We start from the raw sequence: 70644 nt of genomic DNA, 5'->3' as shown, positions 1-70644 counted from the left end.
AAGTTCCAAACTTGTGCCGGCACCAATATTTGGTTGGTATCTCCATCAGGTGGTTGTAGGCTCCATTGTCAACATTTTGGATTTCAGCCATCCTCCTCTCCCACTCTTGTAAATAAGTAGCCTTTGCAGCATTCCACATCATCAGTTTTAGTTGCAGCCCTGAGAATCTCTTCCTGAAATTGCTGTAAAGATGTCTAACACAGAATCTATGATCCACTCCGGGAATGAGCTCATCGAAGGTTGGAACTAAACCCTAAACCCACCAGGCACAGTTAATGCAGTAATTAAATCATTACAATTCAAACATGAACTCATACACTACAAACACTAGTTCCTACAATTCAAACACCAACATAACTAGGGCAGTAAGACGATCATTAACACTAGGTTCAATAAAGTAGCTCCTTAGAAATAAGTTTAGAAATAAGTACCTTCTGTTGGTCGGACATGAAGGTGCAGCTCCTTATCTTGTCATAGCCAAAGTCATCACACAGATTGGTAAAAAACCAGGTCCATGTGTCCTTTGTCTCTGCTTCAACCACTGCATAGGCTATTGGCAATATCTGGTCATTCGGGTCCCAGCCAATAGCCGTGAGAAGTTGACCTCCATATGGTGTCTTGATGAAGCACCTGTCAAGGCAAATTATTGGACGGCAAACCATAAAGCTCTTCTTGCATGCATCAAGGCACACATAGAGTCTTTGAAACTTTGGCCTTAAATCCACACCAACTTGTGGTCTCTCAGAAGCAAACTCAGGTGGTCTCTCCACTTGCAACTTCACTGTAGAACCAGGGTTAGACCTCAGCAATTCATGACAGTAGTCATAGAGTCTCCGATATTGCTCTATGTACGTTCCTTGTAACTCATCAAGTGCAAACTGTTTAACCCGGATAGCTTTAGACTTAGTCATCTCTACATTCCACTTGCTGTATGCTTTCTTCATTAGTGTGGAGAGCTATATCTTTGGATTCTCAACAACTTTTTTTAGAAATACCTTATTCAACTATTTTGCATGCATAATCCCAATTTTTTAACTCCCCAGAACAGCTATGCTTGTTGTGGCAGCTGGTTAATTGCCATGTTTGCTCATTCTTCATCTTCCCACAGTATGCAAACCAGTTGCGACCCTCCACGCAAGTAACCTTCACTCTCCAAAGGTCAACCTTATCAAACCTCAAACCCCTGCCAGTATGTACAGCATAGGCAGTAGCACAATCCTTAAACTCCTCTCTTGATACATAAAGAGTTCCAACCTCCCACTTGTACTCACTCATGTCCTTTAGCTGCTTGTGCAACGGATACTTCTTGGCAACATTATTATCATCCTCATCATCATCAATAATAGGCATATCTGGAAAATCTTCAGATTCATATCCTTCTTCCTCATCCCCTAAACCTGCAACAATCTTCTTCTTACCTCTGTCATTGTCACTCCTACTTTCTTTTGTTGCATCTGTTTGGGTTTCAGTTGTGCCAGCCTCAAATCTATCCCCTACCCTGATGTTGACATCTACTAACCCCTCAGCCCCTTCCTTATCATCATCACTGTCACCAAACACAACCTCTGTAGCATTATCTTCTGAGCAATAACCATTTCTGGAATCAGAACTCCATGAATCACTACTATCATGTTCACCACCTTTGGGAGTATAGTCCTTGTCCTCACTGCCATCACTTCCCTCTTCTTCCTCATCTGATTCATCTTTTTCATCTTTCTCACCCACATTTTCTTCCTCCACATTTGGGCCAGAATTTATCTCCACTTGTCCAACTGAATGGGCCTCAAATGTTACAATTGGGCCTGGCCCATTAGATCCACCATCCTACTCTTGCATGGTAGTTTCAGTACTCCCTAACATGTGTACATCCTCAACCTTTTCATGGATATCACTAATTTTATGAACTACATACAGCTCCACCATATCCTCCCTAACCCCAATCTTAGCCATATCCATTGCATCTTTGTCGGTTCGCAGCATCCTTAAGCCTTCTTATGTACTCTGATCCAGTGATTTGTACCACATTGCTGCAATATCTTTTTTCAAATACCCTTGTCTGCTCACTATGTCATAAACCTCAATCAGGCTCCACTCATCTTCATTGCAGTAGTCTATCACAATTGTCTTTCCACCCAAATACTTCAAATGCCCTCTTTGAAGTCCAAAGCTACCTTAGTGGTAAACTTTCACATTAAAATAACTCATCCTATACAGCAGACCCTATTACATCAGGTCAACATAGTGAAACAAGTAAATTCGTAACCACAGATTGAGTCACCAAAAACAAGTAAATTCATGCCCTAACTAACATTCACAACGAACATTTTTCTGGGAATACAAAAAATTAAATAAACCCTAAAATGTAAACAATCTCCTATATGCCCTTCGTTCTTCATCGAACTACTCAATAAAATCCCAAGAAACAAAATTTCTTCCTCGTGCATACCTTGTCAAACGAAACCACTCTGTCGCCAGACCAAAGGTGTGATCTTTCATGCAACACAAGCAACAATAACCTGCCAACTACCTTGCAGCCCCTCCCTGCGATCACCCTCGAAGAAGTGTCAAACGTGTGTGGTGAGGAGAACTAGACTGGACACCCTTGCGTAGAGGTGCTCTGTTTCTTCAACGTTTCGTATTTGCTTCAGTGAATGGTATAATGGGCGCGAAGAGGTAGACGTGTCTGTGTTAACCTTTGGGCTTACTCACTCAGCGTCCACGTATGCAACGCCGTTAACGAAATGTTTATCATTTTGACGATAGGACAACATTGATTCAATTTAGAAACGTTTGGGATACAAATAGGACGTTAAAAACGTTAGGGACAGGTTTGAGACTTATCCCAAACGTTGGGGACATAAATAATACTTTACTCTTATTATAAAATAAAGTTAAAGAATCAATTTCCCTTTATTTGGAATAAATTATAGAGAAAAAAATTATTGTATTACTATTATTATTCAACAACATAAAATTTATCTTTATTATTAAAAAAATAAAATTATTCTTTTATAAAATACGTGTATATATATAAGAATGAGAATGTTATACTAAAATTTAACCGATAAATAAAAAATTAATTTTTAAATTTTAAGATATTGTTTTGTTCTTATATATTTTTTAATTAAGAATGAAATTAAAATTAACTTATATAAATATTTACTAATGGAAATATGTTTCAATAAATTAAAATTGTGTGATAAAAATCATAAAATGAAAAAATGTACTTTAAAATTTATGGAGTAATAATAAAAAAACCTGACTTCAACTCAAAATGCTTTCTTTTGTGCAAAAACAAAAAAATTATAACACATTATAATTAATCATAAGCATTACACATTTACACCCATACATTATAGACTCACACACACTACATGGGTACACTACTAACATGGGTTATTTATTCCTCACTGAGGATTTGAACCCGGGTGAAGTCCCAACGAGGCAGATAATGCTGCCATTGGTTCAAGTTCTCGACTGCTTATATCTCACTTTTAAAACTGCATTTCACCTGTCAACTATTTTGTGACAGTACAATCTACATATGTAGAAAAAATTTTCCTTCTATACCATAGAATTCACCTAAACTTAAATTTAATTTTGATATAATTTTTGTATAAAACAATTTTATATATGTAGATTCAATCATATAATACCACATCAATAAAATTAATTATTTTTTATATTAATTTTATTAATAATCATCTAAAAATATATATGATTGAACAGTATAACATTTTATACAGTCAGTATATCAAAATCAAACTTATAATCATATAAAATATAAATTTAATTTAAATATACTGACAATATAAAACAATTTTATATGTACATCTAATTACGTAGTATTACATTAGAAAAAATAACCTTTCATATCAATAGCGTAAATAGTAATTCAAAAAAACATATGTGATTGGACGACTATATAATATTGTCAATGCATCAAAATTAAATTTATAATAAAAACATGAATATTATTGTCCTTCACAAAATTGCTGTTGCCTAAAGTCAATTAACACAACAAAGTACACTTTATGTACCCAAAACTTGACGAAATGGCCAATTGCAGCATCAAACAAAGTGCATAGAAACGTCATTCACATTATTGACATTTCACATGGAATAATAAACGCACTATGAAAACCTAAACTCCCACCGTGTGATACATCTAGATGGATAGGTAACAAGTAACAACTAATGTAACCAAAATTGCTGAAGTGTATATGTATCTTTCTTGTATTTATCAGAGCCTCTTGATTTGCTGAGATTGGGAATGGTGCTTCTCTTCAATATGCCTGGTGAGAAGTGAGATTCCATAATGTGAAGCACTTGAGGCAGCATAGTATGATGTTACAGTGAGTTGAGTGAACTTCGGAAGCACATAACCTAAAGATTTCATAGATATCCACATTAGTTTAGGGTATTAAAAGCTAAATAGTAGCAAGTTGTCATTATTTCAGCATAAGATGTCAAAATTCGAAGGCAAACCACAAGCTAACTAGCCGAGTAACATACTATGATGCCCTAAACCCAATCATAATTAATGACAAATATTACAAGTTAATTGGAAATTTCATCAAACCTAGTAAAAAATGGCAAGTAGACAAAAACGCTATTAGCTGTAGAAACCGATCCATGTAGCAGTTCGTAGCCTAAGACTGTTTGAAAGTTTAAGCGTTGAAGGGGAAGGGATGGAACAGTCTGAATCGGTAAAGGGATATCACTTTACAGTTCAAGCCCTTTCCCTCGCTTTTTTCTCCTCCAAAATCAAACTTACAACCAACCCCTAAAATAATGATGAAACAATACCAAGATCTAATGCAATCAATAAAACCCAAGGAACCAACGTATGACAGATTCAAATTCATATATGAAATTCATTCCTATACACAAAGCTGCGCCAGCAATTACTGAACCAAAATTAACACACTCACAGAGCTAAATAAAATAACTAGAAGCAAAAGAACAAGTTGAAACAGTACATATAGATGTATTAATTTAAAAGGAATAGAAACTTTAGGCATGCGCAAAGTTACCTCCAAATGCGGCACTTGCAACTGAATACATTAGCAATGGAGGGAGCTGAAAATAGTGAAGAAAAGAAATAAGTTTGCTATGGAATATGAACAAGCTCTATGGTACATCTGCTAAGATAATTACATATATATGAACGAATACAGACAATATATTCTATGATCTGCCCTTTCTAGGCATCAATAAAGTATAAAGCTTGGCAACTGCAATTTGTATAAAAGATAAAACCAATGAAGGTATACATACCCCAACAACAAAAGGCAGCCACTTGGATCCCTTGAGACGGTTTTGTAGGTATGGTAGCCCTGCAAACAAAGATCAATAAGCAATATTTTCAACCATATTATTTTAATTTTAATTAACCCTGGTAAGAGTGTAAAGTGTTGGACACTATCAAAGAATAAATCAGATCACTTTAAGATATTGTTAAAAGCTTTTATAACAAGTAACAACTAGAAGGCCCTGAATTATTATCAAAACAACATGGCACTTATTGTTCATTCAAAGTACAAATAAAATACTGTAATGACATCAGATCCAGTAGCAATAACATAGAAAGTAAAGGAAACTTAGATGCTGTTCGACAACTTGAAAAACCAATTTAATATTGTATAAATGGAACAATTTATGATAATCTGCATAAAAACAAACTAGTTTATCATTAAACAGTATCTGATTCTGGACTAACTTGAATAGTTTTTTAATCATTTGAGAAAGATTAACCTAGTAAATAGCAGAGGAAAAAAAGTGATTACTGATTAGATGAAACCAGCTTATTTTTTGTGAAAGTTTTAGTTTAAATTGGTTTAGATAAAAACTGGTTTATAAGATGTTAACACATCTTGGAAATATTATGCCATAATTGGTGGTTAAACCAACTCTCATACGAGTTTCAGGCAGTTCATTCAACTGAAACTAGAGCTGCTTTTGATTATGCAACCACGAAATATGAATACAATTCCATGAGCTTCGGCAATTTTATATATGGATTCCATAATAAGCACCGATTCCCCCCACTCCAACTCCACAAAGTGTCAAGTTTTCCTTCCATGGCAATAAAAGATCTACTATATTAATTCACCTTTCAAGAAAGGATAATTTGTTACAATGTATAGCGAGCTAAAAGATATACTATAATGTCATGTGGACCTAAAAATATGCAAGTCCAACCCCGTTGCTCTGACATTAATTCATACTACAGCTCTAACTAGAGTATTTTCCTAATATCAATAACATTACCAATAACATATTTGATTTTTGAGATATTATCGAACATCCTCTAAAATTACCTGTGTTCAATCCATGAACTACACTAAGCATACCACCAAGCCCTGAGCCAGCCTATACAACCGAGAAAAAAAAAACACATCAGCATCACTTCCCTCAGAACAATAACACCCAAAAAAAAAATCCAATATTTAACATACAATATCAGATTTAACTTCAGAATTTCAAAACTAAAATTTATACTGAGTTAGTTATATACTCACGACTGCAGTGGCATCGTGCAAGACGGGGGTGATGGTCCATTCGCCTTTCTCCTGAAAAAAAAAAAAAAGAGAGTGTAATTGATTGAGGCAAATGATCGAACACATAATGAGCAAGAAGAATAGGAAGAGAAAGAGGAAGAAGAGAGAATACTAACGACACTGGGGTCGAGAAGAGAGAGACAGCGAGGGCAACGTGGGGTACCGAGGCCAGGATTTAGGGTAGGATCGTGATGGAGATTCCCTGTTCTAAGCTTCTCTTCATAAACCTCTCTTGTCCCCATCCTTCTTCTTCCTTCTTCCTCTTTCTGGGGTTTGGATTCTTCTGAAGTGTTTTCTTCGGTCAGACTTTTTGAAGGATTTATATTTTATAGAATTTTGGGAGGGAGAGAGAAAGAGACTGAAAGGTTTCGGCCTTTTTGGAGAACACTTGGGCCTATGTGTGTTTAATGGGATTTTTTGAAAAAACTAAAGGACTATACTTTTCTAATTTATCCTTAAACATTCGTTACTAAATAAAGAAAATTATTTTATTCATTATCAATTAAAAAAAATTAACTTTTCATTTATTATTTTTTATATGAATTATTAAAATTTAAAATTTATCATTTATATTTTAGGATTTTGAGTTCAAAATTTTAGAATTTAAAATTTAATATTTAAAATTTAGAGTTAAGAATTTAAGATTTAACATTTAAATTTTAAAGTTAAAAAAATGCATTATTTATATTTTTTTTAGAACACATTAGCATTCACCTATATTTTAATTCATTTATTTTGAGTATTTAATTTGTATACATTGTAAAAAAAAAAAAAAGAGAGATCACGAAAGAAAATAAAGAAGTTAACACTATACTTTAATACCTGAAATGTGCATTCTAATTTCCAACAGTTTAATTTTTTTTTCTTTTTTTCTTTTTAATTAAACTCACAGCTTAGTTGTTAAATATTATGTATAACTCATTTGAACTTGAGCTTCTTGTATTCCTATCTTTTGTAAAATAAAAGTACTTTAGGTCTTTGTTAAATAATATTTAGTCCTTGGAAGATTAATCATAACACATTTAGTATTTTAAAGATTCGAATTACACTAAATTAATTGATCATTATTAAAGTGCTATGATTTGATCTTTTAAATACTAAAATGTTTATAAAAACCAAATCTTTTAAAGACTAAAATATTATTATTAATAGGAATAAAATATATTATTTTCTACTTATAAAAATAAGAAGGAAAATAACATTCATTCTTAAATAAATAGCAAATTAGCAATAACAATAACAAAAGTAGTGAAAAAATTCATAGAAAATTTAAAAATAGAGACAAAAATATCAGAATTTTTAACGTAAATTTTTTTTCAATATAAAAAATAAAAACCATGAGTTACTAATATTAAAAAAATAGCTTTACTATGATCAAAATAAAGTACAACAGAATCACAAATCACTATATAAAATGTACATACAAGTCAAACAACACAAGCATCACAACTTATAAAATAAGAAGATGAAAATACCAGAAAACAGAATTACTGTTATATGGCCAATATCTTCAACTACAAATTTCGTATTGAATATCCGAATGGCAAAAACGAATGACCAGGTGTCTAAAACACAATATCTAAATTTGAGCTTGATCCAATGGTTAACATATCTGTAATGATCCATTTACAAAGATAGCTTTATATATGTGCGACAATTCTTTCTCTTCTCTTTATTGGTTGATATTCTCTTTCAAATGATACCTCTCTTTTAGAACCCTAACTTAACCTCAGTCACTTTATTCTCAGTAAAGAGCAACCATGAGATTGGATACTAACATTTAGACTTTTTTTCCACATAGGAAAAAAGCTCAAAAACCCAACAAATTTCTCCCTCACTGTCAATCTGGCGATTAAGCAACAAGTTTTAAACTTCCACTATGATAATGTCTTAGTCATCATATCAGAACCATTTTTATCAGTGTAAACCTTTTCAAGTTTCAACAACTCAATATCCAAAACATCATGTATTCAATGATACCTCACATCAATATGTTTGAATTGAGAATGAAAAGTAAAGTTTTTACTAAAATGTATAGCACTTTGACTATTACAAAACAATATATATCTCTCTTGAGAAAATCCAAGTTTCTTAAAAAAAAAATTCATCCAAAGCATCTTCTTACGTGCTTTGGTAATAGCAATAAACTCGACCTTTATAATAGACAAAGTAATACATTTTTGCAATCTAGATTGCAAAGACATAGCTCCACTTGCAAAGTTAATTAAGAAACCTAAAATGAACCTTCTAAAATTAATATCTCCTGCTATGTATGAGTCAGTATAACCAATTAAAATACACTTCTCACTTTCATAATACAACTTCATATTAGAAGTATCATTGTACCACGAAGGTATTTTACTATCTATTTTACAGCATTAAAATACTTTCTTATTGGGTTTGAAACAAAACAGCTAACACAACAGCAAAATGAGTTATATTCGGTTTTGTACATACCAAAACATACATTAAACTATCCACGGCTGATGCATATGGTAGTTTTTCCATGTCTTTCTTCTCTTCTTCACTTGATGGACTTTGTTTACAACTCAATTTAAAGTGTGTAGTAAGAGGAGTATTAATAGCCTTTACTTTCTCCATTTGGAACCTATACAACACTATCTTTATGTATTTCTTCAGTGACAGCCAAAGTTTCTTCTCATTCCTATCACGCATGATTCTTATATCAAGAATCTCTTTTGTTGGCCCAAGATCCTTCATTGCAAATAATATTGCAAGTTACTTCTTTAACATGTCAATTTTAGAAGCATTTTGACCAACAATAAGCATATCATCAACATATATCAAAAGGATAATAAAATCATTACTAACAAACTATTGAATAAATACACAATGATTAGATATAGTCTTCTTATAGCCTTGTTTTGTCATAACAGACTCAAACTTCTTGTACTGTTATCTCAAAACTTGCTTTAAGCCATATAAACTCTTATTTAGTTTGTAAACATAATCCTCTTTATCTTTTACCATGAAACTTTCGTATTATTCCATGTAAATTTCATCCTTAAAATCACTATGAAGAAAAAAAGTTTTTACATTTATCTACTCTATCTCTAAATCAAGACTTGCAGCCAGACTCAAAATAGTTCTAATAAAAGACCTTCTCACAACTAGCGAAAAGATTTTATTATAATCAACTTCCTTTTTCTACCTATAGTCCTTAACTACTAAAATCTAGCTTTGTATCTTAGAGACTAAAAACTTTCGTCCATACTTCAACCTATAAACCTACCTATTCTACTAAGCTTTCTTCTTTTTTTGACAACTTTACAAATTCAAATCTTTGATTATCATGCAAGGATTGCATTTCATCTAGCATTGCATCAAATTATTTTTTATTGTCATCACATTCCATAGCCTCTTCATAATATTTAAGTTCTCCCCCATCAGTCAAGGTCACATAGCCATCGGTAAATATCACATACTCATTAAGAGGATACCTCGTTGAAGGCCGTTGTTCTCTAGTAGATTTTTTAAGATGAAAACCTGGTAGATCTTTAAGTAGTTTAAGTTGATTATCAATATTATCATCAACTAGAGCATCAATTACATCTCTCATTTAATGATTATATAAGAAGACAAATGCTCATTTTGTGGCATATGATTCCAATCTTGCTTCTCTACTAGTTCTGGTGAAGGAAGTGACTGAACTAGATCTACGTCAGTCAAATCATTGCTCTTTTGTAATTGACTATTCTCTACTTTATCAATGTTTTCAATGATATGGTTTTCAATAAACTCTACATCACGACTTATTACATGCTTATTAAAACCTGTAACCAAACTTATCCTAACCCAATAAAAATACATTGTCTTGTCTTCACATCTAACTTAGATCTCTCATCATTTGGAACATAAATAAATTCTTTACATCCAAGACTCTCAAGTAATTATATGAGACATTTTTGTCTGACCAAATTAAAGATAATTTAGAACATCATTGTCCGTAGGGGGTGGCAAGCGGGGAAGCCCGCCCCATCCCGCCGAAACCCGCCCTTTGGCGGGCTGGCTCGCCCCGCCCGCCTAGTGAGGCGGTCCCAAAATCCTAACCCGTCCCGCCTAACGGCGGGCTGGCGGGCCGACGGGCTAAACCCGCCAAATAACCTCTTTTTTTACTTTTAACTATTAAATAATATATATAAAGACATAAAAAATCTCTCCTATTTTTTACTTTTAACTATTATAATTTCTAAAAGTATAAACAAATTATAATTTTTATATTCACAAACATTAAAATCTTTGTAATTATAAATATCTAATAAATATAATTATAAACCAAGTTTTCATCCAAAATATAATTATAAATATTGTTCCCAAAGTAAGATAAACATAATTCAAAATATAATTATAAATATTATCTCTAAAACAAAATAAATATAATCCAAAATATTCAATTTTCATCTTCATTCTCTTGTAAGTTGAGTTGGGAAAAGTTGGGTTTTGGTAAAAAAATTGTAAAAATATCCCTTGCTAAAAAAATTCTAAACCCGGCGGGGAAGCCCGTCCCGCCCCGCCCCGCCAAAGCCCGCGGTTGAAGCGGTACGGGTTATGCGGGCTTTTACTATTTAGCGGTCCCAATTTTCCAGCCCACTCCACCTTTTTTGGCGGGTTACGCGGGTCGACCCGACGGGTTTAGGCCCGTTTGCCACCCCTAATTGTCTGAAACAATTGTAGGACTCAGATTAATCATATGAGTCACTGTAAGTAATACTTCACTCCAAAAGACTTGATGTAGCTTAGCTTTAGTAAGCATACACCTAACTCTTTTAATCAGTATTCTATTAATCTTTTTTGCCAAATCGTTCAATTGAGGTGTTTTATTAGGAGGCGTCCTTTTATGCCTAGTATCTTGTTGCTTGTAATACTTATTAAATAGTTTACAATCTCACCACTATTGTCTATGTGAATACATTTGAATTTTTTACTTCTCTCCCTTTCAACCAAAATTTGAAATTGTTTGAATTTTTTTAAAATTTATTTTTTTATCTTCAAAATTTTGTTAAGTGGTGAATAAAAATAATAAAGTAAATAGCTCCACTAAAAGACTGTACCTTTAAAAGATCAAAAATATTAGAGTGCACCAATTTCAAGAAGTATAATTTTTTTGAAGATTGATGTGTCTTGAAAGATGTTTTTTTTGTCACCCATGTAATGAGAATATTTTTCTAACTTTGTATTCTTTAAATTAGAAAAAACATTCTTTCAAGCCAAACAACTAAGTCTTTTTTTCACTAATATGATTAAATCTTCTGTGCCACAAGCTACAAAATCTCTTTACTTCCAATCGCATTTACATTATATTTTACAATCATGGCATGTGTCACATACAAACTTGAAATATATTTTTCTCGAGCCACCACCAAATTGTCTTTAGTGAGCTTCCATTGTACAAAGCGAAAAGTGTTTACAAAGCCTTCATTATCAAACCTTTTAACTAAAACCAAGTTTAAGGAAACATTTGGAGTGTGTCTAACATCTTTGAGTAGCAACTTCATTCCCATATTAGTCTCACAATAAATATTTTTTACACTAATCATCTTGGTCAAGCCATCATTACCCATCTTAAGTACTCTAAAATTACTTGAAGTGTAAGAAGTAAAGAACTTATTTTTCGGTGTAACATACTAATATGTATTGAGACGCCACTTTCAATTACCCAGCTAAACTGACCATAAAAAATAAGATTGACCTTGTACCCATAATTAACAATATCAACAATAAAAAGATCATCTGAAATAGAAGATACACGATCATTATCATCATCTTCCTTTTTTTTTCTTGCTTATTTTTGTTCATTTTTTTCAAAAAAAAAATATATTTGGACGTGATCCATTTTATGACGGTAATGACATTCAATATTTTTGTATCTTGACTTGGATTTACTTCTGCTTTACCTCTACCCTTTTGACCTTTGTTTTGATTTATTTTCCTGTTTTCAATAACTAACATTTCATACTGTGACAAAAAATTATGCGTCTTCCTTTACATTTCTTCATTTAAAATGCCACATTTATTTAGAAAGTTGTGTGGTCACTTTACCTAATAAAACCACATACTTGTTGATGTTCAAACTCTCATTTTTCATCTGTTTTAGACTTTGATTTCTGTGTAGCAAATATGGTTAAATATAGATTTTTGACAAACAATAAATTTTTCATCTTATCCTTCTATAAATGGTAATTAGTGTCATTCAAACTTATTATCCCAATAAAATTATTTGCCTCCATCTTTCAAACAAGTTATAACTAAATGTCCAAAACTGAGTTCTGATGCTAAATGATAGGAATAAAACACATAATTTTCTACTTGCAAGAATTGGAGGAACAACAACACTTACTCTCAAATAAATAACAACAGTAATAACACACCAATAGCAACAAAAAAAAAAACACAAAAAAGAAATACAGATAAGAACGTACCAAAATTTTTTAACGTGAAAATTTTCCTTAATATGAGAAGTAAAAAATCACGAGTTACCAAGACCAAGAAAATAACTTTATTATGATAAAAATAGGATAGAAAAGAGTAAATTTATTGCACAAAATGTGCATATAATAAGCCAAACAACCCAAACATCAAAACTTACAAAACAATAACCAAAAAGATGAAAATACCACAAAATAGAGTTGTTACTGTGTAGCTAATATCTCCAACTACAAACCTCTTATTGAAGATCCGAACGGTGAAAACGAAAAACCAAATGTCTAAAACACACTGTCCAAATTTGACCTCGATCCAACAGTTAACGAATTTGCAACAACCAATTTATAGCTTTGTGTGTTTGCAAAAATGTTTTCTCTCTTCTCTTCTCTCTCTAATCTTATAAGCTACCTCTCTCTTACAACTCTAACTCAACCTCTACCACTTCACTATATAAAGTGCAATCATAAGTTTGAATACTAACATTTGAAAAAAATTTTCCAATAGAAAGATAGCTCAAAAACACGATAATTGTTATATTTTTTATTAATAACTAAAATGTTACTTTTTCTTTTTTAATTAACTTTTTTTAGTTGTGCATATTTATTAAGATAATAAGATCATTAGTAAATTTTATTGAACATTTACAAATTTTTTAAAAAAAAATTATTATCCTTTATTAATTACAATACATTTTCTCTATATAATTATAATTTGATTGTATATGATATTTAAAAATGTAGTTGTGAATATATTTGATTGTATATAATCTTTATATATATGTGGTCAATTCATTAAAATTAAATTCAGGGAAAAAAATTCAGAAATAAAGAAGTTGGCTAATGAATGCACTTGTAACACTTATAAATACTAGAAGCATAAAATTCTGATTATTTTTTCTTTTTTAAATGCATTAAAGTTTTAACTTACAAAAAAGGAAAATTGTAATTGATGAAGAACATACAATATGCTCTGAATCACAAGTAATGGAAACTTATTGGGTGTTCATTTCTTGCTGCTTCCTAAATATGTAGAACAAACAATCCTATTGGCAGAGACATCTCACCTACCAATATCTAAATTTCCATATAATGTTGATAATACCTTCCCAAAAGAAGGTTATTAATCTATTTATAATTATACGCATGAATTTTAGTTTTATTGTTGTTGTCAACGATTTCTAAGTAGATGACAGATAGACGAAATGATCCTTTTCAGTTTTTTTAACACTTAAGAAAATGTAGTGTGATCTCGCACCACTAACTTTATAAGTAGAGCCAAAATTAAATATGAGAGAAAGAGCATTGAAGGGTGAAAGATCACAATTGACACCATCCAATTTTTTTTTATTGGAGAGGATCTACTCCCACAGGTAGATGACTAATTTTATATTTTGTTAATCTGAAATAATTTTATATTTATTATGTTTTCTTATATAAAAATTCCTTTTGAACTTAAAACATTACCAATTTCATCTTGAACTTTTTAAGTTTTTTATTAGAGGAATGGAAACATTAAGATCGAACTTAGTTTGACTCAAACAAATGTTAGTTCGTGTCAACTAAGCATTGTTGCCAAAATTAACAAGGGTTGAGTAAGCCATTAGTTTTGAGTATATATTAATTCAGAAATAACCGTAATATGTGTATAATAAAAATAATTATTAAATTAATTATTTGTATAAAATATTTGTTAAAATATAACATATATATTAAAATTATATAAAACAATATTAATATATATACACAAATATATAATATTAATTTTGTAAGATATAAACTTAAAAATTTAAGAAAAAAAATTAGGTAACTAACAGATTTTAAGCCAATATGACAATATGTATTGAACAATTCCATTTTCACTCTTTTTCCTTCATAAGAACGAAAAAAAAGAAGTAACGAGTTGGTTTTCTTATTTTTCCTTATATTTTGTCACTAATTTGACTATGCATTTTCCGAAACAGATATTGGTAGCGACGTGTGGAAGTGTATATAGTATAGTACACCAGAAACTAATAATTTAGCATTTTAAATCCTCAAGTCATTGTTTTAGGTAGGAAAAATTATCAATTATAGTCCATTAGTCTAAAATTGAGTGAATTATTTCAAAATGATGAAGCTACGTTGCTTACTGGCATAGAACTATAGAAGTGTCATATATTATCAAACATGCAAGACCTTTTTTTTCATTTTCTTTTTTTTTTCTTTTTTGTTTATGGTCTGAAATTCAAGTTTCAGAAAATACAATAAGAAAAATGAAGGTTATATTTCTCATAATAAGAAATTGATAAATGCTAAAAAGAAAAAATGAAGGTTATATGTACCATTTTTGCATGCAGTTCTCTTAAATTGATAATAAGTCCGAATATCAGTAATAAACCAAATAAGTAAATAAATGTGTGTGAAAATCAGAGAATCAGTATAAACAACAGTGGTTACTATAATAGCTGAAAAAATAGTTGTTTGTCTCATAACATGAAATTGATAAATGCTAAAAAAAACTAAATAACTGTTAACTCTAAATGAATACTTTTATATATAATTGCATAATATCAAGGCAAATCTGAAAGTCTCAACAAACACAAACTTCTCAGAATGTTTGACCCTAGACACCTTAAAAGTGCCAAGTTACTTTTATCCTCTCTGTTCATATTCTCTGCCATAATTTTTGTTATCCATGCATATAGTATCATCTACCATGATTTCCTACACTCTGCTACATATAAAGAACCTTCAGAGAATTTGCAAGCTCATAGTCACAGATTCAAAGAGCAAATAAGATCAACACTTTCTAATCTGCCTTTACACTCCATTCAAGAAGAGAATGATAGAATTCAATCTGGAAATCAGAATGACTTGGTTGCTCCACTCGGTGTGACAGAATTAGAGAGAATAGCTTGGTTTCGGAAAAACCTGCACAAGTTTGATATTCTCAAGTCAAACAACTCGACCCGAAGATTTCACAGCAGAGTTCTAGAATTCTTCAGCCGTGAATGCGAGGCTCAGTTTTTCATGACTTGGATTTCGCCGGCAGGCTCGTTTGGTGTAAGAGAATTGATGTCCGTGGAAAGTGTTTTTAAGGTTCATCCCGGCGCATGCCTTGTAATTCTGTCGAGAACTTTGGAGACCACGCACGGCTACACAGTGCTGAAACCGTTGCTTGACAGTAGGTTCAAGGTTCAGGTCGTGACCCCAGACTTGCCTTTTCTGTTCAAAGGGACACCGGCCGAAGCTTGGTTTCGTGAGTTAATAAAAGGTAAGAAGGATCCAGGTGAGATTCCTTTGTCACAAAATCTATCTAATCTGATAAGACTTGTAGTGCTCTATAAATATGGTGGAATCTACATAGATACAGACTTTATTGTTCTAAAACCATTAACTGGGTTGCGGAATTCTATAGGAGCACAAAGCATGGATTTAAGATCTAAGCATTGGACTAGATTAAATAATGCTGTTCTGATTTTCGATATGAAACATCCACTTCTTCACGAATTCATTAGTGAATTTGCATTGACTTTTGATGGAAACAAATGGGGGCATAATGGTCCATACCTGGTTTCTAGAGTGATCAAGAGGCTGCTGAAAAGACCTGGTTTCATATTTAAGATCTTGCCACCTATGGCTTTCTATCCAGCTGATTGGAATAAGATAAGGGGGTTTCTCAGGAAGCCGAAAACTCAAACTGAATCGAAATGGGTAGAAGCCAAAGTGCTTCAGCTCCGTGCGGAGACTTATGGGATTCATCTATGGAACAAGCAAAGCAGAAGATTGACAATAGAAGATGGAAGTGTCATAGGAAAACTTGCATTAAATCATTGTATCATTTGCAACCATATATTTAGTTCTTAGATAACAGTTCTTGAAAAAAGAAAAAAATGGTGGAGAAGGAATTCTATTGTGAATACCAGTTTTTCATTATTTCCCTATCTATAGGAAACACTATGATACGATTGTAAAAGAAATGCAGTTATGGTTATACAAAGCAAAAGGTATTCTCTAGCAATACAAGTCTAAACCATAGTCTGAATCTAAACCTTTCACATCTTTACAAACCAAATCCTTCTCTATCAATCCGAGCTAATTGGCTGACCAATATAGTTTGATTAATTCCAGGGATTCTAGGATTAAGGTCTGTAATAACTCTCACAATCCGACAGATATGATATTAATTATACACGAGTCACTATAAAATACAGGTGCTAGACTAGTATGCTCCATTTCAAGTAATCTCCACCGGGATATGCTTCCCCCTTTCATACGCTACACCAAATTTCTATGTTCATGAGCTAGGAGGTTTTTCTAGAAAAAAGAAAAATAAAGAAGGATGTATCCAAAGACTTGGATCAAGAATTATGAGAAAAATAGTTCCCTTAAAGTTTCTTAGAATCACATTTATCATAAAAGGCTGCATTCATTACATCCATCAAACCATCAAGTAATGCTAGCTAAATAAAGTCAACAAGCAATTTCGGGTTCTCTATAATCCTTTTGATATTCAGAGCTATATACCAGTGAATTTGTTTACCACTCTCCTAAGTAGTTTCAAATTTTCAATATAACATGTAAAATTATTCCAAGTATGATGTAAGAAAATTCGCAAGATACAGTCCTTAAAAATTTAAGGAGAAAAGTGAAAGGGCAAAAATAGACTAATACAACCAGTAGAGAATTAAGATGGTGACTGCACTTTTGGATTCAGAGCTGACATACAAAAAACACAGTATTGAGCCTAAGTTCCAAGTGTTATGGAAGCACTCGTAGTCCTTTGTTTTTCCCAAGGGCTATCTCTACCAATATCTCAACTTTCACATAGGCAAAAAGAAACCAAGAAATATTTACATACTCTTGAAGCACATTTAATGCATGTTTCAAGAATATTTATTTATTTATAACTACATATCGTTGGTTTTCTACATAACTTTCATATATTTCAAATGAAAATGTTCTTCGAGCATGTATTAAATGGGGTTCCAAAAGCATGCAAGAATTTCTCGAAAGAATCCGTATCATGTTTACCACTGAGAATACACAAGGTCCAATGTAAGACAAATCCTAGGCAAACACAAGTCTTGATTTTATTTTATTCTATTGTAATGCTAATGAGTGAACCATCAATCTTAATTTCACAATAGAGTTTAATACAGATAAAAGAAGAACAGTAGCCTCAACTAATATAAAGATAGTTAAAACTCATCATATAATATAATCAAAATCCATATTGTATATTGTCATAGAGCAATGCAATTCAAATATCAACAACTAAACAATGAAACATTTTAGAACTACAATTCAATAACAAATTCAGCTAGTAAAGAGAGACTCATCAATTTCAATCTTCACCACTTCATTATCTTCGAAACGATCCTTCTTCGTAGGCGCCGGCGGAGCAAACAGCCTCGGTGGTCCTCTACCCTTTTTCTTGTCCCTTGGCCTTGCCTGAAAATAACCATAACATGAAATTTTGAGCATAATTGCAAAACACAGTTTCAAAAACAAGAACCCATTAATAAAAAAGATCAAAACTTCAGACAAAAGAGAAGTAGAGGAACAAAACAATAAACATGGGAAATTTCGAAAAACAGAATACAAGCAGAACATTACATTTCCGAATGAATGGTTGAAGCGCTTTCCCTTTGCAGTTTTCTTGTCACCTCTGCCACAGTAGACTGAAAAAGAAACGATAAAACGGTGAATGTGCAAATGGGGTGCTAGAATTCACGCATAACGCAAAACAATTACAGCAAATTTTGCAACATTTTGGGTTTTGATGCAGCATGTACCATAAGGAATTGGAGAAGGAGAAGAGGAAGTCGCTGCAGAGTGTGAAATTGAAAGAGAAGAAGTGGAGAGTGGTGAAGGGGAGAGGGTTTGGGAGTGAGAGAAAGAAAGGTGAGAAGAGGAAGAAGTGTGGAGTTGAGTGGAGAATGGTGGAGGTGAAGCTAGAAGCAGTGAAGCCATGGCTGAGGATAACACCATAAGGGGATAAGGTTTTGAGAGTGAAGAAAATGTGTTTACTGCGCAGTTTTATTTGGCTTATTGAGCCATCCTCTCTTCAGTCTCTTGTATTATGTTTAAGAAAGGAAATTTTTTTCTCTAAATTTTAGAAACATGTAAAACAATGAAATGAAATTTTTTTTATTTCTAAATTGATAGTAAAAAAATTATTAGATAATTTAATATATTTGATTAAATTATTATTTAATATTTTTAATTATTAATTTTACAATAAAATAAATATATGAGTTTTAATTAAAATTTTTCTTCCTTCTTTCTCAAACAACTGTTTATATATAAACCTTTTTGTAGTAAAAAAAATATTTACTAATAATTTTATTAATAAAAAGAAAAAATAAAAAAACAAATATAGTAATAAGATTATTTATAAAAAATATTTGTTGATTAATATTTTTTCTTTATATTTAATTTATATTTAAATTAATATTATCCAATTTTTAATTTTTTTCACTAAAAATATTAGCTCTATAGCATTTCCTTGATTTTATTTTTTCAGTTAAATAATCCAAAATTAATACATTTTTATTGTTTAAACCTATGTAATTTTTTCCGTGCGGTATTATTGTTTTCCACTCTTCCTTCAAACTTTAAAATGCTATCTAGCAAATCCCAAGCCTTAATTTATCTATGGCATACACTCATCGGCCATTATGGTAATATATACCAACTTTTCAAAAAGTGAAATATTATGGTAACTATTTTTTATTAATATTAACTAATTTTTAGTTAATATTTTATTTTTATAAAATTTAAGATTTAAAATTTAATGTTTAGAATTTAAAATATTTAATTAAATAATAATAAAAAATGATAAATTTTATGGTGCTACACATCCATGTAATTTTGTATCTAAGTATATCTAAGTTGGCCTAACACAAAAAAAAAACCTAATACTATCAAATGAAACGTGAAATACACGCGTTCAACACACACGAAACAACCGTTCTTGCCCAACGCTTCACGCTCGTTTATGCACGAAGTGTCTTCTTCTTCGCCTTCTTTTTTGCGTTCCTCCTTCTCCTCATTATCCTCCTTCTTTTTTCGCGCATTTTCTCCTTATCGTCATTCTTTTGTTGTTGTTGCTGCTGTATTTTTTTGTCTTTTTCTCCTTCTCTCTCTAGTGAAGAAGCAGTAGAAGGCGAAGAGGAAGAATTTTAAATTGTGCAGAACAAAAATAAAACCGATCATGTCATTATGGTGAAACAATTGTATAGTACTGAATGAACGAAACATAATACATTATATAAAAGCAAATTCCAACAGCTTCTGCATAATGAATCGAACCACATACTCATGGTGAAACAATTGTATAGTATTGAGTGAACGAAACATAATACATTATATAAAAGCAAATTCCAACAGCTTCTGCATAATGAATCGAACCACGTACTAATGGTGAAACAATTGTATAGTATTGAGTGAACGAAACATAATAAATTATATAAAATCAAATTCAAATAGGTTTCTGCATAATGAACCAAAAACATCATTATGGTGAAACAATTCTATAGTACCGAGTGAAAAAACATAATCCATTATATAAAATCAAATTCAAATAACTTTCTGCATGATGAACTAAAACACATACTCACAATGAAACAATTGTGTAGTACTCACTGAACGAAACATAATCCATTATACAAAATCAAATTCGAAACACCTCTGTCTACAATTTAGATATTATCAATTCAATTCAATTTCAGAACACCTCCATCTATTCAATTCAATTCAAATAAATTTAGCAATAAGCAATTTCATTCTGTTGAATTCGATTCAAAATTGAATAATCCAAACCTCACCAGTATGATTCATTTCGGAAGAATAATCCAAATCGCTCTCATTCAACTGATTTGAAGTTGATTCATTCATTGTTTCAATTTAAAAGTCCAGATCGAAAAAGAAAACAAAGAAGAAGAACGACGGAGCTTATTACATTAAATTCAATCCAGATCCATAACGAAGAACGCGAGTAGAGGAGAACGACAAAGCCTATAACGCAAGCAGAGAAGAAGAAGAAAGAAGGAAAACGCAAGTAGAGAAGAAGGTTTACGTTGAGCAAATTTCATAAAAAGATACGTGAATCACAAACGATTTGGAGATTGAAAAAGCACATATAACAAAAAAGACTTGGATAACATTCTATGAAGCACGGATTCTCTCATGGTGCCGGCGTATCCGTGTCGGACACGAATCCGACGCCGACACGTGGTGGATACTTCAAACGAACGTATTGGCGGCGTATCTTCTTGCGGTACAGAATTTTGGTAGAGCGGTCACGAATCCGAACGAGTCCAACCCGATTCAGATGTTCATGAGATGGATCTTTCTCGTGGACTGTAAATTTTCAATTGATTTTGTGATTTTATGGCCCGATAAACCAATTTTTTCTTTCTAATTTTAAAATATTCTAAAATTAAAACAAATCAAAATTTAACTTTAAAAATAAAATAATTAATAAATCAAAACCTAAATCTATTTACCGCTTGTCTTTGGTAGCTTACTTAATCACTAGTTTAGTCGTTCTTGGTTCTCTGCATTATATTGAAGAAGAAGAATAGAAGATATAGAGGTTGAAGACGAACTGAAGAACTACATTGTATGGTGCGTGGTGTTTGCAGACGATGGACTAGGAGAAGAAGAAATTGATACATTTTCTGTTAGCGAAATGGCAAGAATAGATTAAAATTTTTTATTTTTTTAATAATTGCATAATTTTAAGATTTTTTATGCAATTATATTTACTCTTATATTTATAATATAATATTTTCTTAATTTAATATATTATTTAAATTTTAATTCACAACGTATCTTAAATGTGTCGTATCCAATTTCTTATAAAAAAACGTGTCAATGTATCTGTGTCATATCGTGTCCGTATCTCATGTCGTATCGGTGCTTTCTAAATAACATTCATATATTTTTTACATGAATGTGGAGCATTATTATAAATGTTATTCACCATATCGTATTTTTAGGATTGTTTTTTGTATGTGTAAATTTGAACATATACAAATTACACATCTAATATTTCTATTAGGACAAATGTTAAGCGGACAAGTACGTATCCAAAATTTCAAATTAAACCACTCGGACTCCAACCTCAGCTCTTTTCCTCTTATTCAAATTGTTAATGGCCTCTATAATCTATGATGTATCAATGACCAAAATATATAGTGTGTGTTTGGAAAAAAAAAATAAAAAAATAATTCTAATTTTATTAAAAAAATTTAATTCTATTTTTAATTTAAATTCATAATTTAAAATAATATATAATTTTGATAGAATTAAATTTTTATTGATTTTAATTTTTATTAATTTATTCTTAATTAAAAAAATTAAATTCAGAAGGAGTAGAATCAGCAGCACTGAATTGATCTTTGAATTTTGATAATCAGGGGTCAGGAATTGTATCTTTAGAAATGGTAAGTTCAGCGAAGCACATAAAAAAAAGGATTCAAAAGCTTCATTAAATCAAGTGAGTTTCCACATTTATCGAAGACGAAGATGTAAGAAAACTTTTTCTTTTTCTTTTGTAAGACCTAATCTCTTAAGCTTACTGTTATTAATTTTTTGGAGTGGCCCTATGTTATGTTTTATTGCTTTTGTATCCCTGAATGTGGTAATTGTAATAGAATTTTTTTTATTGCAATAAAATTACTATCTTAGAGGGAAAAAAAAAATTACAAATGCCTCACGTGATGCGTAGCAAAAGTAATATAAAAAAATGCTAACAGTTGTTGGTCTATAACTTTGACAGCACATACATACATGTATAGAAGGATTTTTCTTTAGAATTCGCCTAAAAACAAAGTCAGGTGAAGGAGAAGGAAAATCGAAAATGCCAAAAGGTAAAGAAAGCCACCGCGGAGCTCGAGTTTTCCTTAAGAGATCAAAGCCATATACGGCCACCGACGGCGGTTATCATGATTATTTCCGCAAGGCTGTGGATGATTGCATCAACAGTAGTAGTTCTTCTGATGCTGTTGCTGCTACCCACTCTCACCACTCCATGATGAGTCTTAACACCAACAATAGCGGTGAGTTAGTTATTTATGAATCATGATTACTCAAATCTTCATTTGACCACATACACTATATTTCTTCCCTGCAAAAATTATCATCTCATGATAATTATCATCATCATACGTTCAAAAGTCTTCTTGATCTCTAAAGACACTGACTTATTCAATTTTTGGTAGAAATTTCGTGATTTATTAGTTATTTCTTTCTAATTAAACTACTAGCATTTTTTTACTTAGTTGAAATTCGATCAAGAGAATTTTACCTAAGGCAGTGATACTAAATCATTTAATTTACACACAAAGTTGAATCATGTGCGTTAAAGTTCTGAATGTTGATTGTGGATATGTCGATCTAAACATGATAAAAATAGATGAGAAAATTGATGGGATCGTTGACTTGAAGTCAATGGGTCTACAAGCAGCTGAGGAACTATCTAAGAGACCCAAAAAGGGTCAAATCTATGCATCGGTAAAAGCAGATTTTGAAAGCATAAACGCACGCTTGAAGAATCTGTCTTTGTCTCTTGGAGAACCCAGTTCCATCGATGAGGGAATTGAGATAGCTGATGCTGCTTCATTGTTAAAGCTTTTGGACAAGTCAAACCGTGAGATTGACATGGCTGGGGAAATGGCTCAAAAGGGTGTCCTTTTGATGGTTCATGCACAAATCATGCTTAAGAAAGGTCAGGAACTACTTGACCAGAGCAAACTCAAGTTACGATGTCTTTGACATGAAAGTTTATTTTTGAATAATTAGAAAATAAATAGTTAAATTTGTCTCTGAAATTTTTTTTTAATTTAAATTCGTCTTTTAAAGATTTTAAATAGATCGCATTAGTCTTTTTGTTATTTCTGTTGTTGTTGATAGCATTAGAATTTGCTGATATAACTTAAGTGACATCACAACACATATATAAATTTATGAAATTAGATCAAATCAATTTTAAATTGAGGAATTTTAATGTCTCAAAATCCTTCTCAATTTAAGATTAATTTGATCTAATTTATAAATTTATAATATTAACCGTCAATTAGTACTATCAAGTGTGTTGTGGACTTGTGGTTAGTGTGGTATCATTACATCCATAAATTTTGACGTCGTTCGTAACGAAAATGACAAAAGAACTAATATAATTAACTTAAAAATTTTGAAAGACGAATTCGATTTTAATAACAAAATTTTAGAGACTAATTTAAAATACAAATAATCTTTCCAAAACAAATTTTTACCATTTATTCATCCTTAGAAGTATAGAATTCATGTTAGTTTATCAAAGGTGAAGTATCTTGCTTTACACCTTTATGGTTGGTTCGGGTAACAAGTGCGATAAGTTTTTACCTTTTTATTAAACGTGAAATTCATTTAGGTAAAATTATCTCCTCTTTTATCCTTGACCAAACATGCATACGCTAACTTGAATTCGAAAAGAAAATGACTCAAATAATCAATAATCTCTTGTATTCGTTAGCTCTATTCTTGATCTTTGTGGTATTGAAGAAAAAAGAATTATGCTTAGGAGGCATTTATCATCAATATTGCTTTAGTAAAGCTAGCTAGTAGGGTTTGCCTTACCACGGATCTTATGCTCTTGTATTACTATTTCTATTAAGGTGTTTTTTTTTTTTACTATTATGTGAGGTATCATTAAAAAATTTATCTTAAAATATCTCTTAATTATTGGATAAGTAGGAGTTTTAAAGGTAATTTTTATGAGAAAGATAATTTTTCTCATATACCATACATGTGTGATTGCATTATCCTAGCAGCTGATTGTAATTGTGAAAAAACAATTGTAAATAAACAATTCAACAAACTCTAAAATTATTGGTGATTAAAAATTAGAAATCAACTTATGAATAGAATCTTCATGAAATATTGTTAATGAAATATGGTTAAAGAATTGAAGAAGTAAAATTTGAGTTGAAAATAATAATAATTTATTTACTAGAAGATGTTAAAATTTTAAAGAATTACTAAAAATGTTTAAGAGAGGTATTTGATTATTAAAAAAAATGATGACAAAGCATACAAAATTTATGATCATTACCAATGTAGTCTTAGTTGTTAAGAAAAAAAAAAATTATTTTATTAAAAAGTTTAGTCTATATAAAGCCATATATGCTTTGTGTATTATGTGTATTTCTTGAAATGAAAAAAAAAATGATTATGTGAAGTCGTTCTTTGTTCTATTATTTCATGAGTATTGGTGAGTTTGAGAGATTGAAAATACGGTAGTGTTACTTATGTGAGTGAGTGATCATGTGGTCAATAAAGTGTGGGTATTTTATTTACATTTTGTATCAGAGTTGATTAATCCAGCATCTGGTGTTTGAGAGCTTGTGAGGAGTGAAAAAGTTCTCACATAGTTGTTTATTCATAGAGTCGATATAGCAAACACTTTTAATATTGTGTGGCCTGGTCCTAACTTAAATAGAAAACTTGAGTATAGTTATTGGAAAACTTTGATGTCTACCTATTTAAAGGTCCAGAACCTGTAAAATTTCATTGAACTGGGATCGCAAGAAGGAGCAGATGCTGCCCAACAGAGGAGAGATCAATTGGCGCTATCTCAAATTCATTAAGGAGTAGATTATACAGTGTTTGGCAAAATAGCAAATGCCAAAAATGAAAAGAAGCATGGAACACGTTGAAGCTATCATATAAAGGCATAGATAACGTTCAAAAAGTAAAGCTATAGTCTCTCAGAAGAGAATATGAAAGGTACGAGATGTCTAACTCAAAAACTGTTGAGCAATATTTTATTCGTGTTACAGATTTTTTCAATAAGATGAAAGTCTATGAAGAAGATATGCCCGATAGCAAAGTGGTAGAGAAAATTCTTTGCATCATACCGATGAAGTATGACCATGTGGTGACTACGATACTAGAGTCCCACGATATGGATACTATGAAGATTGCAAAGTTGTAAGGAACTATGGAAAGTCACATCAGTAGAATACTGGAGAAGTTAGAAAAACCAATCGAGGAAGCCCTGAAAAGTCGAGTAAATTTAAACAATATTACAGAATCAAGCCGTACACAAGAAGGACAAGGTCGTGGTTTTAATTTTCGAAGTAGAGGCAGAGGAAGTTTCAGAGGAAGAGGTCGTAGCAATTACAACCAAGGAAGTTACAATAATTTTACACCACCTAATCTAGGAAGAGGTGGAACAAATTTCAGGCCTGTCAACCGAGGAAGACAAGAAAGAACCAATTTTAACTGCTTTCATTATGAAAAATATGGGCACAAAGCAGCATATTGCAAATTCAAAATGATGAATAATAATCAAGCACACGATGCAGAAAATCAGTATCAAAATACTGATGATAATTCGGGTACTCAAACTTTATTTTTTACAAGTAATTCATGTGTTGAAGATGAAAATATATGGTACTTGGATAATGTTTGTAGTAATCATATGTCTGGTAGAAAAGAGTTATTTTCTTCACTAGATGATTTAGTTAAACTATTATTAAAATTTGGTAATAGTACAAAGATCTCTATTGAAGAAAAAAGGGCACATACCAATTAGATTGAAGGATGGTTCTCTGAGTTATATTTCTGATGTTTTCTATGCTTCTGAACTTGATTACAATTTACTAAGTATGAGGCAATTATCTAATAAGGGATATAAGATGATAACTTGTCGTGGATATTGCACTGTATTTGACAATAGTAGAAGGTTCATAGATAAAGCAAAGATGACTCCAAACAGAATGTTTCCGTTAAAAATTTAACATGTTAATCCCTCTTACTTGAGTTCTGTGATACTTGATGATAACTGGTTGTGGCATATGCGATTTAGGCATTTTTATTTTTCTGGCCTAAACTACCTGTCAAGAAAAAGACCTGTTTTTGGTCTACCACAGGTTCATATTCCAAATTGTGTTTGTGAGATTTGTCAACTTTAAAAAAAGCACAGAGATCTATTCTCTACAGAAAAATCATGGAGAGCCAGAAGACTACTTGAAATTGTGCATTCAGATATCTGTTCTATAGAAATTTCAAGCAACAGTGGTAGCAAGTACTTTATTACTTTTATTGATGATTTTAGTAGATATACATGGGTATACTTTTTGAAGCAAAAATCAGAAGCATGTGATGTCTTTAAGACATTCAAGGCATTTGTCGAAAAACAAAGTGGCTGTAAAATCAAAATTTTCAGAATAGACAGAGGAACATAATATCTTGCGTGTTCAGATTACTTTAAGTAACACAGAATTCAACACCAACTAACAACTAGATATACTCCTCAACAAAATGGAGTTGTTGAAAGAAAGAATAGAATCATCATGGATATGGTCAGATGCATGCTCAAGTCAAAACAAATGCCTAAAGAATTTGGGCAGAAGCAGTTGCAATGGCAGTTCATATTTTAAACAGGTGCCAAACGAAGAGTTTTCAAGATAAAATTTCAGAGGAAGCTTGGAGTGGAAAGCGGCCTTCCATCTATTATTTCAGAGTTTTTGGGTGTATAGCTTATGCCTACATACCAAATCAATTAAGGAAGAAGTTAGATGACAAAGTGATGAGCGGATAATTTGTACGCTTTTTGGCATTGTTTTTAGTATGTTTTTAGTATCTTTTAGTTAGTTTTTATTATATTTTTATTAGTTTTTAGTTAAAATTCACTTTTCTGGACTTTACTATGAGTTTGTGTGTTTTTCTGTGATTTCAGGTATTTTCTGGCTGAAATTGAGGGATCTGAGCAAAAATCTGATCCAGAGACTCAAAAGGACTGCAGATGCTGTTGGATTCTGACCTCCCTGCACTCGAAGTGAATTTTCTGGAGCTACAGAAGCCCAATTGGCGCGCTCTCAATGGCGTTGGAAAGTAGACATCCTGGGCTTTCCAGCAATATATGATAGTCCATACTTTGCCCAAGATTTGATGGCCCAAACCGGCGTTCAAAGTCACCCTCAGGAATTCCAGCGTTAAACGCCGGAACTGGCACCTAAATGGGAGTTAAACGCCCAAACTGGCATAAAAGCTGGCGTTTAACTCCAAGAAGAGTCTCTACACGAAAATGCTTCATTGCTCAGTCCAAGCATACACCAAGTGGGCCCGGAAGTGGATTTTTATGTCATTTACTCATCTCTGTACACCCTAGGCTACTAGTTTTCTATAAGTAGGACCTTTTACTATTGTATTTACATCTTTCAATCTTAGGATCTTTTGATCATGTTTTTATGATTGAACCCTCTTTGGGAGGCTGGCCATTCGGCCATGCCTAGACCTTGTTCTTATGTATTTTCAACGATGGAGTTTCTACACACCATAGATTAAGGTGTGGAGCTCTGCTGTACCTCGAGTATTAATGCAATTACTATTGTTCTTCTATTCAATTCCGCTTGTTCTTTGTCCAAGATATCACTTGTTCTTCAACTTGATGAATGTGATGATCCGTGACACTCATCATCATTCTCACTCATGAACAAAGTGACTGACAACCACTCTTGTTCTACAAGCATACGAGGCTCTAGTGTTTATCTCTTGGATTCCTGATACACGATGCATGGTTGATCGCCTGACAACCGAGTGCTCGCCTGACAAACGAGCCAGCCATTCCGTGAGATCAGAGTCTTCGTGGTATAGGCGAGAACTGATGGCAGCATTCAAGAGAATCCGGAAGGTCTAACCTTGTCTGTGGTATTCTGAGTAGGATTCAATGATTGAATGACTGTGACGTGCTTCAAACTCCTAGCAGGCGGGGCGTTAGTGACAGACGCAAAAGAATCGATGGATTTTATTCCGGCCTGACCGAGAACCGACAGCTGATTACCCATGCTGTGACAGAGCATAGGCAACGTTTTCACTGAGAGGATGGGAGGTAGCCACTGACAACGGTGAAGCCCTACATGAGCTTGCCATGGAAAGGAGTAAGAAGGATTGGATGAAGACAGTAGGAAAGCAGAGAGACGGAAGGGAAGGCATCTTCATACACTTATCTGAAGCTCTCACCAATGATATACATAAGTATCTCTATCTTTATCTTTATGCTTTATTCATCATCTATACCCATTTGAGTCTGCCTGACTGAGATTTACAAGGTGACCATAGCTTGCTTCATACCACCAATCTCCGTGGGATCGACCCTTACTCACGTAAGGTATTACTTGGACGACCCAGTGCACTTGCTGGTTAGTTGTGCGGAGTTGTGTTTATGCCATGGTATTGAGCACCAAGTCTTTGGAGCCATTACCGGGGATTGTTCTGTGTAAAAGTAGTGATCACAATTTCGTGCACCAAGTTTTTGGCGCCGTTGCCGGGGATTGTTCTTGAGTATGGACAACTGACGGTTCATCTTGTTGCTTAGATTAGGTATTTTTTCTTCAGAGTTCTTAAGAATGAATTCTAGTGTTTCATGGTGATCTGTTGAAATCTGGCTGGCTGTGAAGCCATGTCTAATCTTATTGGACCGAGGTTTCAACTGATCATCACAATAGCTTGTTGATTTCCATCAATCTTGCCATCGGAGCAATGATCTGCTAAGGCTTGGCTGGCCATTGGCCATGTCTAGTGTTTTGGACCGAAGCTTTCTTTGAAAGCTTGGCTGGCTGTGAAGCCATGTCTAATTCCTGGACCGGAGTCTTAGACTAGCATTGCAATGATTCCTGGAAATTCAAATTGAGAATTCTGAAACCTTTATTTTCTATTTCCATATAATTTTCGAAAAAAAGCACAAAAAAAAAATTTACAAAATCATAAAAACCAAAAAAAATTTTCTTTCAAGAAACAAGAAACATAAAGTATTTTCTATTTCTTCTTTTTCTTGTTTGAGTCTAGTGTCTAATCTTAAGTTTGGTGTCTTGCATGCCTTGTTTATTTGATCTTGGTTCTATTTTCAAGTCAATAGTACAGGGGACTGAAGATTCAGAACATGCAGCAGAGGAATTACACAGAAAAGCTGGGCGTTCAAAACGCCCAGTGAAGAAGGATAGACTGGCGTTTAAACGCCAGCCAGGGTACCTGGTTGGGCGTTTAACGCCCAAAAAGGTAGCATTTTGGGCGTTAAACGCCAGAATGGATACCATTCTAGGCGTTTAACGCCAGGATGACACAAGAGGGAAGATTTTGTTTTTCAAATCAATTTTTTTTTCAAGTTTTCAAAGTTTTTCAAAATCAAATCTTTTTCAAATCATATCTTTTCAATCAAATGTTTTCAAAATCAATTTATTTCCTTTTTCAAAGATACTTGCTAACAATTAATGATTTGATTCAAAATTTCAAGTATGTTGCCTTTTCTGTTGAGGAAGGTTTAATTTTTGAATCATATCTTTTCTTGTTAGGCAAGTCATTAATTTTAAAATCAAATCTTTTTAAAATGTTTTTCAAATCATATCTTCTCAATCACATCTTTTTAAAAAAACCAATCATATCTTCTTAACCACATCTTTTTTTTAAAATAGTTTTCAATCAATTTTTTTTTTTTTGATTTCTATTTTCCAACTCTTTTTCAAAAATCACTTGATTTCTTCCCCACTTTTATTTTTCGAAAATCAATTAGTGTTTTTCAAAAATATTTTCAAAATCTTTTACTTAATTTTCGAAAATTACTTCCCCTCTTCTCACATCCTTCTATTTATGGAGTATAACTCCTTCTTAATGCACAATTCGAACTCTATCTAATCAAGTTCGAATTCTTCTACCTCCTTCTTCTATTTTTCTCTTTCTCTGACACCTCAAGGAATCTCTATACTGTGACATAGAGGATTCCACATTTTCTTGTTCTCTTCTCTTTCATATGAGCAGGAGCAGAGACAAAGGCATTCTTGTTGAAGCTGACCCTGAACCTGAAAGGACCTTGAAGCGAAAGCTAAGAGAAGCTAAGGCACAACTCTCTATTAAGGACCTGACTGAATTCTTCAAAGAAGAAGAACCCATGGCAGCCGAAAACAACAACAATGCCAACAATGCAAGGAAGGTGCTGGGTGACTTTACTGCACCTACTCCCGACTTCTATGGGAGAAGCATCTCTATCCCTGCCATTGGAGCAAACAACTTTGAGCTTAAGCCTCAATTAGTTTCTCTAATGCAACAGAATTGCAAGTTCCATGGACTTCCATTGGAAGATCCTCATCAGTTTTTAGCTGAGTTCTTGCAAATCTGTGACACAGTCAAGACTAATGGGGTTGACCCTGAGGTCTACAGACTGATGCTATTCCCTTTTGCTGTAAGAGACAGAGCTAGAATATGGTTGGACTCACAACCTAAAGAAAGCCTGGACTCTTGGGAAAAGCTAGTTAATGCCTTCTTGGCAAAGTTCTTTCCACCTCAAAAATTGAGTAAGCTTAGAGTGGAAGTCCAAACCTTCAGATAGAAGGATGGTGAATCCCTCTATGAAGCTTGGGAAAGATACAAACAATTAATCAGAAAGTGTCCCTCAGACATGCTTTCTGAATGGAGCATCATAGGTATTTTCTATGATGGTCTCTCTGAACTATCCAAGATGTCTTTGGATAGCTCTGCTGGAGGATCTCTTCATCTGAAGAAGACGCCTACAGAGGCTCAAGAGCTCATTGAAATGGTTGCAAATAACCAATTCATGTACACTTCTGAAAAAAATCCTGTGAACAATGGGACAAGTCAGAAGAAAGGAGTTCTTGAGATTGATACTCTGAATGCCATTTTGGCTCAGAATAAGATATTGACTCAACAAGTCAATTTGATTTCTCAAAGTCTGTATGGAATGCAAAATGCACCAAGCAGTACTAAGGATGCTTCCTTTAAAGAAGAAGCTTATAATCCTGAGAACCCTTCAATGGAAGAGGTGAATTACCTAGGAGAACCCTATGGAAACACCTATAATTCCTCATGGAGAAATCACCCAAATTTCTCATGGAAGAATCAAGAGAGACCTCAACAAGGTTTCAACAATAATGGTGGAAGAAACAGGTTTAGCAATGGCAAGCCTTTTCCATCATCTTCTCAGCAACAGACAGAGAATTCTAAGCAGAACCCCTCTGACTTAGCAACCATGGTCTCTGATCTAATCAAAACCACTCAAAGTTTCATGACTGAAACAAGGTCCTCCATTAGGAATTTGGAGGCACAAGTGGGACAGCTGAGCAAGAAAGTTACTGAACTCCCTCCTAGTACTCTCCCAAGTAATACAGAAGAAAATCCAAAAGGAGAGTGCAAAGCCATAACCATGGCCGAATCTGGAGAGGAAAGAGAGGAAGTGGACGCCACTGAGGAAGGCCTCAATGGGCGTGCACTGACCTCCAATGAGTTCCCTAGTGAGGAACCATGGGAATCTGAGGCTCAAAATGAGACCATAGAGATTCCATTGGATTTACTTCTGCCATTCATGAGCTCTGATGAGTATTCTTCCTCTGAAGAGGATGAGTATGTCACTGAAGAGCAAGTTGCTAAATACCTTGGAGCAATCATGAAGCTAAATGACAAGTTATTTGGAAATGAGTCTTGGGAGAATGAACCTCCTTTGCTCACCAAAGAACTGGATGACTTGTCTAGGCAGAAATTACCTCAAAAGAAACAAGATCCTGGGAAGTTTTCAATACCTTGTACCAAAGGCACCATGACCTTCAAGAAGGCCCTGTGTGACTTAGGGTCAAGTGTAAACCTCATGCCTCTCTCTGTAATGGAGAAGCTAGGGATCTTTGAGGTACAAGCTGCAAGAATCTCACTGGAGATGGCAGACAACTCAAGAAAACAAGCTCATGGACTTGTAGAGAATGTTTTGGTAAAGATTGAAGACCATTACATCCCTACTGATTTCATAGTCCTAGAGACTGGGAAGTGCATGGATGAATCCATCATCCTTGGCAGACCCTTCCTAGCCACAGCAAGGGCTGTGATTGATGTTGATGGAGGTGAACTGATCATTCAAGTGAATGAAGAATCCTTTGTGTTTAAGGCTCAAGGATATCCCTCTGTCACCATGGAGAGGAAGCATGAAGAGCTTCTCTCAAATCAGAGTCAAACAGAGCCCTCACAGTCAAACTCTAAGTTTGGTGTTGGGAGGCCACAACCAAACTCTAAGTTTGGTGTTGAACCCCCACATTCAAACTCTAAGTTTGGTGTTGGGAGGTTCCAACATTGCTCTGAGTATCTGTGAGGCTCCATGAGAGCCCTCTGTCAAGCTACTGACATTAAAGAAGCGCTTGTTGGGAGGCAACCCAATGTTATATTTTATATATTTCTCTTTGTTATTTTATGTTTTTTGTAGGTTGATGATCATAAGAAGTCACAAAATCAATTGAAAAAGCAAAAACAGAATGAAAAACAAGAAGAAAAACAGCACACCCTGGAGGAAGAATCCACTGGCGTTTAAACGCCAGTGAGGCTAGCAGTTGGGCGTTTAACGCCCAGTCTGGCACCATTCTGGGTGTTTAACGCCAGAAAGGGGCACCAGACTGGCGTTAAACGCCAGAAAAGGGCAAGAACCTGGCGTTAAACGCCAGGAATGGGCATCAGCCCGGCGTTTAACGCCAGAAATGGCTCAAAACGTGATTTTGAATGCCATTTGGTGCAGGGATGACTTTTCCTTGACACCACAGGATCTGTGGACCCCACAGGACCCCACCACCACTCTCTCTCTTCTTCACCCATTCACCAATCACCTCAATACCTCTTCCCCAAAAACCCCTCACCTATCAAATCCCATCTTTCTCTTCACCACTCACATCCATCCTTCATAAAACCCCACCAACCTCACCCTTCAAATTCAAACCACTTTCCCTCCTAAACCCACCCATAATGGCCGAACCCTATTCCCCCTCTCTCCTATAAATACCCTTCTTCACTCCTTCATTTTCACACAACCTAAACACCACTTCTCCCCCTCCTTGGCCGAATACATAAGCCACTCCCTTCTTCCTCATTTCTTCTTCTTCTACTCTCTTCTTTCTTCTTTTGCTCGAGGACGAGCAAATTTTTTAAGTTTGGTGTGGTAAAAGCGTTGCTTTTTCGTTTTTCCATAACCATTTATGGCATCCAAGGCCGGAGAAACCTCTAGAAAGAGGAAAGGGAAGGCAAAAGCTTCCACCTCCGAGTCATGGGAGATGGATAGATTCATCTCAAGGGTGCATCAAGACCACTTCTATGAAGTTGTGGCCTTGAAGAAGGTGATCCCCGAGGTCCCCTTTTCACTCAAAAAGGGTGAATATCCGGAGATCCGACATGAGATCCGAAGAAGAGGTTGGGAAGTGCTTACCAACCCCATTCAACAAGTCAGAATCTTGATGGTTCAAGAGTTCTATGCCAATGCATGGATCACCAAGAACCATGATCAAAGTGTGAACCCGGATCCAAAGAATTATCTTACTATGGTTCGGGGGAAATACTTGGATTTTAGTCCGGAAAATGTAAGGTTAGCATTCAACTTGCCCATGATGCAAGGAGATGAACATCCTTACACTAGAAGGGTCAACTTTGATCAAAGGTTGGACCAAGTCCTCACAGTCATATGTGAAGAGGGCGCACAATGGAAGAGAGATTCAAGAGGGAAGCCGGTTCAATTGAGAAGGCATGACCTCAAGCCCATGGCTAGAGGATGGTTGGAGTTTATTCAACGCTCAATCATTCCCACTAGCAACCGGTCAGAAGTTACTCTAGACCGAGCCATCATGATCCATAGCATCATGATTGGAGAAGAAGTGGAAGTTCATGAGGTCATAGCTCAAGAACTCTACAAGGTGGCGGACAAGTCTTCCACCTTGGCAAGGTTAGCCTTCCCTCATCTCATTTGTCACCTCTGCTATTCAGTTGGAGTTGACATAGAAGGAGACACCCCCATTGATGAGGACAAGCCCATCACCAAGAAAAGGATGGAGCAAACAAGAGATCCCTCTCATCATGAGATCCCTGAGATACCTCAAGGGATGCACTTTCCTCCACAAGACTATTGGGAGCAACTGAACACCTCCCTAGGAGAATTGAGTTCCAACATGGGACAACTAAGGGTGGAGCACCAAGAACATTCCATCCTCCTCCATGAAATTAGAGAAGATCAAAGAATCATGAGAGAGGAGCAACAAAGACAAGGAAGAGACATTGAGGAGCTCAAGCACTCCATAAGACCTTTAAGAGGAAGAACAAGCCGCCATCACTAAGGTGGACCCGTTCTTTAATCTCCTTGTTCTTTATTTTCATGTTTTTCGAATTTTAGTGCTTATGTTTATCTATGTTTGTGTCTTATGATCATTAGTGTCTATGCCTTAAAGTTATGAGTGTCCTATGAATCCATCACCTTTCTTAAATAAACAATGTTCTTAATTGAAAAAGAGAAGAATTGCATGAATTTTGAATTTTATAACAGTTTAATTATTTTGATGTGGTGGCAACACTTTTGTTCTCTGAATGTATGCTTAAACAGTGCATATATCTTTTGAATTTGTGGTTCATGAATGTTGGCTCTTGAAAGAATGATGAAAAAGGAGACATGTTACTGAGGATCTGAAAAATCATACAAATGATTCTTGAAGCAAGAAAAAGCAGTGAATACAAAAAAAAAAGGGAGAAAGCAAGCGAAAAAAAAAACCGAAAAAAAAAGAGAAAGAAAAAGAAAGGAATAAAGTTGTGATCCAAGGCAATAAGAGTGTGCTTAAGAACCCTGGACACCTCTAATTGGGGACTTTAGCAAAGCTGAGTCACAATCTGAAAAGGTTCACCCAATTATGTGTCTGTGGCATGTATGTATCCGGTGGTAATACTGGAAGACAGAGTGCTTTGGGCCACGGCCAAGACTCATGAAGTAGCTGTGTTCAAGAATCATCATACTTAACTAGGAGAATCAATAACACTATCTGGATTCTAAGTTCCTAAAGAAGCCAATCATTCTGAATTCCAAAGGATAAAGTGAGATGCCAAAACTATTCAGAGGCAAAAAGCTAAAAGCCCCGCTCATCTAATTACTACTGATCTTCATAGATGTTTTTGGAGTTCATTGCATATTCTCTTCTTTTTATCTCATTTGATCTTCAGTGCTTGGGGACAAGCAACAATTTAAGTTTGGTGTTGTGATGAGCGGATAATTTGTACGCTTTTTGGCATTGTTTTTAGTATGTTTTTAGTATCTTTTAGTTAGTTTTTATTATATTTTTATTAGTTTTTAGTTAAAATTCACTTTTCTGGACTTTACTATGAGTTTGTGTGTTTTTCTGTGATTTCAGGTATTTTCTGGCTGAAATTGAGGGATCTGAGCAAAAATCTGATCCAGAGACTCAAAAGGACTGCAGATGCTGTTGGATTCTGACCTCCCTGCACTCGAAGTGGATTTTCTGGAGCTACAGAAGCCCAATTGGCGCGCTCTCAACGGCGTTGGAAAGTAAACATCCTGGACTTTCCAGCAATATATGATAGTCCATACTTTGCCCAAGATTTGATGGCCCAAACCGGCGTTCAAAGTCACCCTCAGGAATTCCAGCGTTAAACGCCGGAACTGGCACCTAAATGGGAGTTAAACGCCCAAACTGGCATAAAAGCTGGCGTTTAACTCCAAGAAGAGTCTCTACACGAAAATGCTTCATTGCTCAGTCCAAGCATACACCAAGTGGGCCCGGAAGTGGATTTTTATGTCATTTACTCATCTCTGTACACCCTAGGCTACTAGTTTTCTATAAGTAGGACATTTTACTATTGTATTTACATCTTTCAATCTTAGGATCTTTTGATCATGTTTTTATGATTGAACCCTCTTTGGGAGGCTGGCCATTCGGCCATGCCTAGACCTTGTTCTTATGTATTTTCAACGATGGAGTTTCTACACACCATAGATTAAGGTGTGGAGCTCTGCTGTACCTCGAGTATTAATGCAATTACTATTGTTCTTCTATTCAATTCCGCTTGTTCTTTGTCCAAGATATCACTTGTTCTTCAACTTGATGAATGTGATGATCCGTGACACTCATCATCATTCTCACTCATGAACAAAGTGACTGACAACCACTCTTGTTCTACAAGCATACGAGGCTCTAGTGTTTATCTCTTGGATTCCTGATACACGATGCATGGTTGATCGCCTGACAACCGAGTGCTCGCCTAACAAACGAGCCAGCCATTCCGTGAGATCAGAGTCTTCGTGGTATAGGCGAGAACTGATGGCAGCATTCAAGAGAATCCGGAAGGTCTAACCTTGTCTGTGGTATTCTGAGTAGGATTCAATGATTGAATGACTGTGACGTGCTTCAAACTCCTAGCAGGCGGGGCGTTAGTGACAGACGCAAAAGAATCGATGGATTTTATTCCGGCCTGACCGAGAACCGACAGCTGATTACCCATGCTGTGACAGAGCATAGGCAACGTTTTCACTGAGAGGATGGGAGGTAGCCACTGACAACGGTGAAACCCTACATGAGCTTGCCATGGAAAGGAGTAAGAAGGATTGGATGAAGACAGTAGGAAAGCAGAGAGACGGAAGGGAAGGCATCTTCATACACTTATCTGAAGCTCTCACCAATGATATACATAAGTATCTCTATCTTTATCTTTATGCTTTATTCATCATCTATACCCATTTGAGTCTGCCTGACTGAGATTTACAAGGTGACCATAGCTTGCTTCATACCACCAATCTCCGTGGGATCGACCCTTACTCACGTAAGGTATTACTTGGACGACCCAGTGCACTTGCTGGTTAGTTGTGCGGAGTTGTGTTTATGCCATGGTATTGAGCACCAAGTCTTTGGAGCCATTACCGGGGATTGTTCTGTGTAAAAGTAGTGATCACAATTTCGTGCACCACAAAGACGAGAAGTATATCTTTATCGGCTATAGCACATACTAAAAAGTATACAAGCTGTATAATCCAGAATCAAAGAAAGTGATCTTCAGCAGAGACGTGATATTTGATGAGAAAGACATGTGGGACTAGAACACAAAGACAAAAAATTAGCTGACTATAATTTCAAATACGTGTGATGAAGTAGAAGAAAGACAACCTGACACAACTGAACAACCAGAATCATTTAGAAGATCGCAAAGAGAGAAGAGACTACCTGCTAGATTAGCAGATTATGAAGTTGGCAATGACAACGATCTGTCCAATAAAGAAATAATAAATTTTGCTTTATTTTCAAATTGTAAGGCATTGAACTTTGAAGAAGCATCTAAAGATAACAATTAGAAGAAAGCAATGGATGAGGATATTCATGCCATTGAAAAGAATGACATATGGGAGCTGACAGATTTGCCAACAAATAAGAAGTAGATTGGAGTAAAATGGGTTTACAAAACTAAGTACAAACCCAATGGTGAAGTTGATCGTTTCAAAGCAAGATTAGTTGCTAAAGGATACAACCAAAAGCCAGGTATCGATTATTTTAAAGTATTTGCTTTTGTTGCTAGATTAGACACTATTCGTATGATTATTTCACTCTCGACTCAAAATAAATGGAAGATACATCAAATGGATATTAAGTCTACATTTCTAAATGACACTTTAGAAGAAGAAGTGTACGTTGAGCAACCTGTAGGAGATGAAGTTCTTGGAGAAGAAGATAAAGTTTACAAGTTGAAGAAAGCTTTGTACAGGTTAAATCAAGCACCAAAAGCGTAGTATAAGAAGATTGATTCTTATTTCACTCAGAATGGTTTCAAAAGATATCCATTCGAGCATACGTTTTATATCAAGTTTGTTGAACCTGGAGATATCTTAATTGTGTGTCTTTATGTTGATGATTTAATCTTTACGGTTAATAATTTGAAGATAATTACAGAATTTAAGGAGGCTATGATAAAGCACTTTAAAATGACCGATATGGGCTTGATGTCTTATTTCCTTAGCATCGAAGTTCTTCAAAAAGATGATGAAATTTTCATTTTTCAGATGAAATATGCAAATGATATTTTGAAAAAATTTCAGATGGAACATTCAAAGCCAGTTCTTACTCAAAGTCGAAGAGAAGTTCAAGTTGCTAGGAGAAGATAAAGGAAGAACAGTAAATCCTACATATTACAAAAGTTTGATTAGAAGTCTAAAGTACTTAACTGCAACCAGACTAGATATTGTGTTTGGAATTGGTTTGCTTAGCAGATTTACGGAGGAGTCTTGTACCAACCATTTGCAAGTGGTAAAAAGAATTTTTCGATATATCAAAGGTACTTTAAATGATGGAATTTATTATGAGAATACTAATGAAATAAACCTTGTTGGATACACTAATAGTGATTGGGCTGGAGATATAGAAACAAGAAAAAGTACTTCAGAGTTTGTATTTCATCTTGGTTCTGGTGCAATTTCATGGTCGTCAAAGAAACAACCAGTAGTAGCACTCTCTACAGTAGAAGCAGAATACATAGCAGCAATAAGTTATGCAATGCAAGAAATTTGACTAAGAAGAATTCTTGAGGAATTGAACGAGAAACAAAGTGCTCCAACGACGATATTTTGCGATAACAAGTCAGCTATTGCATTTTGCAAAAATCCTGTGTTCCATAGAAAATCGAAGCATATTGATATTCGATTTCACAAAATCAGAGAGTTGGTGAATAAAGTTTTGATTGAGTACTATTCCACTGAAGACCAAGTTGCAGTTGAAGATTGAGTCATTTTACAAGTTAAAGAAGATGCTTGAAATGATTAATTCTGTAAGTTTGATTTAAGGGGGCAACGTTGATTAAAAATTTTAAATCAACTTGCCTAGACTAGAATCTTCATGAAATATGGTTAAAGAATTGAAGAAACAAAGTTTGAGTTGAAAACAATAATCATCTATTTACTAGAAGATGTTAAAAATTTGAAGAATTACTAAGAATGTTCAAGAGAGGTATTTAATTATTAAAAGAATGATGACAAAGCATGCAAGCTCTACAAGTTTCATGATCACCATCAATGTAGTTTTAGTTGTTAAGAAAATGAAATTATTATTTTATTAAAAAGTTTAGTCTATATAAAGTCATACATGCTTTGTGTATTATGTGTGTTCCTTAAAAAAAAAAGAAAAAAAATATGATTATGTAAAGTCCTTCTTTGTTCAATTATTTCATGAGTATTGGTAAATTTGAAAGATTAAAATATAGTAGTAGTATTTATGGAGACCACTTTAATAAAGACACTAAAAATGTCTTTTTTTTAAAGACGTTTACATGTGTTATTATTATTGGATATTTTTATTAAACTAGTTAATAATTTATTTTTTAATAAACCAGAATAAAATCGGTTTATTATAGCAACAATAATAAACCTAATTGTTTGCATTATAATTACTAGACTCGATTTGATCTGATTGAATTACACAATCTAAATCGAATATCTTTAAATTTTTTGATAAAAAGCCAAATATATCTTTGATTTTTTATTTTGTGAACATTTAAATTTCTAAAAAATTAAAAATACAATTAAATCTCTAAAAAATGGGTTTTTTGTTATTGTTATAAAAACATGGTTTTATTCCAATTTGTTAAGAAATTTAAAATAACCGTTTCATTAATATGTCCAATAATAATGCAAAACGTAAACGTTTTTATAAAAAGACATTTTAAGCGTCTTTATGAGAACATCTCTATTATTTATGTGAGTGAGTATTCCTCAACCAATAAAGTGTAAGTATTTTACTTACAATTATAACAAAATGATACTACCGTGCCATTATTGTGCAATCTTTTATATCTCATATCTCTTCCATGGCAATCAGTTTGAGTAAAGTACGTAGTGCTAGGAGATGGCTACATGATGTTAAAAATATGCAAGCTAGATTCTTATAATCAAATTCTATGAACAATACCATTAACCCAATTTTACAATTATAATAAACTGGATTTGCAATTATAATCAAATTCCATAACTATATATAATCAAACTACATTCACATTTATAATCAAACAAATTCACGGTTTAAATGAAGATTGTACATGAAACATTTGATTATAATTTAAAAAGAACTAAACAACCAAGTAAAGCAACAATCTTATGTTATTTTCGTGTGATCCATATGCATGATATACGAATGCTGATATGGTATACAACACGATATGATATACGCAGATAACAAATTTTAAATTTTTATGAGATAAATAGCAACCACATATATATAAAATATAAAATATTTATTAGATAAATTATAATAATATTTTAATATTTTATTGATATTAAAATATAAATTATTTTTTTAATTATTTTTAATATTTTTAACGATATAAAGTATTTAAAATAATTTTTATTTTAATAACTAATAATATATATTATTTTTAAATTTATTTCAAAAATATATATTAAGAATAAGGTTAGCTGTTGATACATGATGACATTTAAGTGTATCCAAGAGTGTCAAAAAAATATTTTTAATTTTTTATTAAAGCATAATTGAATACACATGTGGGACGAATGTTGGATGGGCATTGGAAATGACAACTCAGCAAAGTCTTCACTGCTTGGTAGGCACCAACTAATGGAGGTTCACAAAACTCCAACACAAAACCATGCCCTTCCCCTCTTCTCTTTGACATCCTCCGAAGGCAGTGTCTTATAGGCGATTGCATGGTGGTTCAATGGCTATTATTACTCACAGTGATGCCACTACGGTGCTTGATGGGGGTCACTAAGGTTGAAAGGTGATGCAGTTTGAACACCCATCATCCATCACCATACCATCTTTCCCACAAAGGAGTGCAATTAGAAAACAGTGCAATAAAATAACTAGTCTATTCGTGATTCATCATGTATGTTATGTTGGAGGTGAAAATAGAACCGAAGTTTTTATGAACAAATTTAATTAAGTTTATATATATGAAACTCGTTCAAAAAAGAAATAAATAGATAAATAAATTGATCCCATCATTTTTAATTCTAATATACTGCTAGTGAATTTCTTTGAACTTGTGGATAGTTAATGGATATAACTTTTTTAGATACGAGTTTCAATATTTAGAAAATCATGTTATGAATAAGCGTTGATCATAAGTATGTTTCTGAGTTCTGACTTCTAATCATAAATCTGGTGGTAACCTGAAGGCAGTTATGTGCTAATTATTACTTGGGAGAGCCGTTAATTCATTTAAGGTTGCTTTGATTTGCTCTGTTACAATTATTGACCTTCTAGCAGAATTGTGGTCAATTGAGACAGTGGTGACAATTCATGCTCACTTTATTTCTTTGGCAAAATTATATGTTGATCTCACAAAATTAGTTCATTAATTTTGCTTTAATTGTAAGAAATTAAGAATATAAGGATCATAAAAGAGTTGCTTGATTTCTTTGACAATCTCAAACAGAACAAGACAAAAGATTTCATCACAATAATTTCAGGAAAACACCTCTTCAATGTTCAACATGGACCTAAATCTCTTCCATTAACATACACAAACTTCAACATCACAATTGTGCATTCAATTTTAAACTTGAAAAAACATTAAGAGACACAAATAGCACTTTTCTTGCTGATGATGCCTAAGAGCCACTAGTTGCATTACGTGCCTGCTCAGCTGAATAATGTGTCTGCTTAGCTGAATAATATGTCTGCATAATGGTGAGAACAAGCAACACAATTGCGGCCACAACGCCGAAAAATTTCCACACTGTTGGGATATGATCGCGTATCAAAATTCCTAGCCAGTTCCACCAATAGAACACAAGAGTCTCAAGAACATGCCTGCACCTATGCCAAGTGATTATAGGCCATTTGCGAAACGCTTTCGTGACCAATGTAGTCCGGTGTGCATTAAGTTTCTTACAGTGATCACTGTAACTTGAATCCATGCGATCAACACCATCAGAGATGGTGCGAAACATTGTCATAATTTCAGCATTGCTCTTCTTGGACTCATTCACTATCACTCCCTTTTTCTCCAGAAACTTGAGGTCATGCTCACAGCATATCAAAGTTTGGAAGAACAAAGCATAGGAAGCGTACTTGCCTCTTATCCAAATTCTGCTCTGCTCCCAAGCAATCAAGTTTCTCCATCTCGCTTCCGTTGTTTCCTTAATATGCAAAGCCGGTATTTCGAGTATCTTGTCTTGCTCATTGAAACTTATGTTAAAATCAAATATGTCCACAAGCTTATGCTGATTGTTAACACTAGTACTAGCATTGACATTACCATTTGCAATGCTGTTGCTATTTGTTGGTTTAATGGTTATTCCTGCAGCTCGAAGCCTAGTAGCGCATCGCTTTAGTTCTCGGCATGCTTGTCTCAATTGTTTGGCTTCTTGATTGTTGTCTTCTTCAACTGTGGACAAGTGCATTAAGTGAAGCATATGAGCCGAACCATGCCGGTCTTTTGAATGGTAACCAAAGGCTTTACGCATGACATCGGCCACACGATGATCTTCTGCAACCCCCTTGTTGTTGTTTTCAGGGAAGACACTATTGTACAACTTCTTGAGAACAATGAAAGGGATCTGATTTTCCAACATTGAAATATCATTCAGCACACACTGCACCTTCTCCTCTGTCCCTAGGAATGGGTCACTGGAAAAAGCTTCGCGCTGGTTTGTCTGTGGATCCATGTATTCCCCAAGCTTATGGAGAAGTTCTAGCAAGAAACAGCCATCCACCTGCAACATGTACAAATGGACCTTGTTCAATGAGTAGAGGTTGCATTTGAATTTCAATTTCAACTGAGATAAAAATACAAAAAAAGCTAGTTTAGCTGTGGAGTAGAGACAAATTTTGCCTTGTGACACGAAATTGTCTTGTATTTTATGTGCACTTTAAAAAGAAAAACAGAAAATATGTGTCTCTATCTCTTCTATCTTAGTCTTTCCATCTCTGTGATCTTGTCTCAGTTAAAACCCGAACACTTTATTGTAAATGTATCTCCTTTCTCACACATATATTATGTGCCTATAATTATATGACCTTGGAAACCAGAGAGTCAACCCAGAGAGATTTAGTTCACTTTCCACTTTTCGTGTAACCTATTGCAATATCTCCTGCTCCAATTATAATTATACAAAACAAGAGTCACAAAAATTCAAACATCCGGTTACAGAAGTTTTTTCCTGACTAATCAATTGACACAACATGTCATAACAAAATCTTTTAATGTGTTGGCGACATGTGAATGAAACAAACGACACAGATAAATACTAGGGAGATAATATCTAAATATATAACATTTGTAATTACATATTTATTACATCTAATATTACACAACTATTCTAACCAGAATTAGGTCTAGTTTAGATAAACAGCTTAATTAAGTTCTTTTTAAAAAAATGACTTAAATAATAAATGGTTATATTAAAATAGCTTATAAATAAGTTATTTTATGTTTGGATTTTTAGTTCTAAAAGTGCTTATTTTATAAAAATATGGTAAAAAATAGGAGTATTATGAGCGAAGTCATTTTTTTAACTTCTCTATAAACTCCTAAATAGCTTCTTAGAAAACCGCAATTTGATTTTAAAAATTGTACTAAACATTAATACTACTACTTTTCATAAGTCAAAAACTCAAAAAAATTACTTTTAAAGCTTCCCAAACGGCGCTTAATGAATGTTAAATAAGTTACTTTGGATTGTTTGGACTAAGTTCTTTCTTGTTTCACAAACGCTATTGTTATTTTCACAAGAGCAATGTTACATGGCCAAAAAAATTTATGATTTTTCAAACAACACCTTGCTAACAAAATCTTAAATCTTAAATACTAATAGTATAAAAATAAGGCGTTGGCACAAAGTGTTGCTAATATTAGCCTCTAACTAACATTTCTCTTGTTGCAAAAAAGTAATTAGAGTAGGGCGATTACCAACATGATTTTGGCGAGGTCGTGGGGATCCAAGTCGAGGTCACCGCCGTAGGAAGCGCGAACCACCTTGTCAAGCTTGAGAATTTCCTTACCCCTCTCTCGGGGTCCTGATTCTTGTTTTTTCTGTCCTCCTTGGTTGTTTTGCACCTTGCGGTCAAGGAAGGACTTGGCGTAGCGCCATTTGGGTTCTTCCATTAAGAGAATCTGCCTTGTGGCTCCCCTGTGTAAGGGTCCTACAGACACCAATTTTGGCTTGTAGCATTCTTGTTTTGGGCCTCGAATCTCGTCTGGGATTCTTAAAATGCTGCACGCTTGAACTTCTCCATGGTCAAGTGACCCCAGCATCACTTCAACGGGAATCATCCATTCAGTTTCGTCCTTCGACTTCAATTTAGAAAGAGAAAACGATTCATTATTGGTATCGAATTGAACAGAGAAGAGAAAATACAGGAAAAAGGAAGAAGTTATACCTTGTCAGGAGTCCTCATGTTTGTTTCTTAGCAGCAAACTCGTAGATTGCTACAAGTCTCTCAGCTTAGAAATGATTTTCCAGAGGACGAAGAATCTGCTATGGTTCTAACTTCTAAGAAAGTCAACTCACAACGACAGAGCAAGTCCATCTCAAGTCAATTTAAATTATTGTAATAAAAGCATGGCCCAATAATCATAATGTTAAAATTATAGTGACAACTATCTAGTTCAATAATGAAGGTGTTACCGTCAGTGATATTAGGAAAAAGACTAGGATATATATTTTAAATTAATAAAGTAAGAAATTACTTATATATCTGACTCTCATAATTTTGATCTAAAGATGACTAAAGTTTTATTTTTTACTTTATTAACTTTTTATTAAAAAAAATTTGATCTGTGATACTAATAATTATTATTTGACAAATTTAAAAAATGTAATCATAAAACTGTTTTTGAATAAAATATTTTTTATACTATTCTTAAAATATATTATTAAGATACATGTTCCCAAAATCTTTATTATTTTCGTGTAAAGTATATAAACTTGGTTAATGAGCATTTTAGTTTTTAAATGTACAAGATCTAAAATGAAAATAAAAAAAAAATTTAAATTTTAAATTTTAAACTTCTAACAAAACCCAATTAAAGACAAAATATTAGATCCTAAACTCTAAAAAGACACTCTTGTAAATATGATATGGAAACAAGAAAGATATTTTTCAATTCAGTTTAGGATTAATCTCTACATACAAGTGATTCTACTATACAAGTCTTACAAGTCCTCTAATTGATATTACGTTCAAACACGTCTCTAACAGATTTTTAATTTTTGAAAGGATTCTGTTTCCTTTTTTGAATTTCTTACCTTCTCTTTCTCCTTCTTCATTTACATGTTTTTCTCTCTGTTTTCTTTCTTCGTTATTCTCGATTTCCATTGTTTTTTAACATCAAGCTCTGAAATCGTTTTTGAAGTGTTTCATCTTCATCGTCGTGTTTCTCCTCGTTCTTCTTTTGATTTTGCAACATTATGTATTTTTTTCTTCTTTGTTTGATTTTTTTCTCCTAAAAAGAATGATGAGAATATGAAATAAGAAAATGAAGAAGAATAAAGAGCAGAAGATGAGGAGGAGAAAGAGAAAGAGTTCTGAATTATGCATAACGTGTACTTCAACGAATTTTGGGTATATTTTTGTAATCTTTTGGGTGTATTTCTGAAGTTCCATTATCTTCAAAACGATTTCAAAGCTTGATTTCAGAAACCATAAAAATCGAAAAAAAAAAACGAAGCAAGAATACCAATGATAAACGCAGGTAAAACAATGAATGAAAATGCGAAGAGAGAACACATGAAGGAGATCGAACAAATTTGGCAAGAAACTCGTTTTCATGGAGGAAGAAGAAGAAGAGTCGTTCATAATGCATGGTGAGTAGCGTGCTTTGGAAACAGGAAGTGGTTGAATAATGTGCGTATATTTACTCTTGAATGTGGGAGTAATGCGCGTGTGTTTTGTTGGGCTTGTACCAACTTATAAGACTTGTAAATAAAAAAGATTTGTATGTGTAGCAGGCTTTTTCAGTTTATACTTAATAAAAAATATTTTTTATTATATTTAAACCTATTATAATTATTTTAAATTTTAGATACAATTTTAATAAACAATATTATTGTAATTTATAATTTTTAAAAGTAACTTTTAAAAGATAAATATCGTTTAAAAATAACAACAGCAATACCTAGCATATCATTAAAACTAAAAGTATAAATACGCGTAAATATTTTAATTTACTACATATATACAAAATGTTAATTTATAGAGAAAATACCACTTTCTTTTTTTCTAAGATTAAAATAAATAATTGTCTTTGGTTTTCTACTGTATCTCTCAGAAAGAAAAGAAATGTCATTTATATATCTCTCAGAAAAAGAAGGAAAAAAAAATAACAATCTCTCTATTTATCTCTTTGTAAAAATACAAGCACACCTCCAATAACAAAAACTAAACATAGCCTTCCTTTATTTGCTTTGAGGGTCCTGCAATTGCAATGGTAGCTTTGTTTCTGATGAGTTTTTCTTTAATTTATTTATTACATATTATTAATGTTATAATTAAAATATGTTATATATTATTTTTTATTATAATTAACATTAAATATTTTTCTCAAAATTAAACAGTTTTCTTTTTTTTATTTCTTTTATTTCTTCACTATTCTATCTTTTTATATATTATTATTAATAAATAATTACAAATTTGACAATTAAAATATGTAATATAATATTTTTTAATTATAATTAAAATTAAATTAAAATTAAAATTAAAATATAATTATATTATTTATTATATTACTAATTTAACAACTAAAATATGTCACATGATGACACCTTTTTATTAAAATTAGCATGAAATATTTTCTTCTAAATTATTATATTACTAATTTAACAACCAAAATATGTAACACCTTAACTATCAAAAGTCACACTTCCAGCTGCGCCACTTTGATAGCTCAGGTATTACGACAACTCTTAAAATATTTAGTGCTAAAATATGAGCCTGTTTAAAATTAAAACCGAATATTCAAAACATACATCCATATATTACAATACAGATTACAATACTTACAAATAATATATATATATATATATATATATATATATATATATATATATATATATATATATATATATATATATCATACCAATATACAAACTTCACATATCAAAACTCCTATTCCTCTTGCAAAAATTGGTAGAAATAAAGGCGAAGGAAAAAACACTACAAGAAAAACACCCATTCAGGTACACTTGAAAAGTGTAGCCAAAAGTGAAAAAAAATGATGCCTTAGGCTACGGCTACGCTTTTTGAGCTATGGCTACGCTTTTTGGGGTGATTCCTATTCAGCCGTTGCCTATTCTCAAAGGCTACGCTTTTCTGCATCAAGGGCTACGTTTTTGGCGTTTAGGAATAGGCTACGCTTTTTAAGTGATGCTGTCTAGGACCAAAGGCTACGCTTTTCAGCTTTCATTTTTCCAGAATAGGCTACGATTTTCAACGCTACTGCATCACTTGTAAAGCGTAGCCACATTGTATATCATAGCTACTTTTTATAAGCGTAGCCTTAGGTCCCTCTTTTTTTTAATACTATAGCTACTGTATATAAGTGTAGCCTTAGATCCCTCATTGTTTTTTTTTATTATTTTCTATATATATATATATATATATATATATATATATATTCTAATAATCTTTTTTTTTAAAACCTAATATTTTTATTAATATGATTATATATATAATCCTATTTTTTTAATTAAATTAGTCAAAAATTATAAAATAAAAATAAATACATAATAATACCATACAATATTCTTTAAATAATAAAAATTATCCTTTAACAAAATATATTTATAATGAACTAAAAATATTGGGATGATCATAAATGAGTATTCATACATCTCACACTAAATTAAACATACCCATATTAAAATATACATTAGACCACTTAGAATTTACTACTAATAAACTATAAAAAACCAAAATATTGTATCCTACATAAGTATCTTCTAATAAAAGTTATTAATCTTCTGATAGAAGAGAAAAAAACAAATTGATGTCAAATAGAGCAGCTAACATCTGCGACTGAATTGAACATATATTGAAGCAAATTCTTGGCTTCTCCCATTGAGCGCAACTGATTCCGGTGTCCTCTATTCGTAAAGGCTCGCTCTCGTTTTTTTTGCCTCGGAAAGCTGAGAAGTCATTGCCACAAGTGAATTAGATGATATGCTTAACATGCCTTCAAAGAAAAGAGTGCAGGTGTCTCCATATGTCAGCGATCATTAGTGACATAGTAGTAAAGTTAACTTACCAACTTGATTCATAGTGATATCTTTTAAGAACTAAATTGAAAGTATTGAATCTTTAATCAGTTTAATGAACCATATCGAATTATGTGTGATTTTTGATAATCCAATTTAAATATTATCTCGGGAATCAAGTCACGTGAGACCAAATAGGTTAATTGACACTACATATCAATACCTTCAATGATAGTTTTTCATCACTTAGAACAGGCAATTTGCTTCCAAAAACTAGCTTTGATACATCAGGTGCCTTTGATGACCTGCATTATTATCCAACAACTCATATATTTTGTCACTTTCTCCTAATAAAGGAAGAAACAAATATGAATGATGATGATTCATTAGTTAATAGTACCTAGTTTCATCAACACAGAAGAAAGTAGAAGTAGAAGTAGTAATAGTTGTAGTAGTTGAGGTTCCATTTCCATAATTTGAAAAACGGAAATAAATTGGTGTTAGTTCAGAAAGTTGGTCATTTGCAATAGCCAAAATGCCAAATGGTCCAAAAGCCCTTCTCTCAACCGCACCAACTCCACACCCTTCAAAATTTAGAGTCCTCCTTATTCACAATCCCTTCTGATCCCAACAATTCTATTTCAAATTCAGCAAATATGTCAAACTGAACAACAAAAAATAAATAAATAAATAAAAATCAGGAAAATGTAAAGTAAAACCATGACAATGTTCTGAAATGATAGCAAGTTAATCTCTTAACAGTAAGTAAATTCAAGTGAAGGAAGCAACTAAGTGTAATCACTAACAGTCCCATTAAATCAACATAAGTGAGAGATTTAAATTCATTTACTGAAACAAATTTCATTATGAAAGTAGTAGGAAGCAATTGTCGACAATAGTAGAGATTTAATCTCACAAAATGAGAAATGGATAACTTATATTTCACTATGCAGAGCAGTTTATCAAAAAATAGATAGCCACCTGATGAAAGGTATCAAAGTAGCTATAATTTAGGTATCAAATTAAAATAGATAACGAAACTCATTTAGTAGCTAGCCACCTGGCATGTTTGAGGATATTCACATAGAAAACAAAGTATAACAGTACAATGACATTAACTGAGAAAATAAAGCTTTCGCACAACAATGAAATCACCCTTTGAAAAGCTCAACTCCTTTTCTGATTCAGCACTAAAAGAATGCATTGCCTTCAAGATGGCTGCAAAGTTACCCTGCAAGAGAAGTGTTTACTTAGCAATAAGCATTACAATAATCTCCTTTCACTCTTAATATTATATTGAATTATAAGCCAAATTATGAAGATCATTACCCAAAGTTCCATTCAGAACATATGTAGGGACCAATTCGGAGATTAACATAAAGTCCAGCTTGCTGCACTTCCTTGATGAACTTAACTAAGTTTGTACCTATCCTCGAAATAATACTAAAAGATTTTGTAAGCAAATGTATGTTAGTTTTAATTTCTTTCCAATTCTTTTACAAATGAAAGAATAAAAACCCTGCAAATTTTTTGGAAAGTGAATTACTTTTCCTGGAGAAGGTTCATGGCCATTCCAAAACACATAGGTTTGAATAACATCCAACCCTCCCTCTTTAACTTTTTGAATAAGCTCTGGCCATATCTACATGTATTTCCCCATCAATGAACAATGAGAAAATACAATTAAAAAGAATGATTAATAAAAGAAAAATATAATTAAGAAAGAAAGTACCTGAGGTGTGCTTCTGGGGTAGTGTATAGAACCAGAAAACAGAATCTTTCTCTGCCCATTAACAACAATTGCTTTGTGATCATATGTAACAGAAGCTGTCACTGCATGAACCCAGCACAAACATAACACCATTACACAAAGCTTCTTCCCACTCATCACCAAACTCTCCATTTTCTCTTCTCTTATCAACACATTCAAACTGAAAACAAAACTTGAAAAGCTGTTTTTTGATGGACTTTGTTCATCAAACACTTGTGTTTCACTGGTGCATGTACAGTGAAAAGAAGTGAAAGACATTTTATATGTAAAATCATGCATATTTCTCTATCAATTCAAGTGATTCTAAAGAGTGCACCAAAGCAGTTAACAACCAATAAGCAAGAAAATAATCGACCAGCAGAGAAGAAAATTTGGCATATGAACAACCTTTGCTATTAAATGGATAGGTCAGAGGAAGAATAAGCAATTTCTTGTAAGTAAAACTTGCTTAACTTGATGCACATATATTTGTCAAGAAAAATATACATATAAAAAGGTTCATTTTCAATTTGTACCATCAGGAATCATATGCTTACTTTTGATGTTACTCTAAGACAAAAGCTGAGGCACACTACTTGTGCCAGGGGCAAAGTTAAGACCCCAATTCAGACACAAATCAAAGTCTCTTAAATCATATCGTTCACATTATTATTATGTCTCAAAAATCTTTCTTCGCCAATGAAAAAATCAAACTCCCAAACAAATCTCTCACGGACATAACAATGGAGTAAACATTAATTTAAATAATCATTACCAATGAATATGATACATGTGAAACCAACAAAGACAGCCCAAAATTGCATACAATGTGTTAACATTTTTGAATCCTCCAACAATCATAGAACCCTAAAAAGCTCTCCTCCCATTGCAGAGAGATAGACATAAACACTCCTAACATTAATATTAAAAAAGAGAAAAGCAATTTAACGTGAAGCATGAATTTTTTTCCCTTCATTTTTTCCATGAAGGGGGGAGAATATTGAGGTGAGTGGTTTACATAATGCAAGAAGAATCTGTGCCAGCTTTAGTTGGAAAGAGCCAAAATTCATCGAACCCACCATTAAACACTTGAAAATATCCCTAAGAACCATTTACATTTAATTTAACAAACCAAAGTCCATTAAAATTGTGCAATAATAGCATCTAAAACCTAAAGGAAATAACAAGATAGAATAAGAAAAAAGCTTGCAGAATAAAGAAATGCAGAGGAAAAGGTTGTACTCCTAGGTGAGTCTCCCATGGCTAAACCAGCTAAATATGAACCATCTGCAAGCTTGGCTTCACCGGAACCCGAACCCGAACCAGTAACTGATGATGAATAACCAAGGCCAAGAATTTAGGAACATGAAGTTCAAATCAAAACGCATGGAATTAGTTAACAGATAGAGTGAAGAGGAGGTACCTGTCACGGATTTGAACCTGTTACATCATGGACGCCATTCTTTGCTGATCAGCTTCTGGAAGTGATTCCAAACCAGCTAACATGCTCTTATCCATGATTCAATTCAATTCAATTCAACCTAGTGTTCTTCATTCACATTAATCAAATATATCACACACCTCAAGCAATTATAGTACATTCACTTCAATCTTGTTAATTAAAATAAAATAGTAAAAAAAAAACCTGTGGAGACGGAATCTCTGGACCAAGAGAGAGGTAGTGAAGGCAACTGGGGAGTTTGGAGAAGAAACTCAAACCCCAGGAACAAAATTAAATCCAGTTAACTATCAATAATATGGGATGAAATAATCACAAACAGCACAATCTAATCACAGACAGCCACAAAAGCACAAAGAATAGCAGGATAGCAGCATATTTACAATGAAAATCACAAACAGCAGTAAGAGCTACTCAACAATCAATTAATCAATGAATGAAAAATTGATAAAAAAAACATTCAAGAATAATTCAAAGATCAATAACCCTTATGAACAGAGCAAAAAAAACGAATAACAATGTCATTACACTATTACAGTGAGCCACGAACAGAGCATTGACCTTCGATGACGGCGAGCTGGCGATAAACACGACGACAGACAACGGTGAAGAGCTGCGAAACAGGACAAGAGAGCAAACATTGGCGAACGAGGGGATCAAGGGCCCTCGAGAACAACGAACCATGAGGATTGCGAACGACCACGACGAACCTAGTGCCGATCTTGAGCGCGACGAGCGGCGATGGTGAGATTGATGGCGGCGCGATGGAGGCTAGGGTTTTCACATCCTTTCAAGGAAGAGCTGCGAAGATGGACGGACGGCGGCAGAAGCGCGACTAAGGGCGACGAGCAGACAAGCGAGACGGCGACAGTGGCGCACAACAACGGAAGGCACAACGACGGGGAGATTGGAGAAGCGGCTGGGTTTTGTTATTTGGGGCTTTGGTAGGTGAGAAGGAATGACCGAATGAGAGTGCAAAGCTTCGATGATGAAAAGGAAACAAAATAAAATTTCACTAAGTGTTCTATGCGTATTTGGGGTTTTTACATTAGGCAACGCTTTTAAAGCGCACCCAAATCCTAACAAATATGTCACTCTTCAAAAGCGTTCCCTTTGGTATGAAAAGTGTACCCATAGATATTAACATAAGGCTACGCTTTATAAGTGAATTTTATTGTATCTAAGGCTACACTTTTTAAATGATGCTATAATTGTGTTTCCTATTCTCTTATAAAAGGGGAACACGGAGAAAAGCGTAGCCTATTCTATGAATAGGCTACGCTTTTCAAATGTAGCTTAAAAAAAGTGTGGCTGAATGGGTGTTTTTTAGTGAAATAAAAAAGCTAAGATAATACAAAATAATATCGAATAAACAGAAAATTAATATAACTCTTCTGAAGGTTCGTCGCCCATACCCTGAAAAGAGAAAAACCTGTAGGGAAGTGAGAACATCGTCCTCGAAAGGGTTCTCACTATAGGGTTACAGAATTGCTACAATAAGATAAGAAAATAAAATCGTTTTTAAAGTACAGTGATTAATAACCGCCTTATGCTTCTTTTCAAAACCAAAGATTTAATATTCAAAATCCAAAATCCTTTCTGAAAAGGAAAGATGTTAATTTCTCAGAAATCCAAAAATCTTTTTAAAAGTTTTTTCTAGACAGCATGAATGACTAAACTGTTCCAAGCATAGGTTCATTAAGTCTATGCTGAACCAGTTTAGTTTTTCATACTTTTCTAAACTAAAGACACAAACCATTCACGGCCTTCGGCCCATCAAGTAATCAATCACGGCCTTCGACTCAAACAACTCAATCAACAATCAATCCACCACAAACCAACCAATTTTTAGTCACAAACACAAATAGGAATATTCAAGAACAGTCAAGCAGTTACATCAAATAGAGCAATTAGCAATTAAACATAATTATTCACATAGTCAAACCAAGTATAATATGCACACCCAAACAATATCACATAGATGCATATGATAAATGCCTGTCCTATGCCTGATGAGTCTCATCTGTCGGTTATCAAGCCAACCTGACAAGTCCGGTTTGCTAAACCCTTGGACTGTCATCTGACGCGCATCCCCATGAGTCTATGCATAGCTTTTTCTCATATATATATATATATATATATATATATATCAAATCGCTCAATGAGTGTACCATTCCTAAGAATTTATAAGTGCTTGGTCACTCTTACGTCGTAGGGTCAACAGAGTATCGAGTCTCAACCTAAAACACGTGGTGACAAGCCACGGTACTTTACCCAGAAAAACTCGTATCTCAGATAAATGAAGTTCAAAACCCACATATTCATTTATTCATCATCATTTCTGCACTTCATTAACAAATCGTATCAAATCAATCATCTTTCAAGCCATAAGTCACTTTTTTCTTTAAAACCAGAAAACAAACTCATCTTTGTTTCAAAATTCATAATCCTCATATCTCAATTGTTCCAAGTTCATAATCCACTTTTCTTTAAAACCGATCCTCTTTGAAAAGACACAAATCTTTTACTTTTTAAATTATCCGTTAAACTATTTTAAAATAGAGTTGTCAATTAATAACCTTGGCAAAGACTCAAGACTCTAGAGAAGAATAGCCTACATCATTTCTTAAATTCTTTAGAAATCCCCAAAAATCATAGTTACTTAATTTGAAGTAAATAGAGATAGAGACTTAAAACAAAAACCAAAGCATGTTTAAAATACTAAATTCCAAATCAATTCCATTTCATTCTTAAATCGGTAACCTTCTCAAATGTCCATAATTGTTTAAAAGCAAAATGAACTTAATTAATCAAAGTTCAATTTCTTTTAAAATCCCCTAAAAACTCTTCCAAAAGTACTTCTTTAATCAAACTTCAAAATATAGGTTCTTTCATATTTAAATCAATCTTAACATAAACTTCCCATAAACAGATTAAACTCGAAACATCTTTTTCTTAATAAATCAAAAACTAAGCAGTGGAACCTCTCAAATTCATTCTTTTTCTAAATCATATTTTAAAATAGAATCTAAATTTTCATGAAAATTTGACAGCATCTCCCCTAAAATTTGGACTTTGCCAACCTTTCGGGTCCCAACCAAACGAATCTTTAACCCCTTTCCAATGGGTTCAAGACCAAATCAGTTTCAAATAAAACCAAATTCAAACTTTCAAACATTAAAGATTATTTCAAATTAAAACAACCAGAAACTTCCATTTAACAAAATCAGTTATTATTTCAATTCAACAGACGACCATATTCATCCAAGACAAATCAGACAATGCATAAGACTTACATAATCACCAGAAATACATTTAGCAAGTCATATCTATTTATAACAATTCTAATTTAAAATAAATTAGTTTGTATAACAGCTCCTACCTCAACTTGTCGAAACCATAACCAAAAATGCGTTAACGAAACCTTTTAGCTCAACCCGAAACCAATAGCAACCACAAACTCAGTTCCTAATCACTTTCGCAGCATTCACAGCAACTTAAAAGTGACATGCAATGCTCAGAATACGACCCTATGTTACAAGAACCTCAGAGTTTATAACCAAACATAATAGAATACTAACGCAGGGGTTTTTCGACACATAAACACTTACCAAACTAAGAAAATGAAATAGCGGCGGTCGCTGAACTAGTTTGGCGGCAGCCCCGGCAACCACCTCGAGCGACAACGGTGATTAGAACTCCGGCGGCGGCGACTGTAATAAACATGTAGTGATGAAAAAGCTTCCAGAAACTCAAAAGGAATGAAAACCAACTTAAAACTCTTACCGGCAGTGGCTATTGGCGAAACAGCTTCGTTCACCGGCAACAAGGGCATGCCCGATGGCCAGAGGCTCCAGCTGTGGCGGTGAGATTCGGTGACGGTGACGTAAACATCATATCCTTCCTCGCATTGCACTCCTCCTCAATCAGTCTCCCTCTCTTCGTGCACTATCTCTCCTCGGCTCCACCATGGATGGCGGTGACTCTAGCTTGCGATAAGGACGACAACGGCGACCTCAGCAGTGGCAGCGACTGCAAGATGCAACGGCAGCGGCAGCTTCTCCCCTGCGCGCGCTCTGCTCCTCTCTTGCATGGCTCTAGTTCGCACTTCTCTTACTCTAACGGCGACACTCGACGGCGCGGACGCAGCTGCGGTGGCGACGGCTTCAGCCGTGACGAGGAGCGGCGGAACAACCCACCAGCTCCGACGCGTCTTTCCTCTCTTCCTCACTCTCTCGGATCTCACTTTCTCTTGGTTCTGGCCTCTAATAGCGACCCGGTTTGGCAAGTTCGCCGGTGACGCTGCAGAGCGTGGTGGCGGCGACGGCACCTTCCCTACTTTCCTCTTCTTCTTCCCCTGTTTCCTCATCTCTTCCCTTTTCTTTTTCCATTTTCTCTCTTTTCTTTCTGCCTTTTCTTTCTTTCTCTCTGTCTATCTGAGTTGGTGTTGTGTATGTGTTTGGGAAAATGGGGGTAGGGTGAATGGCGGTGAGTGGCGGTGAGTGTGGGTAGGGATTAGGGTAAAATAAGGTTAGGGTTTGTGTATGAAATTGGAGATTTTGGGATTAATTTGGATTTGGTTAATTTTAATTAAATTAGAGTATAGAGTGTTAATTGGAAATCTAATTTAATCCTTAAAATTATTTTAAAATATTATTTGTTGTATTAAAATATTAATTGGTTTGAAATTAAATTTTCTAATTGAATTTATAAAATAATAAGATTAATTTTTTTTATTCCTAAAACTTGAAGTATTAAATCATAGAAATATCAATTATTTGAATTAAATCACATAAAAATTCTTGTCATTCCATATATAACTACTAATTTTGTAATTTAAATATAGAAAATAATTCAATAATTATAAAACTAGATAAAATTCTAATTAATTATCAAAAACTTATTTAAGTAGCTTTAATAAAAAAATTTCTAAAAATAAAATTTCTAATAAATAAATAAATTGAAATTAACTCATAATAAAGATTTATTTGAAAATTTTGGGTCTTACAAAATATGTCATATAACACCTTCTCATTTAAATTGAGATGAAATATTTTTTTCCAAAATTAATAAACTCATTTCTTCCATCCTCTTATCTACTTCTCTTTCCTTTTCTATCTCTACTCTTTCCATTCTATATATAATTTAATATTTATATTTTATATTATTAATTTAACAAATCAAAATATGTTACGAGATATTCTTTTATTATAATTAAAATAAAATATTTTCTTTCAAAATTAACAAATGAAGGTTGTAGAAGGCTTAGAGAATGGGGTTGAATTTATGGCCTTCTTTTACTTTAATAGATTTAGACTTTACTTGCAAATTTTTACTTAGAATCTGTTTGAACTGTGCAGCGAAAACTTTATGAGACAATTCGGTTTTGTCTCATAAATATCAGAAAACAGAACTTGGAGAAATAGAAGAAGAATGACACCAGCATGTAACCTGGTTCAGTTGCCTTGTGCAATGCAACTTACATCCAGTCTCCACCACAACAGTGGTGGAATTTTCACTATCGTTAAAGTATTACATACACCAATTTCTCAGGATTGACACAATTCTTTCCCTCTCAAGTTCTATCCGAACTTGACTTGGTTATGCTAATACTTAACTCTTCACTCTAAGTGCTAACCCAACTTAGAAAGGGGTACCTCACAGGTACAAGACACAAGACATTTGAAACAATGAAAAGAAATCTGAAATCACTCTAGGCTTTTTAATCAAGTATATCACTTAACCTTTTGTCACTCTTTGGCTTTTTTTTTAGCTCTCTCTCTTTCAGCCTTTTTTCACTCAAGAAATTATAGAAAGATATACATTGAAAATGAAATTACAAACTGTAAAACATGAAGGAGATTAATGCTTAAACAACCTCAGTTGCAATGTGTTGAACCAGATTCAGTTGACTCTTATTAAATTCTTCATCTTGGCGAAATGCTTCTTTTACTAGAAAACACTATCCAAAGTTGATGAACTCTTCACAGATAAACTCTTTAGAACAAACTAAAATATATGGTTCTCTCTCCTTATCTTCGGAAGGATAAAGATTTTTCTTTTGTATCTCGCTCCACGTTGCTGAGTTGCTCTCTTCCAAGTTAACTCCTCGAGCTGTGTGCTTCATCAACTTACCATTTCACTATTTTCAATTAATCCCTAAATTAAAAATTTTGAATCTGAGCCTTTTTACTTGACCGAAATCATCAGCTAAGCAGTGAAAAAGTTGTTCAATGATAAATCCAGATCTGAACCCTTGAGCTACAACTTTGTCCCTAAGAAATAATTTTGGCCTTTGATTCACAGCAGTGATTATCGGAAATCATTTTTTCCTTTTATCCAAAATTGGAGTAGCAGATAGTTGGAGAAGGAGTGAAGAAAGTAAATTGCATGCAAATGGAAATAAATCACTTTTAGCTTCTAACTTAGCTTGAAATAGTTTGATTTGGGTGATTAGACATCTGTCTTTTAGCTTAATCTTTCTCTATATTTCTTCTTTGATGAAATGAGCAAGGAACGAAGCTATCTCTCTCCTTTCTTTGAATTTGACCGAAGGAAAAAGTGAACGTTGACTTTGGAGTGTACTGACTTAGACAGATCAGCTTGGGTGAGCAACTCGGGCTTAGGTTAGTTTCTTTCTATTCAGCCCAAGTGATTTCTTTGCTCAATTACTTTGGGCTTTATGTTTTAGAGTCCTCCTAGTTACTGGCTTGATTTTCCATGCTATTGGGTTGTTGCATCATTATTTCTTTGGCCTACAACACTAATCAAACACAATCAAACCTAATTGGGTGTTTAACCCAATAAAATAATGTTTGTCATCATCAATTAAGTTAGTTAATTTCTTAACTCAACAATCTCCCCCTTGATGACAAACATAATTGTAACATTGATGAAAGGAATTGAATTCGAATAAAGTTAAAGAAATTTCCTTTGAGTGACGTTACTTGCTTTTGTATTGCTCCCCCTTGATTGGTGCTCTTCTCTTCTTTCTTGTTTGAAAATTCTTATAGAGAGCACAATGATATACTACACACAATTTAACTTAGCTAAGGGATTATACATCACCATCAACTAAAATCCAGTCCAATACGAAACAAAACATGGCAGAAACTGGACAAAACATATTAGTAGGGATAAAATTAATTAAATCTAAAACAAAGCAGCTATCATGCAATAAAAAACAGAGCAGCTATCATGCAATAAAAAATAGAGTAGCAACATTAAATCAAAGAGCAACTATCATACAACAATCACAAGCTTTCTATTAAATCAAAGAGCAACTATCATGCAGCAATTACAAGCTTTCTACTTTCTACTACTCCCCTTTTTGTCATCAAGAGAGGAAAAAAAAGAGCAGTTGTTTAATGGTTTACAGTCATCCAAAATAAAACATAGAGTAGTTCAAAAGTAAACAATAAGATTGTTTATGAGACAAAAGTGAACAGATGGTAGCATTATCATCCTCTTGAAAATTATCAATGAATTTCAAGAATACTGCCACTCTATCTCTGGATTTCCTGAGAAAGTTTTCATGCTTGGTGGCTAGTTTCCTTTGCTCTTTACTCATAGCAATCAGATAGTTTGACTGAGAGACAAACTCTTGTACCACATCCTTAACAACTTCATACAAAATAGTTTTGTGTCCAGTTGAGGCAGAAGTACCCGAGGTAGATGGAGAATGGGATTCTTCTGGTTCATAGTCATCATCATCATCATCAAGAACCACCCTTTCAGAACGAGTGGGTCCCTTTTTCTGCTGTTTCACTGAACCACCTCCTTTTAGATATGAGTGTCTATTTTCATATGTCTCATTTGACAAATCAACACCAAAATATTCAAAAATACAGGTTGAGAACATGCCATAAGAAAGAGCTTTATCTTTTTCACTTCTAACAAAATCAAACATATACCTTACCATTAAATATGCAAAAGAGATTTCTATTTTTGTGAGAATAGCATATAAAACTAGAGTATCAGTGTAAGACACTCTTTGGTATGAGCCACTTTGAAGAAGGATGATATGGTTCACTATGCGGTGCAACTGAGCACAAGTGTAACCCAGGGCTTTGTGAGTTGGAGTGATGCCATCAATCAAAGAAATATGTTCACATACATAAGCCAGAGCATGATTGTAAGAGAGACCTACCCCTTCATCCCACTTACTCGAAGTGTATGCATAAGTCCCAACATCAGTGTATTTTAAGGAATTACTCATGGTTTGATTGTTCAGAATTATGTCACAACCTTTTACATAGGAATGAACACTACCCTCATGATAAGTCATATTTGCATAAAATTTCTTGACTAGAACTGGGTAAACTGGATTTTTTATTTTAAAAATATGGTTCCAGTCCAGAAATTCAAGATTTTCAGCAAACTCAAAACCTTTCCTTTTCAGATTTGGTAAATCAACAAGAAACATGGGACACAAGGTGCAATGAGCAATAACCCTTTCATAGAAATCATTATTCATGGAAGATCAAAAACGGTGAGAGTTGTAGTTTGAGTGAGAGGTCATGAAGTGTGATTTGTGTGCAAAAGGATCAATGGTGGGTTCCCTAACAGAGTTAAGAGGGATACGAAGTTTACCTCTCTGAGGACGAGTGGGAACAGACCTAGGCTTAGGTCAAGAAGGTTCAAGATCATGTTCCTCAATGGCGGGACGCTTCCCTTTTGAGGTGCTGTGCTTGGAAGGTTCGCTGGTTGGAGTGGTTGGCTTGAAGGAAAGAAGCATCCTTGAAGGGTTCTTTGTTCGAGCCATGGGGTCTGTGCGAGGAGGAGATGTATGAGGAGAAGGTGAATGTGTAAATGTTTGGTCTTGGGAGTGTGTAGAGGGTTTCAATTTCGCTGGAAGCTTAAGAACCCTTTTACGAGGAGGCTTTGAAGAATGGTTTTCTTCCTCATTAGGTTGAACCTTGGTTTTGAACGAGGATAAGCACTAATGGTAGTGGGGGTAGAAACTGAAGGGTTAGTGAAAGGTTTTATGAAGAGAGAGATTTAGTAACTGCCAAAAAATATGAGGTTTCTTGTACCCATGCAACTGCATCACTTTGATAAGACATATGAAAAGACTTGACATTACACAAAGTGATTTGATTTTATTTTTTTAAAAATAAATTATTGATTTAAAATTGAAACTTTTTACTAAAAGACAAAATAAAATGATATGTGGACAATGTAACACTCATTTGGGTCCAGAGGTAGTTTAGTTTAAGGAAACATATTGGACCACACAGAATCTGAATTTTAAGGTTGGCCCAGATGGTTCAGCACGTGCATTAAAGTCCAGAAATTGAAGTTCAGAAAGATGGTTCTTCATTTGCCCAGAATTGTCTCATACCTACTTGAGGAACAAAAACTTCAGCAAACACATCAGCAATGCACAAACAATGAATCATGACTTATAATCCCTAGATTAGTTCTAAGCATGCAAAATCTGTCTTCAGCTAGAGGTTTGATGAATATATCTGCTAATTGGTCCTCTGATTTAACAAACTGAATGCTAATATTCCCTTTTTGAACATGTTCCCTTATTGAGTGAAATCTCACTTCAATATATTTAGTTCTAGAGTGCAAGACTGCATTTTTAGAAATATTAATGGCACTCATATTGTCACATGACAAAGGAATATTTTCAACATTTAATTTATAATCAGCAAGTTGTATTTTTAACCAAATAAGCTGAGAACAACAAGAAGAAGCGGCAATATACTCAGCCTTTGGAGTGGATAAGGCTACTGTGGACTGCTTCTTACTTGACCAAACGTTTAGAGACTTTCCAAGAAAGCAACGTATGCCTGATGTGCTCCTTCTATCTACTCTATCTCTCGCAAAATCTGCATTACAGTAACCAACTGCAGAAAAATCATCAATCTTAGGGTACCATAAGGCAAAATTAGATGTTCCATGAACATATCTAATGATCCTCTTAACTGCTGAAAGATGTGACTCTTTTGATTTTGATTGGAATCTTGAACGCATTCCAACACTTTGCACAATATCAGGTCTAAAGGAAGTTAAGTACATAAGAGAGCCAATCATTCCTTTATACCTAGTCTCATCTACATCTTTCTTAGTTTCACCCTTTTTTAATTTTGAATTAGGGTGTATGGGAGTTCCCATGGGTTTGGCATTTTCCATACCAAATTTCTTAACTAGTTCCTTGGCATACTTCTCTTGATGAATAAAAATGCCATTTTCTGTTTGCTTAATTTGAAGTCCAGGGAAGAAGTTAAGTTCACCCATCATACTCATGCCAAATTCACTTGTCATGAGTTTTCCAAATTCAGTACAAAGGGATTCATTTGCTGATCCAAAAATAATATCATCAACATAAATTTAGACTAGAGTGAAAGAATCATTAGAATTCTTAATAAATAGAGTAGTGTCTGTGGTGCCTCTTTGAAAACTATTTTTCAAAAGAAAAGAACTAAGTCTCTCATATCAAGCCCTAGGAGCTTGTCTTAATCCATAGAGAGCTTCAAAAAGTTTGAAAAATTGCTGGTTAGGAAATTTCTTATTTTCAAATCCAAGAGGCTGTGCCACATACACTTTTCTATCTATCACACCATTCAAGAATGCACATTTCACATCCATTTGATACAATTTGAAACCACAATAAGAAGCATAAGCTATAAGAAGTCTTATGGCTTCCATTCGGGCAACAGGGGCAAAAGATTCATCAAAATCTATTTCCTCTTCTTGGTCATATCCTTGTGCCACCAATCTTACTTTATTTCTAGTAATGCTTCCATCTTCACCCAACTTGTTCTTGAATATCCACTTGGTGCCTATCACTTTCTTGTCAATTGGCTTTGGAACTAATGTCCAAACTTGGTTCTTTTCAAACTCATGAAGCTCTTATTCCATTGCCTTTACCCAAGAGGGGTCATCAAGAGCTTCCTTAATGTTTTGAGGCTCCATTTGAGAGAGAAAAGCAATGTTTGTTTCTTCATTTGCTTTTCTAGTGGAGGAACAAGTTTTGACATCTTGTGAGACATCCCCAATGACAAACTCCTGAGGATAGTTCTTGAGGAATCTCCATTCACGAGGTCTTGTGGACTTAGTAGCAGATTCGATCATTGAGGGATTCAATGAACTAGTGGTTTCAGGATGTTCACCGGATTCATGAGACGAAACAGAATTGTCTCCTGTAGGATTTTCTGCAGCTGCAATTTAGATTCATTTTGTTCAAAATTTTTACTCTCATGATTTTGGCCATTTTCATCATCCTTTTGAACTTGATTACTTGCATCACAATCTTCCAAAATGCTTTGAACCAAGTTAGTGTCACAAAATGTAACATGTATGGACTCCTCAATTATTCTAGCATCTTGATGATAAACTCTATATGCTTTACTATTTGTGGAGTATTGATGAGCGGATAATTTATACGCTTTTTGGCATTGTTTTTAGTATGTTTTTAGTATGTTTTAGTTAGTTTTTATCATATTTTTATTAGTTTTTAGTTAAAATTCACTTTTCTGGACTTTACTATGAGTTTGTGTGTTTTTATGTGATTTTAGGTATTTTCTGGCTAAAATTGAGGAACCTGAGCAAAAATCTTATTCAGAGGCTGAAAAGGACTGCAGATGTTGTTGGATTCTGACCTCCCTGCACTCGAAGTAGATTTTCTGGAGCTACAAAAGCCCAATTGGTACGCTCTCAATTGCGTTGGAAAGTAGACATCCTGGGCTTTCCAGCAATGTATAATAGTCCATACTTTTCCCGAGATTTGATGGCCCAAACAGGCGTTCCAAGTCAGCTCAAGAATTCTGGCGTTTAACGCCGGAACTGGCACAAGAATGGGAGTTAAACGCCCAAACTGGCACAAAAGCTAGCGTTTAACTTCAAGAAAAGTCTCTACACATGAAAGCTTCAATGCTCAGCCCAAGCACACACCAAGTGGGTCCGAAAGTAGATTTTTATGTCATTTACTCATCTTTGTAAACCCTAAGCTAGAAGTTCTCTACAAATAGGACCTTTTGCTATTGTATTTTATCTTTGGACGTCTAGTTCTTAGATCATGGGGGCTGGCCTCTCGGCCATGCCTAGACCTTGTTCTTATATATTTTCAACGGTGGAGTTTCTACACACCATAGATTAAGGTGTGGAGCTCTGCTGTACCTCGAGTATTAATGCAATTACTATTGTTCTTCTATTCAATTCAGCTTATTCTTGTTCTAAGATATTCATTTGCACCCAAGAACATGATGAATGTGATGATTATGTGACGCTCATCATCATTCTCACTTATGAACGTGTGCCTGACAACCACTTCCGTTCTACAAGCAAACAAGGCTTGAATGTTTATCTCTTGGATTCCTTAATTAGAATCTTTGTGGTATAAGCTAGAATTGATGGCGGCATTCTTGAGAATCCAGAAAGTCTAAACCTTGTCTGTGGTATTCCGAGTAGGATTCAAGGATTGAATGACTGTGACGAGCTTCAAACTCGCGATTGTGGGGCGTTAGTGACAGACGCAAAAGAATCACTGGATTCTATTCCGACATGATCGAGAACCGACAGATGATTAGCCGTGCTGTGACAGAGCGCGTTGAACATTTTCACTGAGAGGACGGGACTGTAGCCATTGACAACGGTGATGCCCAACATACAGCTTGCCATGGAAAGGAGTAAGAAGGATTGGATGAAAACAGTAGGAAAGCAGAGAGACGGAAGGGACAAAGCATCTCCATACGCTTATCTGAAATTCTCACCAATGAATTACATAAGTATCTCTATCTTTATTTTATGTTTTATTTATCTTTTAATCATTAATCCTCCATAACCATTTGAATCCGCCTGACTGAGATTTACAAGATGACCATAGCTTGCTTCATAACAACAATCTCCGTGGGATCGACCCTTACTCGCGTAAGGTTTATTACTTGGACGACCCAGTGCACTTACTAGTTAGTTGTGCGAAGTTGTGATAAAGAGTTGAGATTGCAATTGAGCGTACCATGTTGATAGCGCCATTGATGATCACAATTCCACGCACCAAGTATCCTACAAATAAACACTCATATGCCTTTGGATCAAATTTTTCCAAATTATCTTTGTTATTTAGAACAAAATATTTGCATCCAAAGATATGCAAGTAATTTAAATTTGGTGGGTGACATTTCTAAAGTTCATAAGGTGTTTTCTTCAAAAATTTTCTTATGATAGTTTTATTCAAAATATGGCAAGCTGTGTTAACTGCTTCAGCCCAAAGGAATTTTGGAACATTACTCTCACAAAGTATGGCTCTTGTCATTTCTTGAATACTTCTGTTTCTTCTTTTCACAATACCATTTTGTTGTGGTGTTATTGGACAAGAGAAGTTGTGTGATATTCCAAATTTCTCACAAAAAGATTCAAATAATTGATTTTCAAATTCAGTTCCATGATCACTTCTTATTGAGGTGATCTTTAAATCCTTTTCATTTTGAACTTTCTTGCTAAAATTTTCAAAAGCCGAAAAGGCTTCATTTTTGTGTGCAAAAAATAAAACCTAAACAAACCTAGAGTAGTCATCCACAATTACTAAACCATAGTGTTTACCACCTAAGCTTTGAGTTCTTGTTGGACCAAATAAATCAATATGTAGCAGTTCAAGTGGTCTTTTAGTAGAGATATCTTCCTTTGATTTAAATGAACTCTTTGTTTGTTTTCCCATTTGACAAGCATCACAAGTGATGTCTTTGTCAAATTTTATCAAAGGAAGACCTCTCACTAATCCTTTCTTGACAAGCTTGTTTATTTGAAACATGTTAGCATGGCTAATCTCTTGTACCATAGCCACTTTTCAGATTCTTTAGAGTGAAAACAAGCAACATTTTGATCTTTTAGTTCATCAAGAGTAAGTCCATACACATTATCACAACGCTTAGCAATGAATAATACATCATTGGTCTTTTCATTCACAATACAACACTCCAATATTTTGAAAGTCACCAAATAACCCAAATCACACAATTGACTTATACTCAAAAGATTATGTCTTAAACCATTGACCAAAAAGACATCATCAATGAAAGTAGAGTGATCATTACCTACTTTTCCAACAGCAATAATTTTACCTTTTCCATCATCTCCAAAGGTCACAAAACCTCCATCATAATTGTTTAGTTTGATGAAAAAAGTTGACCTTCCAGTCATGTGCCTAGAACATCCACTATTCAAGTACCACATATCTTTCTTTTTCTTGGATGCTAGGCAAATCTGCATATGATTTCAATCAACCTTAGGTATTCAAATCTGCATATGATTTCAATCCACCTTGGTTGCTCAAGTGCATTAAGGTAACAAACAACATTGTAAATTTGGTTTCCTACTTTTCTTTTTTCAATGAAGCATTCTAAGTAAGAGTGACCAGTTTTCTTACAATTAAAGCAATGATTTCCTGAAACATGTTGCTGAAATTGATTTTTATTTTGATGCTGGAAATGATTAAAAGGTTGAATTTTTCTGATTTTTGAAGGATAAGCATTTCTCTTGACAAAATAATTTTTGTTGTTGCTTTTCCTTTTTGTAAATGCATCTGAACTAGAATTTTTAAACGCATGTGGGCTTCTCAGTTGCGAAGTTCTTTTGAAAAAATGTGAGTTTTTGAAAGCAACTTCATTTTTTGAGATATAGCCCAGACCCGACTTGTTTGATGTAGGTTCAGTCCTTGAAGATGATGCAGTTTTATCAAAATAATATTTTCCAAATTCTTCTTCATAGAAGGGAACATGTCCCAGACCAGATTTATTCATGATGGATTTTGTTTTTGAAGAAGAGGCTATGAATTTTGTTGAAAGATTACTAAAAACTGCATTATCTTTTGTCACATATCCTAACCCAGATTTTTCAAATAATGGTCTTTGATTTGCAAGTAATCTATCCAAGTTGCTAGAACTTTGAGCAAATTTTGCTAAATCATTGTTCAATCTTTTAATCATTTCATTTAATCTTTCATTTTCAACAATAAGCTCTTGAGAAGGATCCATAATGTGCTTTCCTTTTAGTTTCTCAAATTCAGATTTTAGAAATCTATTTTCCTCAATAATATCCAAAGCATATTCGGATTCCTTCACCTTCTCTTTCAAAAAATTATTCAGCTTTCAACATTTCTTTTTCAGATTTACATTTGTTGTATTTGTTTAGCAATTTTTCAAAATCGTGGGTGAGATCATCAATGATAACATGTAAATCATCTATAGACAAGTCATAATAGTTTACCTCATCAAGTTGATCCTCACCAGTCATAAAGCAAATTTGAGCTTCACATTCGGAGTCTGCTTCCTCATCCGAATCATTTTCAAGGTCCTCCCAAGATGCCATGAGCACTCTCTTTTTTTTTTCCCTTTGTCCTCCTTCTTGCAATGGTGACATACCACTTTGCTCAAGTCCTTCTTGTACTCCTTTGAGCTTGAGCCTTTGTACTTTCCTTTGTTTTTCTTTAGCCTTCTAAGTCTCCTAGCAAAAAACACAAGTTTATCATCTGAAAAGCTATCACTAGACTCACTCTCTTTTGATTCTATTTTTGACTTAAAGGCTATTCCCCTTTTCTTTAATTTCGGGTTTATGTGTGTGGCTTCATAGGCAAGTAGTTTTCCTCTTAACTCATCATATGTTATGGAACTTAAATTATTGCTTTCGGTTAGAATAGTGGCCTTTGTTTTCCATTCCTTTGTGAGGCTTCTAAAGATTTTTCTCACTAGGGTTTGTTCTGAGTAGGTTGTACCCATAGTATCAAGGTTGTTGATTATGATAGAGAATCTCTGATAGAGGCCTAGAACGGGTTCAGAATTTATCTCAAAATAAGATTGACGTTGTAAGTATAGTTCCAAGCCCAACAATTGACCAATATCAAATTCAATTCTAAAGATAATGTCACAATTCAAACCAAATTTTAACCGAGAGTATTTAGACTCCCGAGTCGTTCTTCCTAGGAAGTAATGCCAATGAGCGCACACAATTTTGGTTGTGAGAAGCAAAGGGATGTTTTCAATGAAGAAGTAAGCAATAAAGGAATTAAAGAACAAGACAAAATTGTAATTAATAAACTAATAAAGGAATAAAAGAACTATGTATGCAATATAAACAAGTAAGACTATAAAGTGATGAAAATGCGATTTAAAACATAAATAAAACCTTGACTTGGGATGAGTTATGGAATCCCTTCCTTGCCATAACCACAACTATGATAATTATGATGGATTAATCTCACTAAGTCAACCCTTAACATCGAAGGATAAGTTAAATGAGCATAATTGTTATTAATCCACAATTTCTAACTAACTTGCCAAATTAATTGGTGAAAAGCTAGCGTTGGTGGAAACAATAACAACTAACAACCCAAGAGTTATCACTAAATGTTGGACATTATGGCTCTAGTAATCCATAAACTTATTTTTCCCAAGCCAAGGGGTGAAAATTACCCTATAATCAAAATTGGCATTTCATCAAACACATAGAGGGCACAAACATAAAACATGGCAAAATTGGGAAAATGATAAAAACTATGAACCATAATTGATCAAAATCAATAAAGACAACTCAAACAAACATAAAATAAGCATCAAACATCAAATTCAACAACTAAAAATCCAAAATTGCAAAACTATATAAATTGGTAAGAGAAATGAAAAGTAGAGGAAAATGTAGAATAAGTAATGTCATAAAAGAGGAAATTAAGGAATACTTACAATGGGAAAGCAAAATCCAAAAGCAAAACTTGAACTATAAAATTCTACATTGAAAACCTAATTAAAACCTTAATGAACTAGAGAGAAAACCTAAGCTAACTACCCTAAAACTACTCCTAAAATGTGTTGTATGAAGTATGGTAGTGTATGTTATGATATATAGTTGCTTCCCCCTTCAAATATGCTCCAAAGCCTTCAAAAATGGGCCAAAAAGTCCCCAAAACGCGAGTGCACGTGTATTTTTAATGAAGGCACGCACTGGTACCTATGTGTCCGCACAGGTCTGTGCATGGGCACAGCCTGTGCGTGGGCACAGACCTGTGCTTCCGCAAAGGTCCTGATTTCCATTCTGTCCTGAGCATGGGCACAGCCTGTACATGGGCACAGGTTCTGATTTTTACCCTGTCCTGTGCGTGGGCACAGGTGCTATTTTTGACCCCTGTGCGTGGGCACAGAAGCTGTGCGTGGGCACAGAAGCTGTGCGTGGGCACAGGCTGAGATGCTTTTCTCCTTTATTTTTTTCATGTTTTCTCCCTTTTTGCATGCTTTCTTCCACTTCTACCAACCCATTCTTGCCTCTAGGATCTGAAATCACTCAACAAACATATCATAGCATCAAATGGAATAAAAGTAGGATTAAATTGCTCAATTTAAGCACAAAAATTCATATTTTCACATTTAGGTTCAATTTAGGGATCAAACACAAAAGTATGCTATTATGGTGCTTAAGTGTAGGTTTATGTGATGAAATCCACCCAAATCAACCTAAAATATATTGGAAAATATGGACTCATTAATCTCTCAAATACTTCATCAATACTTTCTCCATCCTTCATGTTGAACATCTCGTACTCTTTTCGCAGCATATCAATCCTCGTTTCCTTGACCTATTTAGTGCCTTCGTGTGTAACCTGGAGTTTCTTCTAGATTTCTTTGGCTGTCTTGCATCTAGACACCTTCGATACTCTTCAAAGCTGATAGCACAGTGAAGAAGGTTGACGGCTTTAGCATTCAGCTCCACTTTCTTCTTGTCGTCGTCATTCCATTAAGTTTCTTCTTTTATAGTCACCACTCCATCAACACTTATTTTTGTTGGAATTTTAGGGCCGCTTACAACAATCTTCCATATGTTGTAGTCTATGGATTGGATGAAGATTCGCATCCTCTCTTTCCTGTAGGTATAGTTCTTCTCGTTGAAGAAGGGAGGCCTGTTGTTTGATTGGCCTTCAGTTAGAGTGTAGGCAACTGTGGTTGTGCCCAAGTTGTTCGTCATTGGACCTTTACTCCAAGCGGTGAAGCTTGATTCTTGTGACCTTGGCTCCTGATACCAATTGAAGGTTGTAGAAGGATTAGAGAATGGGGATTGCATCTATGGCCTTCTTTTACTTTAATGGATTTAGACTTTACTTGCAAACTTTTACTCAGAGTCTGCTTGAACTGTGCAGCGGAAATTTTATGAGACAATTCGGTTTTATGCAATGCAACCTACATCCAATCTCCACCACAACAGTGATGGAATTTCCACTATAGTTAAAGTATTACATACACCAATTTTTTAGGATTGACACAATCATTTTTCTCTCAAGTTCTATCCTAACTTGACTTGGTTATGCTAATACCTAACTTTTCACTCTAAGTGCTAACTCAACTTAGAAAGGGGTACCTCACAGGTACAAGACACAAGACATTTGAAACAACTAAAAGAAATCTGAAATCACTCTAGGCTTTTCAATCAAGTGTATCACTCAACCTTTTGTCACTCTTTGGCTTTTTTTT

At 34.0% G+C, this 70644-nt stretch overlaps 9 protein-coding genes across 31 annotated transcripts in view; 3 read left to right on the top strand and 6 right to left on the bottom strand.

Moving 5' to 3' along the window:
- LOC130963300 (uncharacterized) overlaps positions 1 to 944 on the bottom strand; it is a 1558-nt gene extending 614 nt beyond the window's left edge. The window contains exons 1-2 of the mRNA XM_057889431.1: positions 432 to 944; positions 1 to 253 (exon numbers count right to left, since the gene is read on the bottom strand). The exon at positions 1 to 253 is cut by the window's left edge and continues 614 nt beyond it. Coding sequence (XP_057745414.1) covers positions 1 to 253; positions 432 to 944 — 766 coding nt within the window. The remainder of the gene's footprint in view (positions 254 to 431) is intronic.
- A 2990-nt stretch (positions 945 to 3934) lies between these two features.
- LOC130961667 (uncharacterized) lies at positions 3935 to 6857 on the bottom strand. Its single transcript, XM_057887649.1, has 6 exons — positions 6680 to 6857; positions 6525 to 6575; positions 6324 to 6375; positions 5281 to 5339; positions 5037 to 5082; positions 3935 to 4386 (listed from the first exon to the last, which is right to left on the bottom strand). The coding sequence occupies exons 1-6, from the start codon at positions 6803 to 6805 to the stop codon at positions 4244 to 4246; spliced, it is 477 nt and encodes a 158-aa protein (XP_057743632.1). The 5' UTR covers positions 6806 to 6857; the 3' UTR covers positions 3935 to 4243.
- Positions 6858 to 15580: 8723 nt separating this feature from the next.
- LOC130960199 (uncharacterized protein At4g19900-like) lies at positions 15581 to 17313 on the top strand. Its single transcript, XM_057885526.1, has 2 exons — positions 15581 to 16259; positions 16404 to 17313. The coding sequence occupies exons 1-2, from the start codon at positions 15599 to 15601 to the stop codon at positions 16850 to 16852; spliced, it is 1110 nt and encodes a 369-aa protein (XP_057741509.1). The 5' UTR covers positions 15581 to 15598; the 3' UTR covers positions 16853 to 17313.
- An 859-nt stretch (positions 17314 to 18172) lies between these two features.
- On the bottom strand, positions 18173 to 19038 carry LOC130960200 (30S ribosomal protein S31, chloroplastic). Its single transcript, XM_057885527.1, has 3 exons — positions 18784 to 19038; positions 18605 to 18669; positions 18173 to 18439 (listed from the first exon to the last, which is right to left on the bottom strand). The coding sequence occupies exons 1-3, from the start codon at positions 18977 to 18979 to the stop codon at positions 18305 to 18307; spliced, it is 396 nt and encodes a 131-aa protein (XP_057741510.1). The 5' UTR covers positions 18980 to 19038; the 3' UTR covers positions 18173 to 18304.
- Positions 19039 to 22510: 3472 nt separating this feature from the next.
- Positions 22511 to 28356, top strand: LOC130960289 (uncharacterized). Its single transcript, XM_057885659.1, has 4 exons — positions 22511 to 22524; positions 22776 to 23055; positions 23412 to 23723; positions 27720 to 28356. Exons 2-4 carry the CDS (start codon positions 22857 to 22859, stop codon positions 27800 to 27802), a joined length of 594 nt encoding a protein of 197 aa, XP_057741642.1. The 5' UTR covers positions 22511 to 22524; positions 22776 to 22856; the 3' UTR covers positions 27803 to 28356.
- A 9782-nt stretch (positions 28357 to 38138) lies between these two features.
- On the top strand, positions 38139 to 39336 carry LOC130963298 (secreted RxLR effector protein 161-like). The gene is made up of 3 exons (XM_057889429.1): positions 38139 to 38209; positions 38351 to 38536; positions 38868 to 39336. The coding sequence occupies exons 1-3, from the start codon at positions 38139 to 38141 to the stop codon at positions 39334 to 39336; spliced, it is 726 nt and encodes a 241-aa protein (XP_057745412.1).
- A 2831-nt stretch (positions 39337 to 42167) lies between these two features.
- On the bottom strand, positions 42168 to 45359 carry LOC130961984 (UPF0481 protein At3g47200-like). Its single transcript, XM_057888040.1, has 3 exons — positions 45163 to 45359; positions 44693 to 45076; positions 42168 to 43496 (listed from the first exon to the last, which is right to left on the bottom strand). Exons 1-3 carry the CDS (start codon positions 45178 to 45180, stop codon positions 42390 to 42392), a joined length of 1509 nt encoding a protein of 502 aa, XP_057744023.1. The 5' UTR covers positions 45181 to 45359; the 3' UTR covers positions 42168 to 42389.
- A 3194-nt stretch (positions 45360 to 48553) lies between these two features.
- LOC130960698 (acid beta-fructofuranosidase 1, vacuolar-like) lies at positions 48554 to 56723 on the bottom strand. Of its 23 annotated transcripts, none has more exons than XR_009079204.1 (13): positions 55973 to 56723; positions 55798 to 55899; positions 52373 to 55716; positions 52151 to 52276; positions 51970 to 52056; positions 51746 to 51828; positions 50710 to 50810; positions 50524 to 50619; positions 50307 to 50420; positions 50133 to 50208; positions 49378 to 49641; positions 49201 to 49282; positions 48554 to 48908 (listed from the first exon to the last, which is right to left on the bottom strand). XR_009079204.1 is itself a non-coding variant. In XM_057886146.1 (9 exons), exons 5-9 carry the CDS (start codon positions 50316 to 50318, stop codon positions 48867 to 48869), a joined length of 396 nt encoding a protein of 131 aa, XP_057742129.1. In that variant the 5' UTR covers positions 50319 to 50420; positions 50524 to 50619; positions 50710 to 50810; positions 51970 to 52056; positions 52151 to 52365; the 3' UTR covers positions 48559 to 48866. The 23 variants fall into 23 exon arrangements, 1 of the variants encoding a protein (XP_057742129.1); XR_009079211.1 differs by having other exon boundaries at positions 50307 to 50403; XR_009079205.1 differs by lacking the exon at positions 51746 to 51828 and having other exon boundaries at positions 52373 to 53618; positions 55569 to 55716; positions 55973 to 56719.
- Positions 56724 to 61561: 4838 nt separating this feature from the next.
- On the bottom strand, positions 61562 to 62311 carry LOC130963297 (secreted RxLR effector protein 161-like). Its single transcript, XM_057889428.1, has one exon. It carries the CDS (start codon positions 62309 to 62311, stop codon positions 61562 to 61564), a length of 750 nt encoding a protein of 249 aa, XP_057745411.1.
- Between the last annotated feature and the right edge of the window lie 8333 nt (positions 62312 to 70644).

The sequence above is a fragment of the Arachis stenosperma genome, chromosome 2 (assembly GCF_014773155.1).
Source record: "Arachis stenosperma cultivar V10309 chromosome 2, arast.V10309.gnm1.PFL2, whole genome shotgun sequence".
NCBI lineage: Eukaryota > Viridiplantae > Streptophyta > Magnoliopsida > Fabales > Fabaceae > Arachis > Arachis stenosperma.
This window is presented reverse-complemented; position numbering and strand designations above follow the sequence as displayed.

What these genes read in the sequence shown, in the direction of transcription:
- LOC130961667 (XM_057887649.1), bottom strand. Translation starts at nt 6,805, where the DNA reads ATGGGGACAAGAGAGGTTTATGAAGAGAAGCTTAGAACAGGGAATCTC. An exon ending in CTCTTCTCGACCCCAGTGTC is followed by an intron (nt 6,576 to 6,679) that starts GTTAGTATTCTC and finishes TTTTTTTTTCAG; the next exon opens with GAGAAAGGCGAATGGACCAT. An exon ending in TGCAAGTGCCGCATTTGGAG is followed by an intron (nt 4,387 to 5,036) that starts GTAACTTTGCGC and finishes TGAAATCTTTAG; the next exon opens with GTTATGTGCTTCCGAAGTTC.
- LOC130960199 (XM_057885526.1), top strand. Translation starts at nt 15,599, where the DNA reads ATGTTTGACCCTAGACACCTTAAAAGTGCCAAGTTACTTTTATCCTCT. An exon ending in GTTTCGTGAGTTAATAAAAG is followed by an intron (nt 16,260 to 16,403) that starts GTAAGAAGGATC and finishes GGAATTCTATAG; the next exon opens with GAGCACAAAGCATGGATTTA.
- LOC130960200 (XM_057885527.1), bottom strand. Translation starts at nt 18,979, where the DNA reads ATGGTGTTATCCTCAGCCATGGCTTCACTGCTTCTAGCTTCACCTCCA. An exon ending in TCCTTCTCCAATTCCTTATG is followed by an intron (nt 18,670 to 18,783) that starts GTACATGCTGCA and finishes TTTCTTTTTCAG; the next exon opens with TCTACTGTGGCAGAGGTGAC. An exon ending in TCAACCATTCATTCGGAAAT is followed by an intron (nt 18,440 to 18,604) that starts GTAATGTTCTGC and finishes GGTTATTTTCAG; the next exon opens with GCAAGGCCAAGGGACAAGAA.
- LOC130960289 (XM_057885659.1), top strand. Translation starts at nt 22,857, where the DNA reads ATGCCAAAAGGTAAAGAAAGCCACCGCGGAGCTCGAGTTTTCCTTAAG. An exon ending in TCTTAACACCAACAATAGCG is followed by an intron (nt 23,056 to 23,411) that starts GTGAGTTAGTTA and finishes TGATAAAAATAG; the next exon opens with ATGAGAAAATTGATGGGATC. An exon ending in ACAAATCATGCTTAAGAAAG is followed by an intron (nt 23,724 to 27,719) that starts GTCAGGAACTAC and finishes CTGTGATTTCAG; the next exon opens with GTATTTTCTGGCTGAAATTG.
- LOC130963298 (XM_057889429.1), top strand. Translation starts at nt 38,139, where the DNA reads ATGGATGAGGATATTCATGCCATTGAAAAGAATGACATATGGGAGCTG. An exon ending in GATTTGCCAACAAATAAGAA is followed by an intron (nt 38,210 to 38,350) that starts GTAGATTGGAGT and finishes TTTTGTTGCTAG; the next exon opens with ATTAGACACTATTCGTATGA. An exon ending in TTGAAGAAAGCTTTGTACAG is followed by an intron (nt 38,537 to 38,867) that starts GTTAAATCAAGC and finishes AAAAAATTTCAG; the next exon opens with ATGGAACATTCAAAGCCAGT.
- LOC130961984 (XM_057888040.1), bottom strand. An exon ending in ACCTCGCCAAAATCATGTTG is followed by an intron (nt 43,497 to 44,692) that starts GTAATCGCCCTA and finishes TACATGTTGCAG; the next exon opens with GTGGATGGCTGTTTCTTGCT.
- LOC130960698 (XM_057886146.1), bottom strand. An exon ending in GGAGTTGAGCTTTTCAAAGG is followed by an intron (nt 49,562 to 50,132) that starts GTGATTTCATTG and finishes TAAATTTTGAAG; the next exon opens with GGTGTGGAGTTGGTGCGGTT. An exon ending in TTCTGTGTTGATGAAACTAG is followed by an intron (nt 49,283 to 49,377) that starts GTACTATTAACT and finishes ATAATAATGCAG; the next exon opens with GTCATCAAAGGCACCTGATG.
- LOC130963297 (XM_057889428.1), bottom strand. Translation starts at nt 62,311, where the DNA reads ATGGGAACTCCCATACACCCTAATTCAAAATTAAAAAAGGGTGAAACT.